General features: G+C 40.4%; 1 protein-coding gene across 3 annotated transcripts; it reads left to right on the forward strand.

Annotated features, from left to right (window-relative positions):
* Positions 1–6,560: 6,560 nt before the first annotated feature.
* FEM1C (fem-1 homolog C) lies at positions 6,561–50,457 on the forward strand. Of its 3 annotated transcripts, XM_025296426.3 has the most exons (4): positions 20,702–20,979; positions 21,407–21,651; positions 21,833–22,565; positions 47,445–50,457. In XM_025296426.3, exons 3-4 carry the CDS (start codon positions 22,022–22,024, stop codon positions 48,752–48,754), a joined length of 1,854 nt encoding a protein of 617 aa, XP_025152211.1. In that variant the 5' UTR covers positions 20,702–20,979; positions 21,407–21,651; positions 21,833–22,021; the 3' UTR covers positions 48,755–50,457. The 3 variants fall into 3 exon arrangements, with proteins under 3 accessions (XP_044781435.1, XP_025152211.1, XP_006047329.1); XM_044925500.2 differs by lacking the exons at positions 20,702–20,979; positions 21,407–21,651 and adding an exon at positions 6,561–6,706; XM_006047267.4 differs by lacking the exon at positions 21,407–21,651.
* The last annotated feature ends 21,632 nt before the right edge of the window (positions 50,458–72,089 follow it).

A 72,089-nucleotide genomic window follows, 5' to 3' on the forward strand; every position in this document is an offset into this window, starting at 1 on the left:
GGATTTCTTTGGAAGGAATGATGCTAAAGCTGAAACTCCAGTACTTTGGCCACCTCATGCGAAGAGTTGACTCCTTGTAAAAGACTCTGATGCTGGGAGGGATTGGGGGCAGGAGGAGAAGGGGACGACAGAGGATGAGATGGCTGGATGGCATTACCAACTCGATGGACGTGAGTTTGAGTTAACTCGGGGAGTTGGTGATGGACAGGGAGGCTTATCGTGCATCGATTCATGGGGTCGCAAAGAGTCAGACATGACTGAGCGACTGAACTGAACTGAGCTGATATATAATTAATAATTTTTAATAATTGCATATAATTATATATAACAATTATCTAGTGCTTATATAATATATTGAGATATTAAATATATTATCTTATAGGTTATTACAAGATATTAAATATAATTTCCCATGCTATACAGTAGTCCTTGTGGCTTATCTCTTTTATATACAGCAGTGTATACCTATTAATCCCAAACCCTCAATTTGTGCCTCCATTCCCCCTCCTTTGGCAACCATAAGTTTGTTTTCTTTGTGCATATGTTTCTATTTTATAAATAAGTTTATTTGTATAATTTTTTTAGATTCCACATACAAGTGATATCACATGATACCTGTCTTTCTCTAATTTATTTCACGTAGTATGATAAAAAGATATGGTATCTTGATGATAGAGATCTCTGATGTGTGTCTTCCTGTCTAGCACTATCTCATGCCAAAGAGTAACATGGGTACCATTCTGGGAGCTTTTAACAAAAAATGTCAAGCTTTTGAATGCATTATGTGCCAAGGATTTAAAGTGGGCCTTGTATAAGCACACCAAAAATTTCTATTTTAGGACTTGGACAGACATCTTGATACTTTATGTTATGGTTATGTCTGTAAAATTAATAGTAAGGATTTTAAATTGAAATACATATAAAGAACCTTAAAAATTCATATTCTAGTAATGTTTGAAAACAAGAATATAATTAGAGATATGAAGATATGTATAAGAATGCTTAGTATAATATTTTTCATAACAACAAAAATTGGAAATAATATAAATGCATACCAGTGGAGGCTTGATTAAATTATGGTAATCTTTATCTTAAAATACCTTTCAGTGAGTCAAAATTTACTTTTCATAAACATTTATTGCCATAAATATTTTAGTTACAATTTTAAATGTAAAAGCAAAAGTTTAATTAGTATGTTTCTAATTTGTTTTTATAAGTTGAATGTGTATATATTATGTATTTTTTGAAAAAAGACAAGAAGTCAGTAAACCAAAATGTTAGCATTAGCCATTTACAGAGTTGGATCGTGCTTAATTGTATTTTTGCTTTGTGTTTTGTTGTATTTCCCCCTTTTCTATAAGAAGCAGGATTATTTTATAATAATTAATTCTTAATGAAATCCTTAACAATGAGCTTTCATAACAAGGTTGTGGTGAAGAGCAGGCATAGGAGGTGTATCAGTAGTTGAAAAATATTTTCTGAAATCAGAACAGCGTAAATGTTGAGTGATCCTCCACTTTATTTATGTCATATTTGTCTTTCTGAAGGGCACTGCAAGTTTGCAAAGTCCTGGAATCATGGTTCCATTATTGAATAGCTCATATATAAAAACATAGCTTCAAAAATGGTGGCTCGTAGGAAAAAACATGAAACACAATAGTAAAATTGGATGTGCAAAATTAGAAAAAAATGAATTACTGGATAACTTTATTGTTTGCCAGTGGCTTGACTGCATACATTTTGTAAAACATAACAACAGTGATAGAGAAATCAACCATTGTTATAGTTTTACTGTCCAAAAAAAATGGTCTTAACCATCTATAAATTAGCAAAAAGAAAGGGGCTAATTACATGATTGTGATATGGATCAAGAGCCGATGAGGGTGCCAGTGTGTGCTCTGTTTTTACTGCCGCTGAAATACCTGCTTCCCATTGTGTGTTTATATACTCTCAGGATGAATGTTGTCAACTATCTGTTGCTACTCCTGTGCTGTGTTTACTGGCCTCAGACACGAGGGAACAATTGAAAACTTACTTGAACTCAATCTTAAGAAGTGACGATTTCTCTTTTGTTAGGTTCTATTCGAAATATTTATGGAAATGCATTTTCCTTTTATCCCCAAATTCTTTTATTGCTGAGTTTTTACATGTTTTTTTTTTGAATTTTATAAGAAATTAAATTTATAAGACACATGGATTTTTTCTGGAGACTTCAATAACTACTGTGGGCTGAAATTTTGTTGACACATGAGTGTAACTTTCAGTTAATGAAAGAGCATCAGGGTTTAAAATGAAAGAAAATTTACAATGGCAACCCTTTGTGTGCAGGGGTGGGGGGACAGATGGGGAGAGTAAAATTTTTCCTTAAAAATGTGTGGTTTTTTATCTACTGCTGACCCTTGACCTTCCAACATGAGATATTTATAATCAAATGTTTTTCTAGGAAATGGTGATTTTTTTCAGGTTGAGAAATAGGACTCAGAGTTCTCAAACTGTTGCAGTATAGAATTAGTTCTACCTTCACCTACAGCTTCATTCAAAATCTGTCATTGAACATATACTATGTGCAAGAGCCTGAAGATGTAAAGATAAATAAGACATGATTGATGCTCCCAAGAAGGGTTAAGATGAGTAAAAGGCACAAACTAGGTAAGAATATAGTTGTAGTATAAACTCCACTTACCTGGTATTGTGAAAGATGAAAGAGGAGCACTTGGACTCTGACCCTGTATAGAAATTTAATCCAGTGGGTGGTATCCTCAGTGGAATGGAATAATAATGCTAATAATGATTGACGGCGAAGACAACAGTGATAACAGGGCCAGACATTGTGCTCAATACTTTACACATATTAATACATTACCTGTTTAGGCTTTGCCATAGTTCAGTGAAGTGGGTGGTACAGTAATTTCTTTTTACAAATGATGAAACAAGAGGCACAGCTAAGATGCAAACCTAGGTCCATTTTATTCCGAGTCCAAACCCTTAAAAAGTTCGTGCTTTGAAGTTCCACACACTAACTCTTGCTGAATACCTACTGGTAAGTTACATCACCTCTTTAAGCTTTGATTTCCTGCTTTGTAAAATGATGATAATTAATAACACCCGAGAACGCTGTCTGCCTCCTATCTGATAGCTACCTCTCCTTCCTTCTTCCATGCCAATAGAGCTCACCTCCAATCACTAAAGCTGAACATTCCAGATGCTCATGTTCTCAGCTGCCCTTATAGCCAGAGCCTGGACACATGACCAAGTCCTGGCCCATGGACCCTGAGAGGGAAATCAAGGGGAGAAATAGTTCATCTCTAATAAGAGTTAATGCTAGGAATCTACTTTCACTTCCTGCAGTGAAGCCCAATACTACTGTAGCCAACCTGCAATCCTAAAGAGCTGCCATGGACACGCTGAGGAGAGCTCCCAGAAAGCGGTGAGCAGAGGAGTCCGTGTTAACATCATGGAGCGATGTGGACAGTACATTTTCTTCCTTATTTAAACCACTTTTAATTGGATATTCTGTGACTCAAAGGTATTCCAAATTTATTGAGTTTTAGATGAGCTAAATAGTGTACAAAGCATTTAGTATAATACTTGCAGAGAGTAAGTGCTCAAGAATAGAGGGTCTTATCTGCTTGGTCAAAGTTATCTAAGTATGATTTTTGTTTTGTAGCTTTTGATCATTAGTAAGATACAGAGTTTTCTTTTCTCTTTTTAAATAACCATTTCTAAATTGACCAAGTCTAGACTTATAAATAATATGTAAACCAAATCACTGATACTCTTTGACTCCTGAAGGGATTAAGCATAGTGCAAAGTAACAGCTGGGGGCTTCACAGGTGGTGCAGTGGTAAAGAATCCACCTGCCAATACAGGAGACTCAGGAGACTTGTGTTCAGTCCCTGGGTTGGGCAGTCCCTCTGGAGTAGGAAATGGCAACCCCTTCTGGTGTTCTTGCCTGGAAAATCCCATGGACAGAGGAACCTGCTGGGCTATAGTCCGTGGGGTCACAAAGACTCAGACACAACTGAGCACACAGGCAGAAATTAACAACTGAGTTGGCCCAGAGCATTGAGCTCTCAGATACGCTGCTGGATCAATCATTAAATCCAGATCCATTCCAGAACGTGTATGAAAGGATTATAGGCATCCTCATGCATGCGTGCTAAGTCACTTCAGTCACGTCTGACTCTGTGTGACACTATGGACTGTAGCCTGCCAGGCTCCCCTGTCCATGGGGATTCTCCAGGCAAGAATACTGGAGTGGGCTGCCATGACCTCCTCCAGGGGATCTTCCCGACCCAGGGATCGAGCCTGAGTCTCTAATGTTTCCTGCATTGGCAAGTGTGTTCTTTACCACTAGTGCCACCTGGGAAGCCCAGGCTACTCATAAAGGAGGCTTTTGTCTTTTTAAATTAAAATCATACAACTGACCATCAAGAACACACCTGGAACTCCACTTTCCACCAGGTGAGCACTGTAGAAGTCATCAGTCTGCAACCTGGAAGAGGGCCCTCACCTGAACTCGCCATGTTGGCACCGAGGTCTCAGACTTCCGGCCTCCAAAATGGTGAGAAATACATTCCTGTCTGTTGTTTGTGAACAAAAATAAGGATGCACCTATAGTTAGACAAGGTGGGATTATTACTCGGTGTAGAGAGGGGAACACACATCATGGGGAATGATGGAGCACCTCAGTGAATGGATGTTAGGATAGTACTACAGGATTGGGACTTGGGTTGGGTAATCTGGAGACTCTAAGGAGATGGGGGTTTGTTCCAGATCACATGATGTAAGAAAGCAAGAGCAATTCTATGACTGGGCATCAACAAATCTTATCTACAGAGAGGAGAGATTAGACTGAGGATAGAGTTGTCACTGGTTAATAAGTAGCAATCAATCATCTTGGCCAAGCAAGGAGATGTTTGGCATTTTCAGGTAATACAGTGCCTTTATTTCTGCTTGTGCTTAGACAAAATTATGTAGGGACCTTATTTGGCCTCATTTTATTATGATCTTGGCATAACCTTGCCTGAGGTTGATGTTCTGTGAGAGAGATTAACATCTAATAGAATGAGATGGCCTCTCTGTGAGTATAAGGCAAACTTTTGAATTTCAGGGACTGTCATTTTTGTTTTTATCTCGATGCAAAATGCAGTGATATTAGATGCACATGTACTTCTCTATATGTAATGCTGTATTTTGAAATCCAGAATTAAAATAAGTATGGGGATGGTGTGTGTGTGTGCTCAATTGTGTTCGACTCTTTGCAGCCCCATGGACTGTAGCCCGCCAGGCTCCTCTGCCTATGGAGTTTTCCAGGCAGGAATACTGGAGTGGGTTACCATTTCCTTCTCCAGGGGATCGTCCTGACCCAGGGATCAAACCCACGTCTCTTGCTTCTCCTGCACTGGAGAATTCTTTACCACTGAGCCACCTGGGAAGCTTCTACCTGGGATGGTACTTTACTGTAAAGGGAACAAGAGCAAAATCCTGTTGTTTCTATTAATGGTCCATGTTGGAAAGATTCTGTAATTCTTTGTGGCTGATGTAAGGAAGTTAGAGTAGGAGTACCCCAACAATAGCAGGAAAATACTTCCCCAGAAAGGGTGTAGTCTCCAGCTAGCCACATCCTCCTTCATCCCTGGACAAAAAGATAAAGGAGGAATATTCTACTTTATGTTTTATTCATTCACAATTATTTTTTGACAATCAAATCCCAGATATCATTCTAGGTTGTTGGGTTTTTTTTAATCTGGTGTTTATTTTTAAAAAGATCTTCAACTGTCCTTGGTGTCTCCCTTTCTATCTGTTCTTGTTCATATATTTAACAAGTGATTACAAAAGACCATGATAATGAGAATAACTTAAGCATTGCTCATGCGATGGTATTATAAGTTAAGATGAGCTGCAGTTGATATGTTTCAGTTCTAGAAAAATTTTCATAACATGTGGCCAGTTGCAAACTGAAAATAAACCATGGAGACTTAGGGGTAGGAATAATGACAAAAACTTCTGGATTACAAGTTGGAAAATGCATTTTCACAGGGAAGCGTCAAGGAGACACTTAATGAGAGCATGTTAGTAACTGTCATTTCTTAAAGAAATAAAAATAAATAGTGCTTGGATGATAAAGGAGATATTCAGTTACTGCCCCTAAATAAGCACAAAACTCTGTCACACTCCCTCTCACTCCTAATATGTGATTTTTAACTCAAGGTTTTCTTACTTCATCTATGTTTCAAAAACAATTTTCTTCATTCAGAAGAACTATTGCAACACTTATATTTTATTTTATTTTTTTTGAAACACTTATATTTTAAAATCTTTTTCATGTGAGATATCCATGCTCAAGGGTGAGGATTACCCAAAGTCATTCTCATTGCTTTGTTTTCCGTTTTTTGTGCCTGGCTATATTAAGTTACTGATTGTTTTCCCCTTCTCTTCTGTAACATATTTAACTTAGATTTATTCCTGCAATAATAATTTATAATCTATTACAAACTTGTCTTGAATTAATAGGTATATATCAGCTCAACAATAATCTGCTTTATGATATATCCAAGTTGCAAAGCAAAAGGAACAGCATTTGACTGTTGCTGCCTTTCCACATGTCCTGACAGAGAGGATCTTGTGTGAGAATAGAGGAAGCTGGTTCGTGAGGAAAGAGGAAGCGAGGCCACGGGCTTGGTTCTGAGCCTGTTGGTGGAAGGTAAGGGGGAGGGCGCTACTGCTGGTCCTCACACTTGATTGCATCGAAAGGACCAGAGGCTGTGTTACAACATCAGACGCTGAGCCTTACCGCCACGAGTTTCTGCTTCCTTAGGTCTCAGGGTTGGAGAATTTGTAATTCCGAAGAATTCCCAGGTGGTGCTGTTACTACTAACTCAGGGACCACATTTTATATTTAAATTTTATTTTATCAACGTATAGTTGATTTGCAATATTGTATTAGTTTCTCTTGCACAGCAAAGAAATTCAGATATACATATATTCATTCCTTTTCAAATTCTTGTCCCACAGAAGTCATTACAGAATACTGAATATAGTTCCCTATGCTATATGGTAGGACCTTATTGTTTAATCCATCCTATATATAATAGTTTGTATCTGCTAATCCCAAATTCCCTTATCCTTTGGCAACCCCAAATTTATTCAATATGTCTGTGAGTCTTTTTCTGTTTCATAGATAAGTTAATTTGTGTCATACTTTGAATTCCACATGTAAGTGATATCATATAGTACTTGTCCTCTTTCTGACTTCATTTAGTACAGTCATCTCTAGGTCCATCCATGTTGCTGCAAATGGCATTATTTCATTCTTTTTTATGACTGAGTAGTATTCCATTGTGTATATATACGTGTGTGTGTATATATATATACACCACATCTTCTTTATTCATCTGTTGATGGTTGTTTGTTTCCATGGCTTGGTTATTGTAAATAGTGCTTCTATGAACATGGGGTGCATGTATGTTTTTAAATTGCAGTTTTGTCTGGATATATGCCCAGGAGTGGGATTGCTGGATCATGTGGCAATTCTATTTTTAGTTTTTTGAGGAGCCTCCATACTGTTTTCCATGGTGGCTGCACCAATTTACTTTCCCACCAATAGTGTAGGAGGGAAGAACCACATTTTAAAAACCTTTACCCTTGTTGATAACTGTCTGTTGATCCCCCAGCTATGTGGGTTACAGGTTCCTCCTTTCCCGTATAACTTCTTACCATGCTGAGATAAGTTGGCGGTGGCCTAATCTCATGTCTTCTCTGCTAGCTTGTTATCTGGACCTCTGGTCTAGAGCCTGAAGCTTAGTGTCTTCTTAGGCTGGGTCCTAGTTTTTCAGGCTCTTTGCTCATGTCCCTGAGCCTTCATTTCTCTCGTAGCTTAGACTGGACACTGAATCACTGAAACATCTTCTCTTGGCCTTAACCTCTAGCCTGTCTCCTATACCCATGTGACTTATAGTGCCTGTCAACCCTTCTGTCTGTCTGCATCAATCATTCTTGGCCTGCCATGTAAATGGCAACCCACTCCAGTATTCTTGCCTGGAAAATTCCATGGACAGGGAAGCCTGGCTGGCTACAGTCCATGGGTGGCAAAGAGTCAGACACAGCTGAGCATGTGCGCACATGTTCTGTTATCATCTAAGTCTCTTGTGAAACTTACCACCTACAGAATTCTGATTTCATTCAGTTCCATTACTATGATAAATATAATGAATTAGAGTTCCTTGGGAACTCAAAGGACACAGAAACATGTGATCTGATTGAGTCTGAAAGAAGCAATATGTGGTTGTTAGTTATCATCAGAGCTAATAAGACAAAGAAAAATTCAGTTCAGTTCAGTCACTCAGTCGTAGCCTACTCTTTGTGACCCCATGAACCACAGCACACCAGGCCTCCCTGTCCATCACCAACTTCCAGAGTTCACCCAAACCCATGTCCATCGAGTTGATGATGCCATCCAACCATCTCATCCTCTGTCGTCCCCTTCTCCTCCTGCCCTCAATCTTTCCCAGCATCAGGGTCTTTTCCAATAGGTCAGCTCTTTGCATCAGATGGCCAAAGTATTGGAGTTTCAACATCAGTCCTTCCGATGAACACCCAGGACTGATCTCCTTTAGGATGGACTGGTTAGATCTCCTTGCAGTCCAAGGGACTCTCAAGAGTCTTCTCCAACACCACAGTTCAAAAGCATCAATTTCACATTGTCCAACTCTCACATCCATATATGACCACTGGAAAAACGATAGCCTTGACTAGATGGACCTTTGTTGGCAAAGTAATGTCTCTGCTTTTCAATATGCTCTCTAGGTTGGTCATAACTTTCCTTCCAAAGAGTAAGCGTCTTTTAATTTCATGACTGCGATCACCATCTGCAGTGATTTTGGAGTCCAGAAAAATAAAGTCAGCCACTGTTTCCACTGTTTCCCCATCTATCTGCCATGAAGTGATGGGACCAGATGCCATGATCTTAGTTTTCTGAATGAGAAATAATTGACTTCAGTTACAGAAAGGCATACTTAACATTGTACATGGTGAACACATACTTAGAAACTGTATTAGTTTTCTTATGCTCTGTGATCAGTTCAGTTCAGTTCAGCCGTCTCCGACTCTTTGTGACCCCATGGACTGCAGCAGCCAGGCTTCCCTGTCCATCACCAACTCCTGGAGCCTACTCAAAGTCATGTCCATCGAGTCAATGATGCCATCCAACCGTCTCATCCTCTGTTGTCCCCTTCTCCTCCTGCCTTCAATCTTTCCCAGCATCAGGGTCTTTTCTAATGAGTCAGCTCTTCACATCAGGTGGCCAAAGTATTGGAGCTTCAGCTTCAGCATCAGTCCTTCCAATGAATATTCCGGACTGATTTCCTTTAGGATGGACTGGTTGGATCTCCTTGCAATCCAAGGGACTCTCAAGGGTCTTCTCCAACTGCTCTGTGATAAATCACCATAAACTTGGTGTCTTCAAGTAACACCCATTTATTAGCTCACAGTTTTGTCCGTCAGAAGTCTAGAAAGCAGAGCTGGTCCACTCCTGGGATCCACACAGAGGTGAAATCAAAATGTCGACCGGCGGCATGCTCTTATGGAGGCCTGAACAAGGAAGAACTTGCTTCCAAGCTCATTTGTGTTATTAGCAGAAGGCAGTTCCTTCTGGTTATAGGACAGAGGTCGGACAGAGGTCTTCCTTTTCTTGCTGACTGTCAGCCAGGTACCACTCTCCGCTTGTACACAGCTCATGTAATTCGTTGCTTAGGCCCAGCTGAACAATCTCCGTTTTGACATTTAACATAATCATAGGGATGTCATCACATTCTTACTTTCCACCAGCACTTAAAGGGGCAAATGATTTGATTATACAAGATTGAAAGACACTGGGGTAGAATTCTGACTACTGCAGTCCACCCTCTCCCCCACAACAGCCCACATCTGTTTCACACGCAAAACACCTGTACCTGCTCCAACCTACCCCTTTTCAATATCAACTCAGAAGTCCAAAAAAAAAAAAAAAAAATTCATCTAAATCAGCTTCTGATGAGGCTCCTAGGGCACACTCCCTCTCTAACTGTGGTCCTGTGGAACTATAGAGACAAGTAGTTTGCCCCCACACTCTCAAGATACAATGGTGGGCAGGCACGAGATAACAGTTCAGGCATTCCAGCTCAAATGGGGTGAAAACGGAAAACACAGAGGAGTTATCAGTCCAAAGCAGTTATGACATCCAGCTCGGCTAACTCATTAGGCTAGAAAGCCGGAGAATAATTCTCCTTGACTTTTTGTTTTACTCTCTTGGCTCTTGGTTCTGCCCTCTGAGTAAGGGTTACTAGGGGTCATTCTTAGACTAATGTTACTGTAGTCATGATTTGATTTTTGGTGTAGACTGCATTTCAGATATCTTGAGGAATTCATGGCAGATACATGGGAATGCATGACATTTATATTAGTAAGCATAATTCAAACATTTATAAAGTTAACAAGATGGCACCCCAATTTTTAAGCACAATGATATTAACCACCTATGTCAGTCATTCCCCAAGCCATGAGCTCAGAAGATGATGACTTCTAGGAGTAAAGAGCATCCATTAGGAATGGTCATCTGTTAGATGACTATCTCAGTGAAGAAACAGGAGGAAATCAAAGAACTGAGAAAACAAGTTTACAGTAAGGCTTTAAATAAAGCCTACTAGTATGTCCTTAAGCCGGCTTTTCTCTAACATAGTCGAATGTCGTCAGGAAGAAAAAACCAACCAAAGGTCATGTATTTGGGTACTTGTTAACATCAAAAAAGAGATACCTAAGACCTAATTAAGAACCAGTGTCCAGTACATGGACGACTCTTTGAAGTTATTTTGGCAGTGGCCTCTAAAGCATACAACTTTGGAGACCTCTTCTACACGAGGCTGCCCTGAATGTGACCCTTAGACAAAGCCACAAGAAGGCTGCTACAGACAAAGAGAGAAGACCTTTAGTCTAATGATTTGCAGCAGATAGGGGGAAGTTGAGGGAAGAGTTACAGTGATAATGTAAACATTTCACACTTCACATATTAAACAGTGGCCCAGGCCCACTGTGAGCACAAAATGTTCTTTGAGATGTTTTTCAAGTTGCAATTGTGGATTTGTGCTAATATAGTCATCATTTCTTGTCCAGTCTCTCCTGTGAACAAGGGCAAGTATTACAGTGGGTTATTGTTAAAATTATTGCAGTGATAGGGTCGTGTGAAAATTCAGTTTGTAGTGGGAGAATGAGACCCACTCAGCCAAGCACAGATAGAACAAGAACTCTGGGTTCTGGCCTTGTTCGATAGCCTAATGGCCACCATTTATGGCGTGCCCTCTGTGTGTAAAACGCTGTTATGTGTTTTACAAATGTTATCACATTTAGTTCTCAGAGCAATCCTTAGGCAGCAGAAACTTTGATTCAGTTTCATATTTGTAGACACTGGGGCTCTGAGAGAGGTTGCCATTTGCCCAAGGACACGCAGTTGGTAGGCGATGGCTGCCTCTGGATCACTCGGCATAGTTTCCTCGTAGCTTGCCCATCATGTTGAAATTACCTGTTCGAGTGTTGCCCACACCAGACTATAAGGTCACAACAAGAGGGATTCTGTCTTATTTGGAACCTAGTGCAGGCAACATGTGTGTGTTGAACTGAACTGTCAGCCCCTAAAGACCATGCTCTTATCATGTCAGGATGTGCTAACTTCCTAACATGATAAAAATGTGGCAGAGAGATAACCAGGGCTTGGAGACAAGGAGGGTGCAGAGTTCTGGGGTTAGAAGACCTTCTAGAAATGACCCACATCTGTCTCTTCAGAAGAATTCATTCTTGGAAGTCTTCATTCATGCAAATTCTTGCTGATGAAAAACTATCTCCATGAACAATACATAGAGAACTGTTGTAGAAATTCTCTCTTCCTCTAATTTCTTCCCCCACCCAGAGCACACGGAAAGCAATAGAAATTGGACAAGCTATTTTTTACATTTTTCCTATGTTCCTGTCAATGCTGCTCAAGAGAGCTTTGGTAAATGGGTAACAAGGCACAGAATAGGTCAAGTATCTCTACCACGTGTCTGCCACCTGGACCCTGGGGCTATAGCCACCCCTAGGCCTTTTTACCTTGAGACTGAAGTGACCTGGGCACAAAAATGTTCTGATATACACTGACCACTGTCTGAGGCTTGACGTCCAGGCCATAAGCTAGTATGGACGCCCGTGGAAGCTTATAACAGCGGGTATGTTTCAGAGAGTGGATTTTCCTGGGTGTCATATTTACTCAAAGAAGCCAGAAACAGCAAAATGAAAGGGGTTAGTGCAAACCATAATTCATATGAGCCATCCACTTGTGTTCCAGTGAGACATGGTCACATGTCAGGTCTAAAGGTTAATCTATCTGCAAGTGGACAGCAAATCCAGTTCTGGGGCCAGGCCTGAAAAGGCAGGTGGGAAGCAATCAAGGGATACAAACCATGAGCAGGACCCAGGTGGAGGTCTGTTCTCATGGGTGTTTCTGCAGTGGTAGAGGGACAGGCCTGCTAGCTCAAGGCTGTGGGGCAGGCCCAGAGAGGCAGAGTCCTTGAAGGAACCAGCTCTGTGTAGAGACTCAGCCCCAGGACCCAGAGACCCAAGGGGCTGGGCAAGTGGGAACTTGAAAAGGAGACATGCATTACTGAGAAAGTACCTGGGGGAGGCATGTATTGAGCTGGCCAAAAAGTTCACTGGAGTTTTCCCAGAAGATTGATCTTTTTAAAGTCTTTATTGAATTTGTTACAACATTGCTTCTGTTTTCTTTTAATTGGGGGATAATTGCTTTACAATGCTGTGTTGGTTTCTGCCATACAACATGAATTAGCCATAGGTCTACATACGTCCCCTCCCTCTGGAACCTCCCTGCCACCCTCCTTCCCATCACACCCCTCTCAGAGGTCACAGAGCATGGGTTGAACTCCCTGTTATACAGCAGCTCCCACTAGCTGGTTTGCTCACGGTAACGTATGCGTTTCAGTGCTACTCTCTGCATTCTTCTGCAGCCTCTCCTCCCCTGGTTGTGTCCACAAAGAGGTTGTGTCCTCTTTGTCTGCATCTCTGTTCTGCAAATAGGTTCATCAGTACCATTTTTCTGGATTCTCTGTATATGTGTTAATGTCCAATATTAATGTATGATATGTTTTTCTCTTTCTGACTTACTTAACTCTGTATAACAGGCTCTAGTTTCATCCACCTCACTGGAAGTGACTGCTTTCTATTTTTTACGTTTTGGTTTTTTTGGCCCCGAGACATGTGGGATCTTATTTCCTTGACCAGGGATGGAACACACACTCCTTGCATTGGAAGGCAAAGTCTTAACCACTGGACCACCAGGGAAGTTCTGGGTGTTTCCATAATATCTTAACAAACAAACATTTTGGCTAACCCAGTAGCATCATGATTCAGAACTTGAGTTCTGGATTCAGATTATCTGGATACCAAATCCACCTGCCACAACTGATCATGTGATTTTTCTTGAGTTATTCAATCTCTCAATCCCTCTGTTTCTCCACCTGTGTAATAGTACGCACAGCGTTCATTATTAAAAAAATAAAGCAGCAATCCTAAAGCTTTTTTGCACAACCCCTTGCACACTCAAGTACTAAATACATGCTTAGTGTATTGTCTACACTACATGTATAGCTATCAGGGACGTTTTTATAGTGTATTGTCAGTAGCAGCAAATTTCAGTACTAATTAGCAACAAAAAATATCCCGTGGACAGAGGATCTTAGTGGGCTACAGCCCATAGGGTTGCAGAGTTGGACACGAATGAGCAACTAAGCACACAGCGCACACACACACACACACACACACGCACAATTAGCAACAAAGGAAACTTACGAACAAATTAGAAGAAACTTAGGAACAAATTAGAAACCCATGGTCAGCCCTGGAGCCCTCAGTGCTCTCTCATTGGCCATGCTTTGCATTCAATGCCCTGGGTGCCTACCCCAGGTCAGAGGCTCCTGAGTCGTGCTGGTGGGCTTGAGAGAAGGCAGGTTTGAAGTAATAGTCTGGAACTGATGCGGGATGTGAAAACACCAAAGAAGTGAAGGCTGTGAAAGTAAAATTCATCTCCTGGGCCCTGTGAGATCATATGGGTGTTCAGGGTGTGGTAGACAGGAACCTAGGAGTGCATCTGGTACTCTGTCCCCAGGGCTGGGACAGAGGCCAGGAGCCCCCAACCCAGGTTGTGGGGTGGTAGGGGACCTAGATGGACTGCTGCTTAGAAGCCATCGGATTCCTCCCTCTTCAATGAAGTGTGGCTCCTAAGACTTGGGTAGGGTGCCATATGCTTGTACCTGATAAGAACCTGGCCTGTCTGATATCAGTATGGGTGGTGACAGAGAATCAACACCAGGGTTCTTCACTTAGGGTGGGACTCATCAGGCTAATTCTTCAGTAAGCCAACCTTGAGACATTGCTGGGGTAATCCATCAGCCATAAAGATGTATGCTTGGGCCTGAGCTAAAGAATTCTATAGTGGTTTTCTATAGTGGTTTTAGGTTTTCTGCCCAGTGAGTCCTACTGAGAAGACACTGATGTGATTAGAGGAAGCATGGCTGGGACCCACATGTGTGATGTCATCTCTTTAGAAAGCTGGAAGACAAGGACTTACATGACCATAGTTCTCAAGCTTTGTGAGCATAAGAATGGTTTCTAAGATGGGTTTACAATGCAGACTCTTGTGCTTCACTTTAACTCTTAGTGAATCTGAATTTCTGAGACTGTGGCCCAGGAAGGCTCATTTTAAACAACTTTCCTTGGTGATTCTTATTCCTGAGGTTTATGGGTCTAAGAAACAAGGATGTAGAGGCTCATTCTGCTACAGCAAGTGGAGATGGATTTTCCATTTTATGAAGGCTGGATGAAATCTGGCCCGATTCTGTTCATCTATAATGGCTTAGATGTGGTTGTAAGGAGTTTGGAGGAGGTGTGGTCATCGGACTCTGCCATAAGTGATAAAGATGAGATAAAATGGATAGATGTTGATGGTAAAATTTGTAGACTCATCAGGCCAACTGGGGATGAGGCCAAGGATTACTGGCGAGGTGGAGCTACTTCTGGTTAAATGAACAGACATCCACACAGGCATGGGCAGCCAGTCAGGGGAATGGACTCAGGAAGGACTCAGACTGAAGCTGCAGCCAAGGCCATCAACACATGGGCTCTTTCCCAGCTGCCCTTAATGTGCTGACAGGAGTGTGCAGCTGACGTGGGCCTCGTATCTGGGATGACTCTGGCTTCCTTCATCTGTCTGACACCTGGGAGTCTCTTTTAAGCTATTAAAAACAAAAAACAAAAAACAAAAAACCCAAATCCTCAGAACAGATTCCCAGCTCTGAGTTATCAACTGCATCCTCATCTCTTCAAGAAACTTGAGCTTCTATGCCAGAACTGCTAAACAATACTCAGGTGGGATGGGTTGGGATGTGAGTGGGGAGGCTACCAGGGGCTGGAAGCTGAATCTTAAGAATGGTTGGAATCTTTCTCATCCATTGCTCCTGGAAAGCTAGAGCTCTGACAACTTCAGGAAGCGAAATGACAAAGAAACAGACACTTTTACAACAACGCAAGATTTCTAGCTTGTGATAATGCGACCCAGAGAAAACTGTCAGACTATGGTGACCTAGTTGCTGCCTCCTCTTCTCACATTGTTCAAGGAAGTAAAGAGAGGCTCGACTGAAACACACTATGGGGGGTCTGGAAATTTCTCAGCTAAAAGAATTCTGCACTGCACACTTCCACAATTTTAAGATTCATTTGAGCTTACAAGTTTCCTTTTTAAAATGCTAGTACCCCATGGATGTCTTCTTGCTTGAAGCAGGTTACTTTCACCAGGCTGCACATCTCCTAAAACCTCTAGGAGGACAACTGCACTGAAAGTAAATTCTAGTTGAGCTGCAGAAACAGGAAATTGTGGATTATAATGCACTTCAAGGTGGGGAGTGGAGACTTTGTACATTCAGAAGGTCGCCTAGTTTTCCACTCTCTACCTGGGCAGGAAGTGGGAAGAAAGAAAGAAAAGAAAGAAAGGGCCATCTCTGGTGTTTTTTCAGCTCCTTGTTTCTCAGTGGGGTTTCTGGTCTCTCCCATTGCCTTGTGACTGGGCTTCCTCCCACTAATCCTTGAAGATCCTGTTTAACCATCACCTCCTTTCATATTTGGCCAAGGAGAATTAGAAGCTCTGTCCTTTGAGCTCTCACAGTTGTATACATATCTTTCACTCTGGTCTGTTTATTGCCACATTTCTCCCACCATGAATTCCTTGAAAACAGGGATCATACTCATTAGCATCTAACACACTATACAATAAGGCACCCCACTCTAGTACTCTTGCCTGGAGAATCCCATGGATGGAGGAGCCTAGTGGGCTGCAGTCCATGGGGTCGCTAAGAGTTGGACACGACTGAGTGACTTCACTTTCACTTCTCACTTTCATGCATTGGAGAAGGAAATGGCAACCCACTCCAGTGTTCTTGCCTGGAGAATCCCAGGGACGGAGGAGCCTGGTGGGCTACCGTCTATGGGGTCGCACAGAGTTGGACACGACTGAAGTGACTTAGCAGCAGCAGCAACAAGTGACATGAATGAACTTACCACAAAATACTCTGGTAAAACAAATTATCAGTGTTAACAGATTTCTTTTATAAGACAGGCATTTCTAAATAGTTTGGGGAGCATATACATTACTATACTATTCTTGTATAACTTTTATAGTCACTTAAGTAGGTTCCTTTCATACTTTTCTAAATTAAACTGATGTTCAGTTAGTTACTAAAAATAAGAAGTATTTTGTCATTCATTCTATCTTTTCCCTAAATTAGACCAAGTTAACAGAGTTTACCAAAACCGTGCAAGCTGACTCTTTCATTGATGCTTCTGGTTTAAGCAGAGAGCAGCAAGAATTAAATATTTGAAAAATCTTCAAAGGAAAACTTTGGAAGGAATACTTCACTAATTATAGGAGATTACATGGACCCCCTCCCGCAAAATCACAAGGTGTCCAGGCAAATTTGGGAAATTTTAATGTACTATTTTACACATACCAAGCTAGCAAGAACTTTAAGAATTTAGCACACTCTCCTGCCACTAACATAGCAGATTGGCCTGACTCTTTGGGAAAATGATACAATATGTATGAGAAGCCAGAAAGATGTTCCATAATCCAACTCCTGGAAATTTATCCCAAAGCAATATATGAAAAGAAGAACACAGCTTAGACAACTTGAGCATGTCTGTTGTTCTAGTAGTAAGAACACCCCTTCTCTTTTAGTCCAGTTCCTTTCCATCACCCTTTCAGGATGGGGTGGTGTCCCCTCTGGGCTTACAGTGTCTTGGGGGCTTTGCAATGAGTTGCCTTCAGAGGCACCTGTAATGTCTTGGGTCTCAGGCAAGACCAGTGAGTCAGAGCTGTGGATGCAAGGACACACGGCTTCGCCTCAGAGACAAACTGGGTGTTTGCTCCTCCAAGTGCTTCCTCTTTTGACTGTCATCTCCTGGGCGCTTACCAGAATGGGTTTACTCAGAGGCTGCATCTGGTCCTTTCCCTCCTTCTACCTCTCTAGTTCTCACCTGTACCACCTGCAGGCTCCTTGACCATGAGTCCATGGTTCTCCTTGTTAAATCCCTAAAAGCATTCTGCAGTTTTCAGGAAGACAGTAATTGCTGATTAAACCAGTGTCCAAAACCTTAGAGACCAAAGCAGTCCAAATCAAACCAAGCAAACCAAACAAAGCAGTTTTTCTTTCCAGTCATAGAAGATGCCCTAGGAGATAGGTGCTTAGGACACAACGTAAGGTCTTTCCACAAAAAAGAAAAAGGAATTTCAGTTATCTCTATTTAAGAAAACAAAAAACTAAAAACAAAGTTTGGAAGAACCAATACAGCCAAAATCTTTAGAAAGGGAGACAATCTCCAATAGGAGGTTGATGAGTAAATCAAATGTTTTTGTTCACATATATGAAATATTATTTACCCTCTTGCATATTCCTAGGCTAACATTTAAATTTTTTCATCTTATGTTTAAGCAGTTCCAAAGGATGAAATTTCCTGCGTTTTGTAAAAATGACATTTTAAAGTCAGTCTTTTGTACTTTAAAATGTCATTTTTCCAATATGGAGGAAATTGTGGGCTTCCCTGGTGGCTCACTGGCAAAGAATCTGCCCACTGATGCCGGCCTCATGGTTCGATCCCTGTGTCAGTAAGATCCCCTGGATTTTGGCAACCTATCCTGTATTCTTGCCTGGAAAATCCCATGGACACAGGACCCTGGCAGGCTACAGTCCATAGGGTTGAAAACAGGTAGACACAACTTAGTGACTAAACAACACAGCAAGTAACTCTTTCAAATGAATCCAGTGAAATCTAGTATCATAGCAATCATGCCTGTTATCAGCCATTTACAAAATGTATGAACAAACTCTTCTTTACCTTCAGTACATTTTATGTAATTTATTTTTCTTTTCACACTTATAACTCCATTCCACATCCCCATCCCTCAAGAGTTTATCCTAATTTAATGTATATTTTTGTTTGTACTTTATTGATCATCCTATTATATTTCTCTGCATTGAAAATATATTTTAATTTTAAATTTCCATTTTCTTCTAGATTGAGAATTATTATATTTACTAGTAATGATGAGGTATTCCAATAATACAAAATATATTATAAATGTTTATGATTACTAAACATGTAACTTTTTACAATTAGTACACACAACTGTTGTTAAATACTGCATCTTACAAGAATGAGATAGAATTTAGCATCAAATGTTTTTCTCAATTTTTAATTTTTACAAATCCTAAGAAAATGTTTTTACATTAATAAATATAAACAGTTGTGAGAAGTGTTGATATGTTGTCATATCAATGTCACTTAATTCTTTGAACTACTTTTAATTTATAAACTCAGTGATCTTAAGGTCATACTTTGCTGCAAGCAATTACTTGCTGTGCAAATCAATCACCTGGCTTGCAGAAGAATTTGTTATCCAGTTAGTGAAGCATACTCTTAGTACAATCCAATATTTTAAATTGATTAAGAACTGACAGAGGTTGCCTGAGGTTTTTACATTTTGGAACAATGCACTATTTTAAGATTCTAAGTGAGTGAAAGTTATGTCTTTTCTTTTTGACATTTGGGAAATATAGGGCTATTGTGAAAGAGTTTGGAAATGAAACAGGGGGACACCTTACTACATTCCTTTACCAGCAGATCCGTTTTAGGAAATCCTATAGATGCAAGTCGAAGATTTCAGAATCTGGTGGCCTTAAAACTAAGTGTACACCTATCCCTTGAACATCTCCTGGGGGATGCACATGTGAGATTGAAGACCACTGATGTCAATTTTTACATCACCTTATTGAATTTGATAAGAGAGATAGGTCAGCTCAGGTTAGGCCTTGACTGAAAACCTGTACTCTGCTGTTTACTCTTTGGGAGTATAGAACTGTGGCCCGTAACACTAGGGATAAAACAGTCAATCCCTCTTGGTTGTTTCAATTTTTTATTGATAGCTGCTCTCATCCTTTCTACTCTGTCCTTCTGTATTTTTTTCTCAGTGGTAATAACTTTTAACTTCAATTGTGGGGTAGTGATGTTGAGTTTACATACTGACTGCCTGAAGCAAATGTAATGCCCCACTTAAAAATGATTATTAAGATCATAAAAACTATAAATCTTTAGAGTGTATTAAAAGGGAAAAAGCAAAGTTTGTAGTTGCATGAAATTATTTCAGTTCTACGAAGCTACATAAACTTCTGAATAATAAGTCAATGTGCAAAAATGAAGTTGTGATTTTTTAAAATAAAATGTCTTTAATGTTGCATTACTTTTAAAGTGATAATGCTGATAACATTTGTGATACTGAGGGGTCAGATAATTTAATACTCTCTTTTTCTCAGTGGTACCAAGAAACTGTGAGTTTAAGTTCCCCAGGGGATTGAAAACTTGTTTTTTTTTTCCCCAAAACTATTTTCTCATCATGATTCATTATGGATGTTATTCTCCAAACATATTTAAACTTCTCAACCGAGTTTAATACATCCCACGTGTTAACGTCACGAATTCCACAAGTTTACTTCCTGCTGTACGAAGTAGTAATTCTTTTCTTTCACATTAACTTTTTAGCCTCATTTCCTGGTTTGATTGCTTAAAGTCAAGAACTCGACCATGTTGACTTACACTGGTCTCAAGTTTTATCACTCTTTGAATCTTTATAGTTTTTAAGAGTTTGTATTTAAAAAAAAATAAGTTTGACACCAGCTAAAAGGAATCTTTTCCTCAAGTTTGTATCCTGCGTTGTTCTTGTTTGGCTTTTCGAACCCTCCCAACGAGCTCGGTATATTCCAGGGCCCACCAAAGGAATAAGCCGTAGAAGAGGCTAGTTTGAGACAGTTCATGTCTGTGAAAAAAGAGTATAACGGCTACCACCCCTCCGGAGGTTGTGGCCTTGGGACTCAAAGGCCCCCGAAACTAGCACCCAGAAAGGCGGAGCGCGGAGATGCCCGCGAGATCTCAGCGGCTGGTCAGCCAACCCCCGACCGCCGCCGCCTACGTGGCCACGCCCCCTTCCGGACCGGACCGCCCCGCCCCGCCCCGCCCCTAGGCAGTTGCTCGCGGCGGCCGCCGCCTTCCCCCGGCCCAATGGCTAGGCTGCCGCGTCAGTGATGTGAAGCCGTGCTCTGGCTTGTCCGGCCCCCGGCCCTCAGCCCCATTACACCATCCGCCGCGGCAGCCGCTGCAGCCGCTGCCACCCGCGCAGCCTGGGAGGGCGGGAGGCGGCTCGGCGTGGCGGGGCGGGGCGAGCGGCGCGGCCGGATTCATTCCTGTGGGGCGCGGGGCATGGCGGAGCGGGGCGGCCGCAGGCGGAGCGGGGCGGCCCGGACAACGGTTTCACTTTGAAGGGACGGCCGGCGGCGGCGGGGAGGATTAGCCCCCGGGCAGGTAGTGGCGGCGGCGGCGGCCCCGCGGAGCCCAGGCTGAGGCCTGAGGGGCCTGAGGGGAGGCCTGGGCGGGAAGGGGAAGGAGGGCGCCCCCAGCCGCGGAATGCGGGAGGCGGGCTGGAGGCCACGGGCTGGGCGGGCGCCGGGAGCGGGTCGCGGCCGGTCGAGGAGCTTGGGGGTGTGGGGAGACTGCCTGTATCTGGAAATGGTACAGGTGAAGGTTATGTAGGGGCGATCGTGGTTTGGGGAACTTACGGATCCCTTGGCGGGGAGGATCAAAACGGGGCGGATGAAGTTAGCTAAAAGGCAGCCGGATTTCCTGAGTCTCGAGTAGTTTTAAAGGGAAGAGAACCTTTCGGGTGAGGGTTTTGGCGTTAGCTGGCCGCAGTTTGTCGAGTCCGACCTTTTTTTCTGTTCCTTCTGGAAAGCCATCCAGGCGACAACAGGGCCTTCCAGCCTCGCGCCCTTGGCCCGCTCTCCTCTGCAGATGTGAGAAAGGGAAACATTTCTGCACCCGCGCCTTCTGCCTCTGTCGGTTGTACTCTCCCTGGGCGTGTGCAGAGCAGAAACTAGAACAAAGCTTGGCTGCTTAGGAGGCGAGAAAACCGGTTGCGTGTTTAAATTTACCGTATATAGAGAAGAGACTGCCTTCCACGAAAACATTTGGGTCTCTGTGTGTATCTTTTTGTATTCTCCTTTCCCACCTTTTTCGGGGCCTGGGGCGGGGGGGCGCGGAGTACTCCCTAAAGTATGGCTCTCTTCCCCAGAAGTAGAAATTAAGAAAACCTAGTGTTTCCGCCTTTACCTGTGGAAAATCAAAACTGCTACTTTTTTTTTTTTTCTTCTTTTTCTAGTTTGGTGCTCTGGTTGTCAGATGTTGGAAGGCAGTAGACAGAACACACTCTCCGTGGTTTTATATCCGTTCTGGGGTGCAGTGATTAACACTGAACTTTGGTTCCTCTAACTCTTGCCTGGGTCGATAGAGTTAAGCTGGAGCTTTGCTTCGAAGGATAAATAAAGCACAGCCTCTCAACTGGACATAAATGGATCTAAAGACAGCAGTATTTAACGCAGCTCGAGATGGCAAACTCCGGCTTCTCACCAAATTGTTGGCAAGCAAATCCAAAGAGGAGGTTTCCTCCTTGATCTCTGAAAAAACAAATGGGGCCACGCCACTCTTGATGGCCGCCAGGTATGGGCATCTTGACATGGTGGAATTCCTCCTAGAGCGGTGCAGTGCCTCCATAGAAGTAGGGGGCTCCGTCAGTTTTGATGGGGAAACCATTGAGGGGGCTCCGCCTTTGTGGGCCGCTTCCGCAGCAGGACATCTGAAGGTGGTTCAGTCTTTGTTAAATCACGGAGCGTCTGTCAACAACACGACTTTAACCAATTCCACGCCCCTTCGAGCTGCCTGTTTTGATGGCCATTTGGAAATAGTCAAGTACCTGGTAGAACACAAAGCTGATTTGGAAGTGTCAAACCGCCATGGGCATACGTGCTTGATGATCTCATGTTATAAAGGACACAAAGAGATTGCTCAGTATTTACTTGAAAAGGGGGCAGATGTCAATAGGAAAAGTGTTAAAGGTGAGTTCATCGTCTTCATTTTAATTTTTTAAAGTGTTTGGCACTTATTTTCAGGAAGTGTGACACATAATTTTAAGCAGTGGTGTTGAGTAAGCCAGCATCGACAGGCCTGTTTTGATTAGGTGTCCCTTCCTAAAAAAGACCTCTATCACTGGGTTAAGCAGCATTTTCTCTTTTTATTTGGAGTGACTTCCAATTCTTGGAAAGTGGGTTCCCCAAAGTTTAGAGCATGTTAGTGGCAGTTGATCTGAGCGATTATACTTGTGTTTACTTAAGAATATACTTTGATGTGATACATTATTTTAGGTTTTATTTTTTTAGAGCACCCTTGAAGTAGAAACTACTATATTTAGTGAGTCATCATTTTGTTTATCTTAGGTAGGCATTTCATTTGTTATTCCATCAGGGAAGACCAGGCCATACTGACTTGGAAGGATTTAATATCATTGAAAAGAAGAAAATCTGTTTCCTTATTCCCTACTTATTTTGTGGCCAGTAGAAAATCCTTTCATTAAATATAGCAAGAGGGAAGGCAGGTTTTTTAAAACTGCTACAGTGCTGAGAGCAAAACAAGGACTAGGTTAAGCAGCTGTGGATTTGTTGACTAGCAACAGTGTAAATATCTTTGTCCAGAAGAGGAGCTCAGGTTTATGGTTGTATATCCTTTTTTAGGATATTTTTTTAACTGTTAAAAACAACTGCTATGATAATATAATACTGATGCTTAATGTTATTTTCCTTACACATGTTTGTTTATGCAAAGGAAAGTAATTCACTGTCTAATGTTGAAAAACTATAAAATTTAAAAGAGCATACATACATGATAAAAAAGAATCATACAATACAAATTGATTTGTAGTGTTTGCTATGAAAAATAAGTCTTACTACCTTTCATTTCTAGACCTCCAACCACTATTTAGAGTGCTTTGTGTGTCCTCAAGATAGTCTATGCAAATGAAAGTATATTTGTATATCTCTCCCTCTTCCTTCTTTGTTACTTGCTATATACTGTTCTTTCTTTTCTTTTTTTAATTTATCTTGGATATCATTCAACTCCAACACACACAACCATCTCATTCTGTTTCATGGCTACACAGTATTTCATTGTATGAGAGTGCATAATGTATCTAGTCCTGGTTGATGGGCAGTTAGGTCACATCCAGAATAAACAGTGCTGCTATGAATATTCTTGAACAAATGTGTGTCTTTGCACACTTCTGTGAAAACAGCTCTATTGTAAATAAGTGGATTTGCTGAATTAAAGTGAATGCTTATTTGTCACTGTGTTAGTGACTGCCTCTCAGAGCAGCTAAACCTCAAAATTACAGGTCTCTACAAAGTTACTGGACATATTTACTGAAGTTAGTATAATCTTTTAAAAAAAGATTTGTCATAAAAATGATACAATCTCATTGTGATTTTAATAATTTTTTTTCCCAACCAAGTATAAAAATCTCACAAAATTCCAGCACTTAGAGATAATCCTCCCAAAGATACTGAATTTTGCATTTAGATATATGTATGCAATTTTATTTTATATGCTCTTGTGTACCTATTTTTTAGCTTAATAAATGTTATCCTTAATGGCATTAATTATAGCTCTTTAATTTCAATAGCTGCTTACTCTTCTTCTAATGGAGTTTTACATTGCTTTGCTTCTGGCTTCTCACTATAAGAAATGTTTCTGTAAACATTCTTGTAGATTCATCGTTCCTGATTATCTTTGAGGTAGCTATTGAGACAAAGGACAGCATGACTTTTTTTCTGAAACAGTCACCATTCTTTTAAAGAATGATTGTTTTGAAAGAACAAATTACTGCTTAATTGGCCATGTTAGTATTAGGAATGCTTTGAAATCATACCTAGAAGAGAAAGGGTTAAAAGATATGGCTGCATGATAGGCTTGTTGAATTTTTAGTTTGTTTCAGCTTTTTATTCATCAACCTAATGATGTACAGATTGTTGGTAAACTCATGTATTTAAATCAGTTTGGAGCATGTTTTAAACTCATGTCAGTGGAGGGATGAGTACTGGTGCTATCTCCCTTCTGTTTTTAGAAATTTTTTATGCTTCTAAAGATATAATATTTGGGAGAACTGTACTGTAAATAGCCCATATTTTAGTGAGCGTTTTTCCTCAGTAAACTGAACAATATTTAACTTGATTACCTTTGGTATTTAAGAAGACTGTTCCCTTTAAATACAGTCATCATACAGTTTTGTACTTGAGGATGTATATGCTCTCTCGGCTAATTCTAGAGTTTTTTTTTTTTAATATACTTTTTTTTAAGGTACATGTAATTTTTTAATACCAAAAATTGTTTTATATAGCTTCAATTTTATATACATATATATACAAACAAACACATGTATTATTATATGTATATATAATATATCACTTTGTGTGCAGTATTTGAATTTTTGTATGGTGCCCTTAAATTTGACAGTTAGTCGTAATTAATGAACGTTGGGAGCAGATTAAAGTACATTTGTACCTCCCCCACTCTGATCCTGAAGCTTCCATTCTTTGATAATGACTCTCTCATCTACTATTCAGACTTTTTCATTTTTTAGTTTTATGGGTTTGGGGTAATAGAAAAACAGGAACCAGTTGAAACTGAGGCAGGAGCACTGTAGAAGGATCTGGTAGAGCATCAAGAAAGGATTTTTTCCCCCCACATTTTTTATCCTCATCCAAAAAATGGGAAAAACTGGTAAGACTAGGGGTAAAATGGAATAATTTCTTAGGAAATTTTATTTTATATGTCAGCTGTTGGAAATGGTTCTGAAGAAAGAAGTTGCCAGTAGATTATGCTTGGTCTGCTAAAATGTAAAATTCATGTGACTTCTACCTTCCATTACTTTTTAACAGGCAGTTGGTATTTGAATATATTAGTTAACCTCTTTCCATTACTTTTTAACAGGCTGTTGGCATTTTGAACATGTTTTAACCTAAGGTGGAATTCATTCATTAATTGAGAGTATTTATTGAGTTCCTTGAGTGTACCAGGCTGTTAGGAAGAAAATGGCAACACACTCCAGTATTCTTACCTGGAAAATCCCATGGACAGAGGAGCCTGGTGGGCTACAGTCCGTGGGGTCACAAGAGTCGGACATGACTTAGTGAAACCACCAGCTTACAAAGATGAGTAAGACAAGATTCAGTCCTTGATTCCCTGCTCCTGAGGAGCTCATGGTTGGATTGGAGAGACAGGCTCATAAGCAGACACTTCAACCACAATATGCTAAGTGCAGCAGTGGTGTTTTCTTGTCTTAGATTTTTGGAAATACTTTATCCCCAACTAACCCATTATCTGAAGGGGCAGTGGGTTCCCATGGCATTTAGAAAGAGGAGAAAAACTGAGATATTTTATGTGCTTCTCCAGTTTAGCACAGCAGTTGATTTTTGAGACAGGAAAGTTGGTTGCTATTTAAACAGAGTCCCTAAACGAGAAGTGATCAGACAAGCCCATCTTAGAGCCATCCACATTTATCTCAGTACTTCATAGTTATAGTCATTTTTGACTTTTTGACTTTAATTGGTCCTTTTTTATTTGAGTTTTTTGTTTTTGTTTTTTTGTTCTGTTTTTATTTGAGGTTTTCTGTTTGTTTGTTTGTTTTCAAACGCCAAAAACAAACAAAAGGCTCTGAGTAGGACTTTGCAGATCTATGAGAAACTTCAGTCCTTAATTCAGCTGGAAATTGAGCAGCTGAAAGTGATTGAGTGCTAGAGACCTATAAAATGGCTCTGAGTTGGAGCTGGGGAGACTGGCCCCAGAGGACACACTATCTTTAGGCATGGGTCGATCACTTTTAATTATCCAGGATAATTAAATAAATTGGTAATCAGATAATTCCTGTGCATTTTCTGTCGGCAAGGTATTGTGTCAAGACATTGTGGAGGCTTTGAAAAGATAGAGCACATCACATGTGTTCGCTGTTAAAGGAATAGTATAAATTCATTCTATAGAGTTTTGGAAGAGTAACTGGAAAGGCTTCATGGAGAAGTTAACTGGGCTTTAAAAGAATTGCTGGAGTTCAGATCTGCAGAAGGAATCTGATACAGTTTTTAAGACTTAAGGAATGACGTAAGAAAGGCACATTGAGAAATATGCTTGGAGGGTACAGAAATTGGAAAGTAGGCGTATTTAGACCAGTGGGCACTCAGGGCTAAACTTTACAGGACATTGATTTCCAGATAAAGGACTTTGATTTTATTCTTTATGCAGTGGTAAGCCGGTAAATGTTTTTAGTAAGGAATGACTGAGTTTTTTTTTTTTTTTTTTTTTTTAAGAGAACCCTGTCTTACAACATTCTAATTCTATTACATTGTGAGCTCTTTGAGGTTAGAGACCTGGTGTTTGTATCCATGTGTTAGAGAAATCCCGACCACAATGGACATTTGGTCAATAAGCTTGTTGAATGAATGTGTTGCATTTAAGAGAGGAAAGAATATGAGCTCTTTGATGGTAAGGACTGTGTTTTCAAGTCATTTTAGTACAGAAATACATACATGAAGACATTGGGACAGTGAGTGTGAAAAATAAGTGGTACAGGTGGAGCTCTAGAGCGGTTCAGAAAACAGAAACTCATGTAGGCTCATAAGTATAGACAGTAGGTTGGTGAAAAAGTAACTTGGGCTTCAGACCATGAATTTTAAATCATTATAACTAGGCTCAAACACATCCTTGTTAATCAAAATAGGAACCATTACAGTCCACACATTTTTGCCAACGAGTTTGTTTATTCCTATAGCATAAAAATCTGTGCTTCAGGATTCAGTGAACTCTTGGAAAGCACTTTCTGCCTCCTCGTTGTTGTGGAAGCATTTTTTCTGCAAAAAGTTGTGAAGATGCTTGAAGGCATGGTAGTCAGTTGGTGAGAGGTCAGGTGAATTTGACAGATGAGGCAAAACTTCGTAGCCCAGTTTGTTCAACTTTTGAAGCATGGTTGTGTGACGTGCTGTTGGGCGTTGCTGTGGAGAAGAATTGGGCCCATTCTGTTGACCAGTGCCAGCTGCAGGCATCACAGTTTTCTGTGCATCTCCTCCATTTGCTGAGCATACCTCTCAGATGTAACGGTGTCGCCAGGATTCAGAAAGCTATACGGATCAGACAGGCAGCAAGCCAGCAAACAGTGACCACAACTTTTTTGGTTGCAAGTTTGGATTTGGGAAGTGCTTTGGAGCTTCTTGGTCCAGCCACGAGTCTGGCCGTCACTAGTCCACTTTTCACTGCATGTCACAGTCCAGTCGAGAAATGGTTCATTGTTGTTGCATAGATTAAGAGAAGACAACCCTTGAAAATACAGCATTTGTGATTTTTGGTCAGCTCATAAGGTATCTACTTATCGAGCTTTTTCACCTTTCCAATTACTTCTAATGCTGAATAGACCATAGAAGTGCCAACGTTGAGTTCTTCGGTAACTTCTCTGTAGTTTTGAGAGGATCAGCTTTGATGACCCTCTCAGCTGGTCATTGTCAGCTTCCAGTGGCCAGTCACCACGCTCCTCGTCCTCAAGGCTCTCGTCTCCTTTGCAGAATTTCTTGAACCACCACTGCAGTATATGTTCAGTAGCAGTTCCTGGGCCAAATACATTGTTGGATGTTGCGAGTTGTCTCCATGGCTTTATGACCCATATTGAACTCAAATGAGAAGATTGCTTGAAATTGCTTTTTCTCTAACATCACTTCCCTAACTCTAAAATACTTCCCTGGTGGCTCAGACGGTAAAAGCGTCTGCCTACAAACTGAAAGACCCAGGTTCAATCCCTGGGTTGGGAAGGTCCTCTGGAGAAGGAAATGGCAACCCACTCCAGTATTCTTGCCTGGAAAATCCCATGGATGGAGGAGCCTGGCAGGCCGTGGGGTTGCAAAGAGTTGGACACGACTGAGCAACTTCACAATAAGTCATTAGCAAAAAACATAAAGTGAGAAATGCATATTAAAATGATGTATAACATAACCACATTTATTTAAGAATGTATTCCAGTATCAAATGGCAGAGTTCAACTGCAGTTATTTTTGCACCAACCTTAATACCTTTAAAAGGATTTGAGAGAGAGTTAGTTCAGACAGTTTATTTGCCTGTTTATTATGGACATTTTCTAACTTAGGTGCAAGTGGAAAAAGTAGAGAGAAGAATACTTTAAACTACTATGTACTTACCATCTTGCTTCAACAATTATCCACATTTGCCAGTGTATGTTAAAAAATACATTTCCTTCATTCACTTATTTTGTTATCTACAGTAGTTTAAAGCAAACCCCAGGCATTCTCTCCCACCATATAGGCAGTTTTAGGTATAGATGTATTTCAATCAAGGTGATTTTTTGTTTAAAGATCCTTTCTTTTTTTTGTTACCCACTGTAAATCCAAAAAGAATACATAAAAGAAAATCTCCACTGTAAATTAAGAATGGTTGGAAATAAGGTAATGGACAAAGATAATGACTTGCCATGTAAATAGGTTATTTGTATACTTTAGGACTTACACCCTGATAGATCAGTTGGTAAGAATCTGCCTGCAGTGCTGGAGACCCCAGTTCGATTCCTGGGTTGGGAAGATCCCCTGGAGAAGGGATAGGCTACCCAGGCCACTATTCGGGCCTGGAGAATTCCATGGACTGGATAGTCCATCCCAAGGAGTCGGACATGACTAAGCGACTTTCACTCTACTCCACTCAGGACTTAAGAGTGTTGGAAGCCGAAATTCTCTTTCTCTTTGAGAACTCTAGCTTAGCTCTTGGTTACCTCAGGATACACCTACTAGCAGAGAAGAGTAAAAGAGAGGAATTTAAAATTTTCTACTTGTAACATTCTGTGTTTATTTTGATTTAATGATAATATTTACTAGTTGAATTTGTTCTTTTTTTTTTTTTGGCCACATCACACGGCATGTGAGATCTTAGTTCCCCAACCAAGGATTGCACCCAAGTAGTCTTAACCACCGGACCACCAGGGAAGTCCCAGATTCATTAATGTTTTAATCACAGATCAGGTTACTCCTGCAAGCTGTTTCTTGTTCATTCCTTTCCTTCCTGAATCCCCTGGCACACTTTCTCTGTGTCCTCAGGGAGACGTGGCATCCTGGTTGGGGAGCTGAGCTGTAGATGGCGTGTCAGTTGACTCGGTGCCGTAGGAAACTATCCATTGCGTTCCTCTGTCCCTGGAGATTAGGCTGGGCGCTGTGCTCCTTTAATATCCTAAAGGGTTCCTCTCTACCCTCCCCACCTGCTCCCTTAACACATGGTGCTGCTGTTGATTAGTTGCTAAGTCATATCTGACTCTTTTGTGACCCCATGAAATGTAGCCCGCCAGGCTCCTCTGTCCATGGAATTTGCCAGGCAAGAATACTGAAGTGGGTTGCCATTTTCCTCTCCAGGGGATCTTCCCAAACCAGGGGTCAAATTCATGTCTCCTTACCAATTAGCTATTGGCATAAATAGCTAATACCAGGAATAAATACAGGAATAAAATGCTTGAAATCAGTATTTTTATGCAGTTGAACTACACACCTCCCTCCTAGTCTTCATAGGTAGACCTCTCTTAAAACTCAGCTTAGCCCCAGCTGCAGGGTTGAAAAATGGATGCCAAGCACAGTAGGCTAAAGAGGAGGGATGAGAACTGTTTTTGTGCATTTCCAGATGAATCTATTACAATGAAAGACCTTTTAATTGCTGCTTTTATCAGTCAAAACTTACACTTTACTAAAAACACACTTTGGTTTTAAAACAGCTTTGACACATAACTCACATACTGTTCACCCATTTAAAGGGCTCACTGATTTTTAGTACGGTCATAGATTTGTGCAGCTGTCACCAAAATTAGTCTCTCGTCCCCCCTCCCCCCAAGACCCCTTTCCCATTAATAATCACTCCCATTCTCCCCTTCACTCTGTCTTCACCCCCAGGTGCACTCGTCTTAGGCGACCACTCATATTTCTGTCTTTGTAAATTTGCCTCCTCCTCACATTTCTGATGAGTGAAATCATACTATGTAGTCTTTTGCAATTTTCACTTAGCATAGTGTTTAAAAGACATCCATTTTGCAGCATCAGTGCTTTTTATTGCTGAATAATCCAGTCTATACATACACTGCATTTATCCTTTCATCACTTAATGGGCATTGGGGTTGTTCCTACTTGTTGGCTGTTATCAATAATGCTGCTATGAATATTAGTGCACGAATTCTTCTGTGGGTATATATTTTTCATTTCCCTCAGGCATATATGTTGGAATAGAATTTTGGGGTCATATGGTAACTATTTTTTTAAGGAACTGCCAAACTGGGTCTTTCAAAGTCGCTGCATCCCTATCAACATTGAAGAAGGGTTCTAATTTTTCCACACCTTTACAAACATGCTATTACTCTTTTAAAAACTAAGTTTCTATTTATTTTCGGTTGCACTGGGCCTTTGTTGTCGCTCACAAGCTTGCTTAGTCTTGGCGAGTAGGAGCTGCTCTGTAGTTGCAGCGCGAGGCCTTTTCATTGCAGCAGCTTCTCTCACTGCGGAGCTCGGGCTTTGGGGTGCACGGGCTTCAGCAGTTGCAGCTCATGAGATTAGTTGCTCTGCTGCATGTGGAGTCTTCTGAAGCAGGGATTGAACCCATGTCCCCTGCGTTGGCAGGCAGATTCTTAACCACTGGACCACCAGGGAAGTCCCCTTTCTTTTTTAACATAGTTTTCTTAGTGGCTGTGAAATGGTGTCTCATTGCGGTTTTGATTTCTTTTTCTCCAGTGGTTAATGATGTTGGGCATCTTCTCATGTGCTTATTGGTCATTTGTATATCTTCTTTAGAGAAATGTCTTCTTATCCTTTGCATGTTTTAAAATTGGGTAATTTATCTTTTTATTACTGAGTTGTAAGAGTAATTTACAACTCTTGTTGGAGTTGTTACATCACCGACTCGATGGACGTGAATTGGCATCATCAACTGGAGTTGGCATCACCAACTTGATGGACATGAGTTTGAGTAAGCTCGGGGAGTTGGTGATGGACAGGGAAGCCTGGCATGCTGCAGTCCATGTGGTTGCAAAGAGTCAAACACAACTGAGCAACTGAAGAGCAATTTATATATTCTGAGTACAAGTCTTTACCAGATATATGATTTACAAATACCTTCTCCTATCCTGTGGATTTTCACTCTTTTGATGGTATTGTCTAGAGCAATTTGTATTTTCTTTTACAAATTAATTTTTTAAAAAATCTGACTTTGGATCACTTCAATTTGACTTAAGAAAATTGTTAAAAATAGTCTGCAGGGTTTACTGATACCTTTTACTACATGGATAAAAGCTTTCTGTGGATCAAACTATAATCTAGTTCAGTTCAGTTCAGTCTCTTAGTCATGTCCGACTCTTTGTGACCCCATGAATCGCAGCACGCCAGGCCTCCCTGTCCATCACCAACTCCTGCAGTTCACCCAGACTCACGTCCATTGAGTCAGTGATGCCATCCAGCCATCTCATCCTCTGTCGTCCCCTTCTCCTCCTGCCCCCAATCCCTTCCAACATCAGAGTCTTTTCCAGTGAGTCAACTCTTCGCATGAGGTGGCCAAAGTACTGGAGTTTCAGCTTTAGCATCATTCCTTCCAAAGAAATCCCAGGACTGATCTCCTTCAGAATGGACTGGTTGGATCTCCTTGCAGTCCAAGGGACTCTCAAGAGTCTTCTCCAACACCACAGTTCAAAAGCATCAATTCTTCGGCGCTCAGCCTTCTTCACAGTCCAACTCTCACATCCATACATGACCACAGGAAAAACCATAGCCTTGACTAGATGGACCTTTGTTGGCAAAGTAATGTCTCTGCTTTTGAATATGCTATCTAGCTTGGTCATAACTCCTTCCAAGGAGCAAGCGTCTTTTAATTTCAAGGCTGCAGTCACCATCTACAGTGATTTTGGAGCCCAGAAAAATAAAGTCTGACACTGTTTCCACTGTTTCCCCATCTATTTCCCATGAAGTGATGGGATCGGATGCCATGATCTTTGTTTTCTGAATGTCGAGCTTTAAGCCAACTTTTTCACTCTCCACTTTCACCTTCATCAAGAGGCTTTTGAGTTCCTCTTCACTTTGTGCCATAAGGGTGGTGTCATCTGCATATCTGAGGTTGTTGATATTTCTCCTGGGAATCTTGATTCCAGCTTGTGTTTCTTCCAGTCCAGCGTTTCTCATGATGTACTCTGCATAGAAGTTAAATAAGCAGGGTGACAATATACAGCCTTGACGTACTCCTTTTCCTACTTGGAACCAGTCTGTTGTTCATGTTCAGTTCTAACTGTTGCTTCCTGACCTGCATACAGATTTCTGAAGAGGCAGGTCAGGTGGTCTGGTATTCCCATCTCTTTCAGAATTTTCCACAGTTTATTGTGATCCACACAGTCAAAGGCTTTGGTATAGGCAATAAAGCAGAAATAGATGTTTTTCTGGAACTCTCTTGCTTTTTCCATGATCCAGCGGATGTTGGCAATTTGGTCTCTGGTTCCTCTGCCTTTTCTAAAACCAGCTTGAACATCAGGAAGTTCACAGTTCACGTATTGCTGAAGCCTGGCTTGGAGAATTTTGAGCATTACTTTACTAGCATGTGAGATGAGTGCAATTGTGCGGTAGTTTGAGCATTCTTTGGCATTGCCTTTCTTTGGGATTGGAATGAAAGCTGACCTTTTCCAGTCCTGTAGCCACTGCTGAGTTTTCCAAATTTTCTGGCATATTGAGTGCAGCACTTTCACAGCATCATCTTTCAGGATTTGGAATAGCTCAACTGGAATTCCATCACCTCCACTAGCTTTGTTCGTAGTGATGCTTTCTAAGGCCCACTTGACTTCACATTCCAGGATGTCTGGCTCTAGGTCAGTGATCACACCATCGTGATTATCTGGGTCGTGAAGATCTTTTTTTGTACACTTCTTCTGTGTATTCTTGCCATTTCTTCTTAATATCTTCTGCTTCTGTTAGGTCCATAATCTAGCAGACCCACCCTATTCCTGCTATGGCTTATAATGTTTAAATTTAGAATAAAGAGGAATGGAGAATTTTCATTTCTGTATAATATAAAACAGGTCTGTTTTAAACTTCTCTTCTTAACACTTGATATAGTTACTGGACATGTTAGCTATATGGCAAATACCTGTGCAGCAAACAAGAAAATAAAGGTTCTTTTTCTGTCTCCTTTCTGCGCGAAGTAGCGAAGACCAGGAGTGTAGTCATCACTTGGGCCCATCTTGGCTCACCTGAATCAGAATCTGTATTTTGGTGTGATCTCTGGTGTTTTTTACTTTAAAGTTTGAGAAGCACAACATTATTTGACTTATACAAAAAACATACACAAAGTTTGAACTCTGTGAAGACTTTTAAGAAAAGCAGAATCTGTTGAATGGATATTGTTAGAAAAAGCAGTTTAAATTATAGTGGACATTTTGCATTTGTTAAATATTTTACAGCTTTTATGAAGACTTTTCATTTCATTAAAAAGATAAATTCTGTTTGCTACTTGGGAGTACTTTGAAAACTGGCAGTTCTGATCCTAGTGAATCTTAAGTAGTTTTACCCAAATTGAGATATTTATAATGCTGTATTGAAGTTCTTGTATAATTTAATTATGGTTGGTGGTTGGTGACACCACTTATTTATTGTTTAGTCATTCCCTGAACATCTGGTTTGGATCAGGGGAACTCTTCAGGCTCAGACTAATCCTTACTCAGAATACTAATATGTTTTTGGATTATTAATTTTAGAAAAATCTTGATGCCACCGTTAGGTACCTTTCACAATTGAGCATAAATTCCTATCTCTTTTGAGCCTGCTATCAAAAATTTCTAAGTCTCTTTAAAGTTACCAGCGTTTAGGATTGGCACTTCACACGTCTTTTTGAGGAATACCATCATACTTTAATGTGTGAGCACTTCCCACAGTCTCTTTCCCATAGTAGCCATCTCCAAAATAGCCCAGTGAACATGGCTGTGTTTTCTTCTTTCATGGTTTTAAAGCACTGTCTCTGTGTTATTATATAGTTGAAAGCTAGTGTATTTGGATGGTTACTCTTTTAACTTTCTTTGGAAATAACTTTTAACACTTAATGTACCATCAGTTTGATTTTATAGAAATGTCCATATAATAGACACATCTTTTGAGAAATCATAAAAAATTTGCCATTATGAATTCAGTACCAGAAATTTTATTTTTTTCTCCAGAAATTTATTTTTTCTTAATCAGGCATTGAGAATTGTATAATAAGGTACTGGTGACCCTTGAACAACATGGGTTCGAGCTGCAGGGGCCCATCCATATATTAATTATTTTCAATAATAACTATAATACACATTGAGGATGAGGAACCATGGATACCAAGGGCTGACTGTAAGTTGTCTACACTTGAATTTTCCAGTGCATGGAGTGTCTGTGTCCCTAATCCCCGAGTTATTCAAGGGTCAGCTGCTCTTAATCTTTTTTCTTTAGCTGAAGGTAAATTCATTAAATTTTAATGCTAAATACCCTTTATTTCACTTTTTAGAGAAGATAGGTATTTTTAACTAATTAACTTTCGGCTGTGCTGGGTCTCCTTGCTGCCCACGGACTTGCTCTGGCTGTGGCAGGTGGAGGCTCCTCCCAAGTCGTGGCGCACGGGCCCGGTAGTTGTGGCTCATGGGCTTGGTTACCCCGCAGCGTGTCATGAGGGATCTTAGTTTGCAGACCAGGGATCCAACCCATGTCCCCTTCATTGATAGGTGGATTCTAAGAGGCACGTAACCCACGGAAAATGCCTGAGTTGAATCTTCAGTAGTACCTGGCAAATAATATTATGCAATAAAAGTTTAAATCAGTGAAGTTACCTAGCAAGAGTTAGATGTGATCTTACTGATCTTTGACATATATAGTTTAGCACAAACTACTCACAAGGCCATGGTAACTTGATTTTTAAATCAGCTTGTTATATTTTTCCACGGGACCTTGCATTTATAGTGTTATCTAATTCTTGAATGAAAGAAAAAAGGAAAATATATGCAGTAAATATAATGGACTATTATATACATATATCATTTTATAAAGTACTTATATGTTGAAAATTAGACTTACCCCAGAAATGGGAACATAAATATACATGTCCTGAAAGAAAATAAAGTTTGTGAACAGACATGGGAAAATGTTCTGGATACCCAGGTATCAATTCAGTTCAATCACTCAGTGTCCAACTCTTTGCAACCCCATGAATCTCAGCATGCCAGGCCTCCCTGTCCATCACCAACTCCCGGACTTTACCCAGACTCATGTCCATCGAGTCAGTCATGCCATCCAGCCATCTCATCCTCTGTCATCCCCTTCTTCTCCTGCCCCAGCATCAGGGTCTTTTCCAATGAGTCAACTCTTTGCATGAGGTGGCCAAAGTATTGGAGTTTCAGCTTCAGCATCAGTCCTTCCAATGAACACCCAGGACTGATCTCCTTTAGGATGGACTGGTTGGATCTCCTTGCAGTCCAAGGGACTCTCAAGAGTCTTTTCCAACACTACAGTTCAAAAGCATCAATTCTTCTATGCTCAGCTTTCTTTATAGTCCAACTCTCACATCCATACGTGACCACTGGAAAAACCATAGCCTTGACTAGACGGACCTTTGTTGACAAAGTAATGTCTCTGCTTTTTAATATGCTGTCTAGGTTGGTCATAACTTTCCTTCCAAGGAGTAAGCGTCTTTTAATTTCATGGCTTCAGTCACCATCTGCAGTGATTTTGGAGCCCCCCAAAATAAAGTCTGACACTGTTTCCACTGTTTCCCCATATATTTCCCATGAAGTGATGGGACCAGATGCCATGATACCCAGGTTTAGAGGTAATATAATTACAGTTAATTCCAGTGCTAGAAGGAATACCATAGAAGCATTCTTTTAAAGGAATTTATAATTCTTTTGAATTATAAAGATTCAGAAGAATCTTTTGAAAGATTTTATGACGCCTTTGGAAGTGAATTAAAGATGTCTGTTAATCTGTCACATATTTCTGGTTCTAAGGTAGGGATTAATTTTTATGTCATTTGTTTATTGAAGTACACTTCATGTACAATAAAATCCATCCTTTTTAGTATATAGTTCTCTAAGTTTCGATGAACATAAGCAGTAATTTAACCACCACTGCAATATAGATGGAATGAAAAACTCCTGTATTGCCCCTTTGCATTCTCTCAGCGCCCACCCTCTGGCAATCACTGGTCTGTTATCTGTCGTTACATTTTTTTAGGCATTAGTCTTATAGTGAAAATTCTGAAGCAGTGCAAATGTCCATCAGCAAAGTGTTTATGTAAATTGATAGTATCTGTGTAGTTCATGTAGACCATGTACATGGAACATGACAGAATGACTCAGATGTAGGTGAAAAGCAGGAAACAGTTGTATATTTTCTGATTACAACTTTATAAAAATATACTATGTAAAAAGACTTGGAGACATGACATAGTTGCTTTAACATTATGCTTTTCGGACTTCACTGGTGGCACGTTGGATAAGAATCTGCCTGCCAGTGCAGGGGACATGGGTTCAGTCCCTGGTCCAGGAAGGTTTCACAGGCAGAGCAGTTAACCCTGTGGACCACAACTTCTGAATCTGCTCCAGAGCCCGCGCGCTGCAGCTGCCCCGCCTGTGTTCTGCAGCTCCCGAAGTCCACATAGCCAGAGCCGGTCCTCCGCAATGAGAAGCAGCGGCGGGGGGGGAAGCCCGCACGCAGCAGCGAACAGCGGCCCCTGTTTGTGGCAACTAGCAAAAGCCCATGCAAAGCAACGAAGACCCAGTGAAGCCAGAAATGAATAAATAAAACTAGGCTTTTGTTTTGGATTTTGGTGGGATTTTTTTTTTTTTTACCTGTTGTCTAAACTTTTAACTAATGAACTAGGCTATAATTTGAAGATTTTTTTAGGGCTCCTAGGGCAGGGGCATGAAAGTATGGTGGTTATATACTTGTTAGAATAAAGACTATATCCTTCTGCTAAGATTTTACTTTTTAAAGTTATTTTGTCCTTATTTGAAATAATGTTTTGTGATATCTAGTGTTAAAAATTTAAGAATCTACCTTAGCTTTGATACTGTGCTAACTGCTATCTGGGATGTAAAGGAAATACGGGCTCTGTGTATTTTAGGAATAGGCCATTTAGGTCAGAAAACCTGTCTGTGAGGCCAGAACATATTATGTTACTTCCCTTGTGGCCCAGAAAATAAACAATCTGCTTTCAATATGGGAGACTTGGGTTCCATCCCCGGGTCAGGAAGATCCCCTGGAGAAGGGAATGCCTACCCATTCCAATATTCTTGCCTGGAGAATTCAATGGACAGAGGAGCCTGGCAGGCTACAAACCTATATCGTTGCAAAGTCAAACGCAACTGAACAACTAATACAACAACAACATATTATACGGGCTTCTCCAGTGGCTCAGTGGTAAAGAATCTACCTGCCAACGCAGGAGATGTGGGTTTGATCCTTGGATTGGGAAGGTCCTCGGGAGAAGGAAATGTCAGCCCACACCAGTATTCTTGGCCTGGGAAATCCCATGGACAGAGGAGCCTGGGGGGCTACAGTCCATGGGGTCACAAAGAGTTGAACACAACTTAGCGCCTAAACAACAACAGCAGCATACTATGTAATGTATTACACAAGGTATTACATGAGTACTTATCAGGATGAGTGAAACCTTCATTCACCAGACATTCTCAAAATGATAAATTAGTATAACCAAGAAAACCTCTTTGAGCAGCTAAAATCTGTTGAAACATGGCAGGAAAGTTAAAAAAGTAAAGGAGGAGGAGTATATTACAGGAAAATTAAGAGGCATGGAGGTGGAAGTAAGCAGGGCTGTTTGTGGGGCTGGAAGAGGTAACGTAGGATAGAGTGTGATAGGAAGGCTAAGCAGCTTCTCTGCCTTGGGTATAGCAGGTATTGATAATGTCTTTTGGGTCAGAGTGGGTGTTGGCAAACTGTGCCCCAGAGGTTAAATTCTGCCCACCCCCTGCTTTTGTATTGCCTGAAAGCTAAGATATGGTTTTTGTATTTTTTAGTGGTTGAAAAAAATGAATATTTCAGGACACAAAGCCGTATTTTACCGTCCATAAATAAAGTTTTGTTGGATAACAGCCATTCTGTTAATTTAACCAATTGCCTGTGGATACTTCTCGTTATTTGGTAGAGTGGAGTGATTACAACAAAGACCGTATGGCCTGCAAAACCTTGAATACTATCTAGTCCTTTACAGATCAAGTCTGTGGCTCCTGGGCTAGATACGCAGAGCAGCATTCATACTGGAGGTGACGAGAAGTGAAGCTGGAGAAGTAGGGTAGGGAAATATTTCTCTTTTCAAAAATCTGTTTCCTGTAGTGTTTCTTCTTATGTGTGTTTCGACTACCAAGATTAAACTTTACTTCACGTAACATGCCTTCTGAAACTGTAGATTTCTGCTTTAGTGCTTTCTCACCCTCTCACAGATAATGATTTGAGAATCAATGCTGTAGAATTTTGAAATCTTAAAGATTTTCAGCTGTTTCCTCAGAGGAAGCATAAAAGCTTTTGAGTTGGAAAGTAACGTGATTGGTAGAAGTTTTGTTATGAGGTTTGTTTTTATTAGAAATAACTTATTCACAGGAGTATAGTATGACTAGCATTTAAAATACCACCTTAGATATGTGCAGTACATTGAAATGGCAAATGGGAGGCATGGATTTTGATTTTCATACTAATTCCTCTGGTTTCTATTTGTAGAACAAGTTTATCTTCTCTACTTTGCATAGTTACTAATATAAGATTACAAGAGGGCTGCTGCTGCTGCTAAGTCACTTCATTCGTGTCCAACTCTGTGCGACCCCATAGATGGCAGCCCACCAGGCTCCCCTGTTCCTGAGATTCTCCAGGCAAGAACACTGGAGTGGGTTGCCATTTCCTTCTCCAATGCATGAAAGTGAAAAGTGAAAGTGAAGTCACTCGGTTGTGTCCAACTCTTCGCGACCCCATGGACTGCAGCCCACCAGGCTCCTCCGTCCATGGGATTTTCCAGGCAAGAGTACTGGAGTGGGGTGCCATCACCTTCTCTGTACAAGAGGGCAGTAGTTAATACAATTACTGGTACCTTTTTTCTTCATTTATATCTGCTTTCTATTATTCACTTCTAGTTTCTCTAGGCTTACTTTACTTTTTTCCATATAACTTCATGAGATGGAAACTTAGCTGTTTTTTCAAACAGCCTTTCTTTTCTAATGTACATTTAAGCATACTTTTAGACATATCCCATAAGATTTTTTATTTAATGTTTTTATATCATCCAGCTAAAAATATTTTCTGCTATCCTTTGGGATTCCTCCTTTGACCCATGTGCTATTTAGAAGTATATTTTTAAATTTCAAGTATGTGGAGATTTTTCTAGGGTGTTTTTTTTTTTTTCGGCTGTGCTGGGTCTTAGTTGCTGCATACAGGCTTTCTCTAGTTGAGGCAGTCTAGGGCAGGGGCTTCTCACTGCATCACTTTCTTCTGTTGCGGCTCCCAGGCTCTAAAGCGAAGGCTCAGTAGCTGCGGTGCACAGGCTTAGTTGCCTTGTGGCATGTGGGATCTGCCTGGACCAGGGGTTGAACCTGTGTCCCCCTGCATTCGGCAGGTGGATTCTTAACCACTGGACCACCAGGGAACTCCTGTTTGTTTTTAATCTAACTTGTATTGTGAACTTAGAACATGTTCAGTGGTTTCAGTCCCTGGACATTTATGTGAGTCTCATTTTAGGGCCTAGAATGCTGTCAGTATTTATATATGCTCCAAGCATCCTTTGCAAAAAAAATGAAACTCTATAGTGTTCATTATGCAAAGTCAAATGTGCCTTAGGAAGTATCACTACAAACAAAGCTAGTGGAGGTGATGGAATTCCAGTTGAGCTATTTCAAATCCTAAAAGATGATGCTGTGAAAGTGCTGCCCTCAATATGCCAGCAAATGTGGAAAACTCAGCAGTGGCCACAGGACTGGAAAAGGTCAGTTTTCGTTCCAGTCCCAAAGAAAGGCAATGCCAAAGAATGCTCAAACTACCGCACAATTGCACTCATCTCACACAGTAGCAAAGTAATGCTCAAAATTCTCCAAGCCAGGCTTCAACAGTATGTGAACTATGAACTTCCTGATGTTCAAGCTGGATTTAGAAAAGGCAGAGGAAGCAGAGATCAAATTGCCAACATCTGCTGAATCATCGAAAAAGCAAGAGAGTTCCAGAAAAACATGTACTTCTGCTTTATTGACTATGCCAAAGCCTTTGACTGTGTGGATCACAACAAATTGTGGAAAATTCTTAAAGAGATGGGAATACCTGTCTCCTGAGAAATCTGTATGCAGGTCAGGAAGCAACAGTTAGAATTGGAAATGGAACAACAGACTGGTTTCAAATCAGGAAAGGAGTACATAACAGCTGTATATTGTCACCCTGCTTATTTAACTTATATGAAGATACCTCATGAGAAGTGCTGGACTGGATGAAGCACAAGCTGGCACCAAGATTGCTGGGAGAAATATCAATAACCTCAGATATGCAGATGACACCACCCTTATGGCAGAAGGTGAAGAAGAACTAAAGAACCTCTTGATGAAAGTGAAAGTGGAGAGTGAAAAAGTTGGCTTAAAGCTCAACATTCAGAAAACTTAAGATCATGGCATCCAGCCCCATCATTTCATGGCAAATAGATGGAGAAACAATGGAAACAGTGACAGACTTTATTTTTTTGAGCTCCGAAATCACTGCAGATGGTGACTGCAGCCATGAAATTCTGCAGATGGTGACTGCAGCCATGAAATTAAAAGATGCTTGCTCCTTGGAAGAAAAGTTATGACCAACCTAGACAGCATATTAAAAAGCAGAGACATTACTTGGCCAACAAAAGCCCACCTAGGCATAGCTATAGTTTTTCCAGTAGTCATGTATGGATGTGAGAGTTGGACTATATAAAGAAAGCTGAATGCCGAAGAATTGATGCTTTTGAACTGTGGTGTTGGAGAAGAGTCCTGAGAGTCCCTTGGACTGTAAGGAGATCCAACCAGTCCATCCTAAAGGAAATCGGTTCTGAATATTCATTGGAAGGACTGATGCTGAAGCTGAAACTCCAATACTTTGGCCACCTGATGCAAAGAACTGACTTATTTGAAAAGACCCTGATGCTCAGAAAGATTGAAGGCAGGAGGAGAAGGGGATGACAGATGGCATCACAATGGACACGAGCCTGAGTAAACTCCGGGAATTGGTGATGGACAGGGAGGCCTGGCGTGCTGCAGTTCATGGGGTCTTAAAGAGTTGGACACGACTGAGTGACTGAACTGAACTGATTGTGTTCATTTAATTTTCTGTATCGTTACTGATTTTGGTCTTGTATATTGAGAAAGGTGTGTTGAAATGTATTATGAGTGGATTTATCTGATTTTCTTTGTAGTTCTGTTGATTTTTGCTTTATTTTGTTGTGTTTTTATTTGAAAACAAACTTAGAATTACATCTTTATGTTGTTTTGAATTTTATATTATTATAAAATGTTTCTTTATCTCTAAACATGCATTTTGTTTTAAAGTCTACTTAATCTGATATTTTACTATCAGATAGCTTTGTTATGGTTAGTTTTTGCATAAGATATATATATTTTTTCATCATTAAACTTAGAATTACATCTTTATGTTGTTTTGAATTTTATATTATTATAAAATGTTTCTTTATCTCTAAACATACATTTTGTTTTAAAGTCTACTTAATGTGATATTTTACTATCAGATAGCTTTGTTATGGTTAGTTTTTGCATAAGATATATTTTTTCATCATTTTACATCAGCCTTTTTCTGTTCTTACATTTAAGGTATTTCTCATGTAAGCAGCATGTAGTTGAGTTTTATATGTTTGTATTTTTAATCTGATAGTTTTTGTATTTTAATGGCACATTTAATTTGTTGTATTTACTATAACTACTTAATGTATTTGGGTTTTAATCTCCTAGCTACTTAATAATTTTTATTTTTCCAGCTATTTTGTAGTCTTTGTTTCTGTCATCATTTGGATTAGTTTTCATTTTTTCAATTTTTTTCTGTATTATAGGATATGTAGTAATTATCTGCATGTATACCCTCTATTATTTTAGTGGTTCTTCTAGATAGTACTACTTTGACTTATTAAAGGCTAACATAAATTACTAATTTTACCTTTTTTTTTTTTTTTAAGCAACGCAGAAATCTTAGAATACTTTAACTCATTACCATCATTCAGTTCAGTTCAGTTCAGTTGCTCAGTCGTGTCCGACTCTTTGCAACCCCATGAATCGCAGCACGCCAGGCCTCCCTGTCCATCACCAACTCCCAGAGTTCACTCAGACTCACATCCATGGAGTCAGTGATGCCATCCAGCCATCTCATCCTCTGTCGTCCCCTTCTCCTCCTGCCCCCAATCCCTCCCAGCATCAGAGTCTTTTCCGGTGAGTCAACTCTTCGCATGAGGTGGCCAAAGTACTGGAGTTTCAGCTTCAGCATCATTCCCTCCAAAGAAATCCCAGGGCTGATCTCCTTCAGAATGGACTGGTTGGATGTCCTCATAGTCCAAGGGACTCTCAAGAGTCTTCTCCAACACCACAGTTCAAAAGCATCAATTCTTCGGCACTCAGCTTTCTTCACAGTCCAACTCTCACATCCATACGAGACCACAGGAAAAACCATAGCCTTGACTAGACGGACCTTTGTTGGCAAAGTAATGTCTCTGCTTTTGAATATGCTGTCTAGGTTGGTCATAACTTTTCTGCCAAGGAATAAGCGTCTTTTAATTTCATGGCTGCAGTCACCATCTGCAGTGATTTTGGAGCCCAAAAAAATAAAGTCTGACACTGTTTCCACTGTCTCCCCATCTATTTCCCATGAAGTGATGGGACCGGATGCCATGATCTTTTCATTTTCTGAATGTTGAGCTTTAAGCCAACTTTTTCACTCTCCACTTTCACCTTCATCAAGAGGCTTTTTAGTTCCTCTTCACTTTCTGCCATAAGGGTGGTGTCATCTGCATATCTGAGGTTATTGATACTTCTCCTGGCAATCTTGATTCCAGCTTGTGTTTCTTCCAGTCCAGCGTTTCTCATGATGTACTCTGCATATAAGTTAAATAAGCAGTGTGACAATATACAGCCTTGACGTACTCCCTTTCCTATTTGGAACCAGTCTGTTGTTCCATGTCCAGTTCTAACTCTTGCTTCCTGACCTGCATACAGATTTCTCAAGAGGCAGGTCAGGGAGTCTGGTATTCCCATCTCTTTCAGAATTTTCCACAGTTTATTGTGATCCACACAGTCAAAGGCTTTGGCATAGGCAATAAAGCAGAAATAGATGTTTTTCTGGAACTCTCTTGCTTTTTCCATGATCCAGAGGATGTTGGCAATTTGGTCTCTGGTTCCTCTGCCTTTTCTAAAAGCAGCTTGAACATCAGGAAGTTCACAGTTCACGTATTGCTGAAGCCTGGCTTGGAGAATTTTGAGCATTACTTTACTAGCATGTGAGATGAGTGCAATTGTGCGGTAGTTTGAGCGTTCTTTGGCATTGCCTTTATTACTTGTATGCTATTACTATCAAGCATTTTTCTTGTATACACATCTCAAACCCTGCTATAATGTTTAAAGTCAATATTTATTTAGATATCTCACAAATAAGTTGGCATTTCTTTTCTTTACTGCTTTAAGGCTTTTGTTTCTGATGAGAACTTTGCTGGTCATTTCTACCTATTCTTTTAAGATTTTTCTCTTTGTCCTTAGTATTCAGCAGTTTTGCTGTAGTGTGCCTCGGTGTTAAGTTTGTTTTTTATCTAGCCTTCTTGTTTGTAAACTTTTTAAATTTGTGGCTTAATTGTTAATCAGCTTCAGGAAATTCTCAAGACTTTATCTCTATAAATCTTGCCTTGCCTTGGGTCCATTTTCTTGCTCTGGAATTCTGGTTTTAAGTATACTAATCCTTCTGACATCCTTTCCTCTGTCTGCTGTAGTCTCCTGCTTTCTCATCCTTTTACTTTCATGCATTTTTCTGTGGATTTTCATCTGACTTATTCTCTAGTTCACTGATTCTCTATTCAACTGTGTGTAGTCTGCTTTTAAAGCCACCCATTAAGTTTTTCAGTTCTAGAATGTTCATTTGGTTCTTTTTTTTAGTTTCCAGTTTTCTAATTCTGAAAACTTTAAATCCTTCTGAATATTCTAAGCATAATTATTACATCAAAGTCTTGTGTTTGATAACTGTATTATCTAGGTCCTCTGTTGGGCTTTTCTCTTAGCTCTTATTTCTCTTGGTTTTTGTGTTGTGGCTCCTGATTTTCTCTTCTGTCCATTATGTTTGATTAGATACCAGACATTATAGATGAAGAATATGTATATAATTTGAACCTTAGTGTGGTAATTGTTTCATCTAAATAGTATTTGTATTTGCTTCTGGCTTTTGATTACATATGCCAGCAGTCCTGGATTACTTTAATTCCATATCAAGATGATTTTAATTTCCATTTCCGTTCCTGTGATGACGGGTTTCTTTGTGCTTCATCTTAACTCCTAGAGAGCAGCCCCACAGAGCTGTACCCTGAAGTGTAGAGGGATTTCTTAATGGGCTCTGGACTTCAGCATTCTCCTCTAACCCTCCAAGATCAGAAGCTCTGCTCAGTTTTTCAGCTGCCTCTTCCACAATCAGTAGAGGTCACTGGGGGAAATTTCCCCAAATTCTGGACTTAACTATTTTTTTTATTCTCCTGGATGTTGTCTCCATGTGAGCTCTTACCTACTGCCATACTGTCATTTTTTTAAATGCACTTCTCAGCTTTTCTAGTTCTTAGCGGGAGGGGATCCTATTACTGCTGCCCTTACTAGATGTGAGTCTCTTAGTCCTTTAAAAAAATAAAACAAAAACCATTTTTTTCAGCATATGGTGTATTCAAAATATATGCATATTCTGCATTTTTCCAATACAGCAATTCAGTTAATTAAAAGACTGGCTTTTGCTGCATTTTTATTCTTGATTTTATTACTGTGAATGGAGAAGAATGCCATCTAAGCCTTCTCTTTATTACACTGTCTATTTCTTAGAGAAGAAGGAAGTATTGTGGATCCTTAATTCAAGAGCGTTTTAAAAATATACTTAGTAGTAGTCATGTTTAATTGAAACTATTTTGAGCAAATAAACAGGAGTAGTCAGAAGTTCTGGGCTCTTGAGTGCTTGGTAACTGTACACATTGCTGAAACCTTCTATCAGACGCTGTGAAATGCGGAGTCAGAATAAATATACAGATGTCAATGTAATCCCTGTAGATACAGAAGACAAATAAGCAGGATGCATTTGTGAAGAGATTAAAGTTCTATTATAACTTGTGCTTTTTTGAATTTTAGTTGTAGATTTGTAATGTGAAGGATTCAGATTTAAACCTCTTTCTAGAACACATCCTGCCCCTGGGGTTCCCATGGCCACCCCCACGTTTGGAGTTAACATACAGTCGTACTCATGGCTGAGATTTCTTCCAGTGATGTAGTAAGGACATAAATCTGGATCATGAGAGGAAGGGTACAGGTGGGTCCAGGGGACTCTTGGCAGGCTTGTTTATGCTCTGTCCTTCTTGTGAGAGGTCACTGAGAGCACAGTCTTCTCCTAGCAACGTAAATGTATGTGTGTGATGTTCCTGCCCAGGGAGTCCCATTGGGTTGATTAGAGGCTCCATGCCTGAGTTTTGATTGGGTGCTGGTTACGTAGGCATCCTCTGCTGAGCACATATTCAGAATTCCAGCCTCCTGGAAGGAAAGCAGGTAGTCTGCATGAATTTACCCTTATCATTTAGGGAAACTTAGATCTTGGAACTGTTTACCAAGCAGCATTCCAGATGCCAGCCAAGAACCATCCTTGCAAGCAGGTCTTTCTAAGAATAGCTGTCTCAGCCAGCTAGGTTAGCCTTTTCCACACAAATGCCTAAAGTGACTCACTATTGAAATTTTCTGTAAACACTATGTGAATACCAAAGGTCTCCATGATAATTTCTGTTTTGATCATAAGTAGAATGTTTATCATTAAATTTAGGTAGCTAAAGTAACTTGAGTGGTTATTATGTCTTAGTATGTTCCATCCATACAGGGCTTTTTATTAATGTGCCAGTGCCTGTTGTCAGTTTTAATCCATGTGTGGGAAGAAGCGGACAGTATTAGAACATTTAGTACATTTAAAAAGAATGTTTAAGAAACTTAAATTACAGTGGGAAGTAATGCATTATGAAAGGATACTTCAGATGTCTCCTTTTAAAGATCATATTCAACCACCCATATGTTTTTGATTTCACTGGATTTGTTTTTCTTATGGGAGTTTTTTGAAGAAAGTTCTTTGTTACCAGTATTTTTTACTAAAGCTGAAGTTCACTTGGCAATCTGGAAATACTGAAAAAATAACTTCTCACTCTTGGAATCAAATTGAAGAATCCTAGATACTTATAGACTAGATTTCTTGTTTATAAATGTGGAATCTGACTCAAAGTTACGTGACTGTCAGCAAAACTGCACAGCTGGTTAATTTCATCAGTTTTTAGTTGTAGAATATACACTTGAAAACATCAAAAAATACCAAAAGGTCCATGGACTAATTTTGAATTCATTTAGTAACTTTGAATATCTTTTCATGCCTAATTTGGTCATTTCATTTATTCAGAGAACTTAACCAATATTGTTTTTCCCTTGCTGTGTGTCAGACATTAATTTTAGGTGCTGGGGATCTTTTTTTCTTATTTGGAATCAAATTAAAGTATGTCTCATTGAGGGTGGCTTGGAGCTGCCTACTTTTCTTTAGATTTTAAAGTACACTTATGTATTACATTGTATCCTGGTTCCTCAAAATATGTTATTTCTTTTTTCCTTCTCTAAGGTAATACTGCATTGCATGATTGTGCAGAGTCTGGAAGTTTGGACATTATGAAGATGCTTCTTATGTATTGTGCCAAGATGGAAAAGGATGGTTATGGAATGACTCCCCTTCTCTCTGCAAGTGTGACTGGTCACACAAATATTGTGGATTTTCTGACTCACCATGCACAGACCAGCAAGACAGAAAGGATCAATGCACTAGAGCTCCTGGGAGCTACATTTGTAGACAAAAAAAGAGACCTCCTTGGGGCTTTGAAATACTGGAAAAAGGCAATGAACATGAGGTACAGTGATAGGACTAATATCATTAGCAAACCAGTACCGCAGACACTAATAATGGCTTATGATTACGCCAAAGAGGTAAACAGTGCAGAAGAGCTAGAAGGTCTTATTGCTGATCCTGATGAGATGAGAATGCAGGCACTGTTAATTAGAGAACGCATTCTCGGTCCTTCTCATCCTGACACCTCTTACTATATTAGATATAGAGGTGCTGTGTATGCAGACTCTGGAAATTTCAAACGATGCATCAACCTATGGAAGTATGCTTTGGATATGCAGCAGAACAATTTGGACCCTCTCAGCCCGATGACCGCCAGCAGCCTATTATCTTTTGCAGAACTGTTCTCTTTCATGCTGCAGGATAGGGCTAAAGGCCTGCTGGGCACCACTGTTACCTTTGATGATCTTATGGGCATACTGTGCAAAAGTGTCCTTGAAATAGAGCGAGCTATCAAACAAACTCAGTGTCCAGCTGACCCATTACAGTTAAATAAGGCTCTTTCCATCATTTTGCACTTGATTTGCTTATTAGAAAAAGTTCCTTGTACTCTAGAACAGGACCATTTCAAAAAGCAGACTATATACAGGTTTCTTAAGCTGCATCCAAGGGGAAAGAATAACTTCAGCCCTCTTCATCTGGCTGTGGACAAGAATACTACCTGTGTAGGGCGGTACCCTGTTTGTAAATTTCCATCTCTGCAAGTTACTGCAATACTGATAGAATGTGGTGCTGATGTGAACGTCAGAGACTCTGATGACAACAGTCCCCTCCATATCGCTGCTCTGAACAACCATCCAGACATCATGAATCTCCTTATTAAATCAGGTGCACATTTTGATGCCACAAACTTGCACAAACAAACTGCTAGTGATCTGCTGGATGAGAAGGAAATAGCTAAGAACTTGATCCAGCCTATAAACCATACCACGTTGCAGTGTCTTGCTGCCCGTGTCATAGTGAATCATAGAATATACTATAAAGGGCACATCCCAGAAAAGCTAGAGACCTTTGTTTCTCTTCACAGATGATATTTTGACTGTTAAAGCACGAATTGGTAACAGTTGTTTCATAAATGAGCACTGTTGTGATAACACCAGCATTCATTTAGCTTGATTCCATTGTGCTCTCATTGGCTAAAGCATTGTAAGCATCAAATTTACAGGATTGGTTTCCCAGTATTTAATATAAATATACCATATAATATATTGTTTGTGAATTACTGAGAAATGAAATGTCATATTCAGTTTCTAAAATTGTCTGCCAAAGGCTTATCCATTCTGGTTTTGTTTGTGTTTGGTGTTTGGGACAGAACCATTTTTCAGTGGTGTCTTTATACTTTTCTGATTTGTGAATTTTATACAATTGAAGGTCTTTTTTTCTGCTTCTTCCCTCTTTTCTCCAAACTTCTCTCCTGTTTCCACTTTATTTTTAACTTAACCATTTCTACTTAGCAGTTTTTCTCCCCTCAAGGGCACATGTTAAGTTGTACAACTTTATGGACTTGTTAGCATTTGCAGTTTACCATAAGTGCTTTATCTTCTCTATGCACGGGCTTCAACTTGACTGTTGTATGTGAGCATATTTCTATGCAGCAGTTGGTCAGCTTCAACTCTGAAACACTGTTAAGTACGTTACAAAGTTCATTGTATGAAAGTACTCTTGTAGCATGACAATTTGTAGAGCTACAGGTTAGCTACCAGAGCTTGAGCTTTTTTGTTGTTTTATTCTTTACATCTGAGATTTCTTTTTCTAATCCACTGAAATTATTGTGTACTAAATTTGGGAAGAAAATCTATTCTAACTCATTAACCCAGTTGAGATTTAGGTCTGTCATCTTAATATATCATGCAGTAAAAGGAAGACTCTTCACAAAGAAACACACCTTTCATGCTACGCCAGCATTGTCCTGCTTGTGCCGATGATGTGATTAAATGTAGAGAATTTGCTTAAATTTAACCTCAGAGTTTATCACACAGCTTAATGGGTCTCATTGAAATATTCAATAATTGAACTGCAAATCACTTTTAGTTACTAAAAGAGCTGAAGCATGTCAGTGGCATGATGCTTGCCAAGCCAGACCTAGGCATCTAGGATAATTAAGGTATTTTAGTATGCAATTTACTGCCATAGTATCAAAGGTCAGTAACAGTGTTCTTTCTTTCTTCAAGCTTAAGTATACCTTTGAAGATAACTTGCATGGATTACTTTGGTCTCAATTATTTGTCACCAGAATTAAACACAAAAGGTTGCAGTGCTTCCTGTTCCTTCACTGAAAATTAACTTTTTTCTTTTTTTTTTTTCTTCCTTCCTTCCCCTTGCTTCCTCCCTTCTGTCTTTCTTTCTTTCTTTTTTTTAACAGCTTTGCTAATGCCACAGAAAGGGCTCTTTTAAGAAAAAATAAGTGAAAAGTACTAAAAAAAGTTCAGGTAATTATCATTCAGCACTTTATTGTTACTCAGAATAAAATTTATGATGGCATATTTGCCTTGCCAATGTCTTAATAAAGTTGTTCTGAATAAAAAGCTCCTTATTGGTTTGAGAAAAACTCAGTTTACCTGTGAGTTTAATGAGCTGGATCACTTGGATTTTTGTGTTGGCATTTTATTCTGAGGGTGGATGTAGTGGTATTAAGAGTTGTCATTGCAAACAGTCATGTTAGGTTTATTTCATCTTTACTCAGTAAAAAACTTGTAATGAAGAATTGTAAATAAATAAAAAAGCTTTAGACTCACTTTCTGGTTAAAAAATTGAAGTTTAATTTTTTAAAAGATACCCTTACTCATTTTACTAGGTTGTACATTTAATTTCACCATTGAAAAAAGTGGTTTGGATATAAATGGTTACTCTCCAAACTTTTGATGAAGAGATTTGCATATCTTGTTTACTGTGGGCAAATTTGATGAAATATTTGAACTGCCACCATTTGTGATTTAGAGAAATATTCTGGAAATATCAGACATCAATTTTTGAAGTCATTTGCCTCTAACTCTGTGGTATAAGAATTATATGCATAAACTTTTTTTAAAAAAATGAAAACTTTGTAAGTATAGTAAATTTGCATTAGTTAATCTCAATAATTTACAGATGAAAGGTGAGCAATTGGATTTTAAGTGACTTAGTAGTCCTTTTTTGCGGATGGGGTAGGAGGACTTGACATGCTCTTACAGTAAGGCACATCTCACACTACTTTATAGGTGAATTTGAATTGTGCAACTTGAGTATAAAACAAGGATTTCTTTACATTGCATTTTCCCACCTTTGACTATAGGTAACTTAGAACTATTCCTCAGTCTTGATAACGGAAATGCATTATTTCAATTAGGATACAGTTTTGTTTGCCATCTCCCCAAATGCTCTTAGGACCTCTTGAAAAATCAGTTAGTTTAAAAGCTCAAAATTATCCATTTTATTTTAAAGGAAGTTGTTTCATAAATGTGACCTCAGGCAGTGTTTAAGGCCTTTGTCAGAAAGTATTCTCAAAATTATGAGGCTGAATTTTTTAAAAACTTACATTTGTGTTGTTTTTTAAACCAACAGATGAGTAATTTAATACTTAATGACTAATTGTACTCTCTGCTGTACACTGTAGCATGGTAATGTTGACTGGAGCTAATGTATATGATTATATTTCCATTAAAGTTCTCAGTTAGGGCCTGATGAATTTAGATGTTCCACTCTTGATCGTTTCTGTAAAAGAAAAGAAATGGTAATTTTACTCAGATTAAATACCAGTCTAGTTTATAAAGACAAATGGATTATAGATTTTAAAAATAGTCCTTTTCTTCCTGTTAATTGGACAGGGACATAAGCCTACATCAGCAAAAGGTAATTTGGTGCCCAGGATGATTTTGCAGTTAAGTGATTGCTCATTTGTAAAGTGACTAGCTTAAGTTTTCAAGACCCCTATCTACTGTGACTTGGGAAAACTGTTTAGGTTATATTTGAAAAAGTAGCTTTTTAAAATCATATAAGCCCAGCAGAAACCCTAGGTTGAATTTTACAGGTATAATAATCCTTGTAATTTTCCCAGAATTGTGGGGGCTGGATAAAATAATAACCATATTCTTGTGCATTGTAACAGCAGTTTTACTGCTTGGACCTTTAACCATTTGAGTTAGATTCTTAGGGAAGTAAAAATAATTGGTTGTCACGGTCTCCCCCGCCCCCATATCACTAAACAACTAGTTCCCCTACCCTTTTGTCAATGCCCATTGTGTGTTTTTCCAAGAAGTACTGTATTCTGGTGCCAGCCAATAAATTGTCACACAATGGAAAATGATATTCATTGTAAGGTTTAATAAAATTAAATTTGCACCAAATACTAGTGTATTATTATTAACTCAATACTTGATTGATATTATCTTAGTGAACTCCTGTCTCAAAACAGCCACTGGTAATGTGTAGTTAGAACTCAGGAGATAGCATTTATTATTATACTTGTGTGAAAACCAGGGTTGATTTAGTAGTTCATTCTAATTTTTTTTTTCAAATTGTAACCACAGAAACTAAAGATACAGTAAGATTTTTGTTGTGAGATGAATGGGAGAGGGACTGCTTTTACCTCAACTCCGTTTTTTAACTGAGTTTAAGATTAAGTATCAGAAGTATGTCATAAATATATTACTATAAAGTTAAGTTTTATAAACTTCCATTACTTCTATAAAAATCTTAAGTAGTCATTATCTTTTCCATATGTGTAAGTTCCCTCATATAAGAAGTTTTCATAGATCCAGAAAATGCATACTTTCTCAACTCCAGGCATAAATTATAATCTTCAGTTATATGGACTTTCCTCTTTTGAAATTTTGAATTTGTTATATTTTGAATATATTATTGAAAATTTGAATTTATTATCCACAACAGATATGGGTATGTCTTTGTCATCATTTTGACAGGACTCTCTTCAGTGTTAGTATTCTTTACCCTTGGTCCTATGGTCGTTCTCAACTACAACTAGAGATACTTAAAAGGAAATCTTAGCAAACTTATAAGGATAAGCATATTTTTAAGGATTTGAACCAAAAAAAGTTGTTATATCCGTTTTCCCCTCTGTCTCTGTACTTTGTCAGAAAATTCTTTGTTGAGTAATATTGGGATTGTGGGAGAACTGTGAAGTTGCTGGTTTTTGTGTGCGTGTTATCTTACATTCTATTATAAGGCTCTTAATATTTTTTCTTAAAATTAATTCAGTTTTTAAATAATTATCTCAATTTAGTTTCTTAATATGTCTGATTTAAAAAATAAAAATACGGTTCCATGCCTTTAAAAAATTGAAAATTTAAACTTTAAAAAGAAATACACTTCAGACATATGTTCATATTAAAGGATTTAATTTAGTCCCACTAAAACAATTTGGGTGCTTATCAATCATTATATTTTGGTGTAAGTCAAGGAGTGGAGTGGTATAAAGTACTTGACATCGCCAAAAATACGAATAAGATAATTTTTTTGGTGGCTCAGATGGTAAAGAATCTGCCTGCAATGCAGACCTGGGTTCAATCCCTGGGTCAGGAAGATCCTCTGGAGAATGGAATGACTCACTCCAGTCTTCTTGCCTGGAGAATCCTATGGACAGAGTAGCCTGGTGGGCTACAGTCCACAGGGTTGCAAAGAGTCAGATATGACTGAGGGACTTAAAGCCCCAGTAAAACAATTAGAATATATTTTGTAAGTCAAGGAATAGAATGGTTTGAGATATTTGAATTGCCAAAAATATGAATAAAAGGTATTATGGTCTATCACTGAAAAATTACTTAACAAAACTTACCAGTAATGTCTTTTCTAAAGTGAGGTTTACTTGATTTATTTTAGACATTTGAGCCTTATTATTTATTTTTTTCCTTTTCCAGAAGAAGATTTTGTTAATAGCAGTCTCCCTTTTTGTTTACATAATAGCCATATTAATTGATCCTAGGATTGATACTTCTAAAATACTTTTATCCATATAAATGAATGGGTTTGTAGATTATAAAGCTTTATAAGGATACTTCTGATACTTGGTTCTAAAAGTTAGAAGATACCTCTTTTCTATATTTCTTTTAAAAAACAAAATATTTAACATGCTCATTACAAGGATTCAGCTGAAGACAACTGAAAAAACTAAAATGACACACAGCTTAACAGAAATCAAAGAAAGGACAGACCATCTAAGGAATAACCAAGGCAACACAGTGAAAGAGGCTGGACAGCTGGAACCAGGGTTCTTGGGTGGAGGAAGACCTGCTGTAACCGCAATTTCTCGGCAGGCACTTAAAGGTTGTGGGTGTTTCTAGAATTTAGAAGCGTGTGTGTTCTGAGGCCTGTCGATGTTGGGTTCGATGTTGGGTTCTACCAGGCTCTACGTGGAGAGCAGGTGGTCCTGACGTCACGCAGGTGGACCCACTTGCCCTCCAAGCAGTCCAGCCCGACGTGAGCCTGGCGTCCACGTGGTGCCGGTGCAGGGCTGAGGAGCTTCACTGCGCACGCGCTGCGATGGAAGCTGCCCTGGAACCCCGGGGACGGACCTGGGGTCTTCACGGACCGTTCCCGCTGCACCGTGGATGATCCCCCACTCATTTGGAAAGCTCTGATGCAGGGTAGGCAAGAATTTCCTTGTCTCCAGACTTCCCGGGGGTCACCAGCTCCTACTGGAGCGTCTTGTCCACGGGCTGTCGGCCCCTCCGCTGGGGGACGTCCCATTCCTTTAAAGGAGTGGCTGCGGGGTCTTGGATCCAATCGGTCACCTTGATTCTTTAATAGCAAAAGTAATACCAGTTCAGTATTCAGTCAGTAATGAATTCCTGCAGTAACACATTGTCAAACGATTGTTTTACTCACTGGAAGATTTTCAAAGATGATCAAAAACAAACCAATTATCCCATACCTCCCAGTTATACACAGTTAATGCTTAAGTATTTTTTATTTTTCTGTTTTCAATCTTAAGTTCTTTCAAGACACATTCTTAAAGTAATAGATTGTTTCTAAAACTCGGACAATTCTGAAAATAGAGTTAGGTCACAATGAATTTAGATGAGTGTGACCTGTTTATACTGGAGTGTTAAGGGAAAAGTAGGCGTATTCTCCATGCCCTTTCAGGCTAATCTTCACAAAAAAATCAGTTAGCAAAATGAGTCCACGTTCTTTGTCAGTTGGTAACAATTCATTCCTGTTTATCTCTGAAATAACTGATGTTAGGACAGCTTCTAGTCACCTAAATATAACTTATTAAAGAAAATATGGAAACTTTAGTTACATAAACAGCTTATAAAATACATTTAATTCTTTCCGATTTTTTACAGATGAATTAGTAAGAGTTGTAGAATATTTTTATTTCTATCAATATACCAAAACTTAAAAGTTTTGGAGTAATTTTAGATTTACAGAAAAGTTGCAAAGATAGTACAGAGAGTTCCTATATACCCTTTTTGACTTAGCAGCAGCAGCAGCAGCTTTGCCTAATATTAACACATTACATACATGGTACCTATTTGTCAAGATTTTGTTTGTGAAAACCAGGAAATTAACATTGGTATAGTGGTATACTAGATGTTATCCGGAACTATAGACTTTACTTTGAGTTCACAGCTTTCCACTAGTGGCCTTTTTCTGTCCTGGATGAGATTTGAGCCCCCACAATTGGATTTGGTCATTGTGTTTCCTTAGCCTGTTAACAGTTTAGACCTTGACGTTTTTGAGGACTGCTGGTCAGATATGTTGTAGAATGTCCCTTGAATTGGATCTGCCTGACGTTTTCTCATCATGTTAGTGGGACTGTGATTTTCTGGGGAGGAGTACGGCCAGAGATGAGCTGCCCTCACCCTTATATCACAGCAGGAGTGCGTGGCGCCAACAGGACAGCACTGATGATACTAACCCTGTCACTTGGTTAGGATCGGGTCTGGTGGGTGCCTTTATGTGAGAGTTACGTTTCTATTCCACAGGCTATTCTTTAAAACTGAGTTGCTAAATCCATCCCTTGTTTGAGGAGGAGAGGAATTAAGCTCCTCTTTCTTGACAGAGGTGTCTGTGTATATTATTTCTAATGGAAAGGAAGTTTGTCTCTTTTCCCTCATTCAGTCATTTTTCAGTTATAGGTCATGGGTCTATATTTTATTTTTTTGTGTTATAATTAAATGCTGTGATTGTTTTGTTGCTCAGATTGTTTCAGCTTTGGCCACTGGGAGCCATGCCATTTGGACATGACCCCCTTTTTCCTCCTTAGCCTCCCTTCCTTTCTGTAAGCATGCCCCAGACTCATGTTGTATTTTTTCTGCCCCAGCCCTAGAATCCATTTCTCTAGAGCCCTGTTGTCTTAATTGGAGAATGGAATTTACAATCCAAGATTTGATTGTTGGGTGTACTTGTTGAATGTATATTTACACATGTAAACACACATATCTTTAATTATTTCTGTATCTGTATGTATTTAAAATAAACATGAGTTCAGACTGACATCTCCTACACCCGGTCTGACAGCACAGAATTTTTTTTTTAATTTAAATTTATTTATTTTAATTGGAAGCTAATTACTTTACAATATTGTATTGGTTTTGCCATACATCAACATGAATCTGCCACGGGTGTACACGTGTTCCCCATCCTGAACCCCCCTCCTGCCTCCCCCCTTGTTGAATGTATATTTACACATGTAAACACACATATCTTTAATTATTTCTGTATCTGTTTGTATTTAAAATAAACCTGAGTTCAGACTGACATCTCCTGCACCCAGTCTGACAGCACAGAATTTTTTTTTAAACTTAAATTTATTTATTTTAATTGGAGGCTAATTACTTTACAATATTGTATTGGTTTTGCCATACATCAACATGAATCCGCCACGGGTGTACACGTGTTCCCCATCCTGAACCCCCCTCCCACCTCCCTCCCTGTATCATCCCTCCGGGTCATCCCAGTGCACCAGCCCTGAGCATCCTACATCATGCATCGAACCTGGACTGGCAATTTGTTTCTTATATGATGTTATACATGTTTCAATGCCATTCTCCCAAATCATCCCACCCTCTCCCTCTCCCACAGAGTCCAAAATACTGTTCTGTACATCTGTGACAGCACAGAATTTGTTACAGCTTCCTCCCTTTGCTTCTTTGAACTTCTTTCTCTCAATGACAAACCTAAGTCCCATTATCTACAGTTTGTTTACTTATTTTTTCAGCTCCAGTACGCACATGAATTACTTTTAAAGTGGCTAACGCAGTATCCTTGTGAGAAATTTACCTGTTAGAGTACAGTGCTCATTCACATTTTGTTTTCTACTTTTGTTAGCTTTATAGTATTTAGTCAAAACTCCATATCCCAAGGTACCTTAAGGCAGCACCTTTTATCCCCACAACTTTTTAATGCCTATTTAGTAACAGACATCAAAGAGAGTAACTTTAATGTTCTAACTAGAAGTTATACCTCTCTAAAACAAAGAAGTGTATAAAAGACATAATGTATAAAATGTTAAAGTAAAAATATATACATTCAACCTCTAACTAAAATTGCCCCCTTTTTCCTGTCTCAGCTGATTGTTCAACCAAGCTCACTACAGTATCTTTTCACTACTTTTGCTGATTTCACTAGTTTTTTTTTTAATGTTAAATTTAGAAATTGTGGTTACTGAAATAGAATCAAAATGTCAGTTGGTGAAATTCATTGTCTGATATTTTGAGTAGGCCTTAAAAAATGAGGTGATGTTTGAGCATTGTTAGAAGTAGATGGGAGCAAGGTTAGAGAAAAGTCGTTTATCTTTTTAAGCAAGATTAAAGGAAATTATTCTCTGTGTTTAAATACTGACACACTTTAATTATTTGTGCTAAAAGCCAAAATAAGGGAGTTGCTGGTAACCACCATAACAGTTTATAGATCTGTGGTGAAGGCACGGGCTTTTCTTTAGACCCCATCTACCTCATCTGCATGCAGCAACATGACGTCAAGTTTAAACTTCCCTAGCTTACCAATGTCGGAGAAGGCAATGGCAGCCCACTCCGGTGTTCTTGCCTGGAGAATCCCGGGGACGGGGGAGCCTGGTGGGCTGCCGTCTATGGGGTCGCACAGAGTCGAACACGACTGAAGTGACTTAGCAGCAGCAGCAGCAGCCTACCAATGTACTGAAAGTTTAGCGAAAAGAGTCCTTATGACCGAAGGGAAATAAATTTGGGAGGAATTTATCATGTAAATTCACACATTCAGTAAATGTGTTGGCCATGCAGTGAGTGAGGGTATAAAGACAAATGATACAAGTCTGCCATTTAAAAGAGCAATATTTTTAAGGAAGCAAATGAAGCTCTTTCAGCTGTATTCTGAAGGGCGGAGGGTTTTTCTGACTTTAGGTGAGAAAAGAGAAAGATCTTGAATTAAAATTGCTTATACGTTACCTTGTACACTTAAAAAAAAACGTCATTTATATTTTTAAGACTGGCTATTTCATCTTTTTATCAAAATGAGGTTTAGAGGAAAAGCGCATAGTCCACTGACTGAATGTTCCTCATCATTTTGACATCACTGTTGTGTTAAAATTTGTACTTTGTATTTTATTTTGCAGTTTGTCCTTTTCCTTACATAACATTATAGGAGCTGTCCTTTGAGTGAGTGAGAGAATGTGTGTGTGTATGTTTCCAAGCAACGTCTTTTGTATTCTGAACTTGTTAAATCTGGCCCGTGCTGTGCATTCAGAATTTGTGCTCACCAGGATTGAAAATCAGTCAGAGCCTAGCAGGTTCATTAACAAGATCTGTTCTCTGAAGTCTGGAATTTCAAAGAAATTTTATTTTATTAAGACAAGGAATTGGCAGAAGAAAAAAGCTTAGTGAGGGGTCAAAAATAAATCTCACAGTTTTAATCTTTTAAGCCATCTAAAACTGTGTTTTAATTTTAAAACTGATCCAGAAAATTTAACTCCTTAACTACCATTAGAATGGGGGAAATTTGGTTTGAAAACAATTTTTTTCCTTTTTTCTATTTGTAACCTTTGTTTATAGTCTGGTCTTAGTGTTATCGCAGGTGAAAATGATTTCAGGATATTAATCAAATGAGAATGTCTGCCTTGGTAAACTAAGTTGCTGAGGAAGATATTAAAGAGGATGGGACCCAAGTGTGAATATTCTGATCAACAATAGTACATGTGGGTTTTATTTCATTTTTAATTTAATCTGAAGTTGTCTTTTATTTAACTTATTTACACTTAATTTCTAATTCCTTCGGACTTAATTTCTAGCATCTTATTTTACCATGATTTTTTTTAGCTTTTATTTCTTATTTCCTATGTTTATTTTTCCCACTATCTGTTTGGAAGTTTTGCATCCCATTAGAAAAAACAGATTTCTAGTGGCTACCTTTTTGTTTTTAACATGTGCACTGGGTTAAATTGTGGTCTCTAAAGATATGTCCGCCCAGTACCTGAGAATGTGACCTTATTTGGCTTAAGGGTTGCAGATACAACTAAGGATCTTGAGATGAGATCATCCTGGATTAGACTGGGCTCTAAATCCAGGGAAGAGTGGAGAAGGCAGTGTCAGAGGGGCACAGAATGGAAGGCTGTGTGAGGCTGGGGCAGGGAAGGGCGTGGTGCGGCACCAGGTTAAGGAACGCAAAGGGTTGTTGGCAGCCCTCGCAGGCTGGGGCCAGGTTCTCAGAGACCCCAGAAGGAGCCAGCCCTCTCGACACTTTGATTTAGCACTTTGGCTTCCACAGCTGTGAGAGAATATATTACTGTTGTTTTCATTACATTTGTGGTAAGTTGTTATGGCAGTCCTAGAAAACTAGTCCAGCGTGAGTCCTGAGCTATGCATACTGTTAAGGACCTTGGGGTGTTTTAACTCGTCACCTTTCTCATCTTGTTGTTTAGTTTCTAAGTAGTGTCCGACTCTCTGTGACCCCATGGATTGTAGCCCACCCAGCTGCTCCGTCCATGGGATTTTCCAGGCAAGAATACTAGAGTGGATTGCCGTTGCCTTCTCCAGGGGATCTTACTGACCTGGGATGGAACCCACGCCTCCTGCGTAGGCAGGCAGATTCTTCAGTGCTGAACCACCTGAAAAGCCGCTCTTGTCTTCTGTTTGTTTGTTCAGTTGCTAAGTTGTGTCCGACTCTTTGTGAACCCATGGACTTCATCACATCAGCCTGCTGTGTCCTTCACCATCTCCTCAAGTTTGCTCAAACTCCTGTCCATTGAGTTGGTGACGCCATCCAGCCATCTCATATCTTCTAGGTTGTTACAAATCTAAGATAATTGTCCACCTTGGTTTAACCTCCCTCGCATCCAGATGAATCATTGTGTTGTTTTAGTTTGTACTCATATATACTTATTTACCAGTCTTATTAATAGTACTACTCATTACTTGGGCCCCATTTCTTTTTGAGAAAATTTGTCTTCTTTGTAAAGCACTTCAGATATTTAAAAAACGTATATTAAAATACCTTTAATATTCTTCTGTTGTTAGTAGGGGTGGGTATTGGGTGTTATGTCTCACTCTGACAGCTTGTCCCTCAGCATTTTGAAGATACTATTACATTATCTTTTGGCCTCTAATGTTGCTGTGAAGTTCTGTCATTCTCTGTCCCATTGTGGTAATTATTTTTTAAAATCTCATTTGCATTGAGATTTTTCTCTGTCTTCAGCATTTTGCTGTTTCCTTCTTAAGTGACTAGGCTGGGATTTATTTACTTAGCCTGCTTGTGACTCAGCATGAGTCTTTAGTTTGTGGGCTAGCATCTCACTTCAGTTATGGAAAATTATCCATGAGTGGGCTTCCCTGGTGGCTCAGCTGGTGAAGAATCCACTTGCAATGCCAGAGACCTGGGTTCAATCCTGGGTCGGGAAGATCCCCTGGAGAAGGGAAAGGCAACGCACTCCAGTGTTCTTGCCTGGAGAATCCCGTGGACAGAGGAGCCTGGTGGGCTCCATGGGGTCGAAAAGTGTCTGACACAACCAAATGACTAACACACACATGTATCTATGTGTATTGACTCTTCCTCAGTCTGTTTTTTCTTTCCTTCTGGATCTCCTATCAGACATATTTTCAGACTTATCTGATTGCCTGTCTTTTACTTTTTCTCAAATTTTCAGTCTCTCTGTACTAGACTGTAGTTTTCTTAAACCTTCCTTCCAGTCACTAATCCTGTCGTTTCTATCTAATCTGCTAACACAACAGTGAAGTTGTAAAGTTTCAATGCCTGTATTTTTATTTTTAGAAGTTCTGTTTCGTTCATGATTTCCTATTCCTTTTTCAGTTTGTACCTACTCATCGCTTGACACGTTTGTGCTCTATCGTCCCCTGTAGTCACGCCGTCTCGAGTTCCTGGCGTGCCCACTCCCCTGTGTCCAGAGCTGCGCTCTTCGGGGTGGCTCCTCCTCCTGGAGTTTGTAACGGGGCTTTTGTGGCTTTCTTCAGCATGCAGTGTTTCTGCAGGTGGAAGACCTGTGTGTCCAGGGTTTTGCGAGTCGCCCCATGGAGCAAACAGGGCTCCAGGGGTTCCAGAACAAGTTTTTATATTAAATCTTCAACTTGGGCACCCTATAGGAAGGGCCCCTTTACTCACGGGGAGTGTCTCCTGGGTTCCTTGCATCCTGTGTGGAGCTCAGTTCCAGCTTCCGGTCTGACTGGGACTCGAGCAGATGCCTCTGTGGGTGCGAAGCCCTCACCCCCAGTCGTTGGACATCCCTGCCCCTGTCAGTGTCGCGGCAGCTCACGCACCTACGCTGTGGCTGTGAATTCCCCTCTGCACTTCTGAAATTGAAGTGCTCTCCTTTCTTCGCAGCTCAGCTCTGTATTACAGAGGTGGGGGAGGTTTATCTGCCGGCCGCTTCCACGTGTTTGGAGGGAGAGCGGCCTGCCCTGAGCGCACCAGCCTGTCCCGCCTCACGGTCTCCGGTCCTGTGCTGGGTCACCAGTACCAGAGTCAACTAAGGGGTTTTCAGTTTTAGAAATTACAGTTGAATCAAGGGTATTCTTATGTTGACATTCTCCTTAGAAGTCAGTTGCACTTTGTTAATGGACCAGGAAAGCATAGGATTAGAATTGCGACCCTGGGTATGCCCATGGAGTTCTGTTCTGAATGTGAGCAGTGTTTTTCCTCTTCCACAATAGAAACCGAAGTTGCTTAGAGCAACCTGTGCTCAGGCCAAGACTTGGGGCTGAAAACCTTTGAGCCACAGAGCAGTCTTCACTTCATAGTCACAGACTATAGGCTTAGCTCAAGTAAACCCTGCTGCAATTTCCAGGGCAAAAAGGAAGATGAGAGTTTGTATAATGTGTTTTCTCTGATTTACTAGAACAATTCACTCATGGGTTATTTAAGGGTACAAAATACATCTTTTCTTTTTCTTTTTCTTTACATGTATCTGAAGCACTTAGTGTTTCATGATTGTATGCTTCTAGCAATGAACTAGTATCTCCAGATACCTAAAAGAAGAAATGTGTATTTAATGTATCCTTTCATCATAAACATTCCATTAAATGTGTGTTATATATTGACCCATAAGACACTCCATTTAATATGCACATATAAAAATACAAATATATATATACACATACATACATAGATGTCTATATGTGTTTGTGTGTGTATGTATATATAGAGAGAGAGACGAGAGAAAGATCCTTCCCAAAGCATGATTAAATATATGACTAAGAAGTAATGCACTTTGTTGGACTGTACCAACTGCATCACAGATGGGATATTTGTTAGAGTGCTTGCGTTCAAGTCAAGGAGTGACTTATTTAGTTATAATGCAACCCACTCCAGTACTCTTGCCTGGAGAATCCCATGGACAGAGGAGCCTGGTAGGCTGCAGTCCATGGGGTTGCTAAGAGTCGGGCACGAGTGAGCGACTTCACTTTCACTTTTCACTTTCATGCATTGGAGAAGGCAATGGCAACCCACTCTAGTACTCTTGCCTGGAGAATCCCAGGGACAGAGGAGCCTAGTGGCTGCCGTCTATGGGGTTGCACAGAGTCGGACACGACTGAAGCGACTTAGCAGCAGCAGCAGTCTTTAGCCCTAGAAAATGAGAAGCATTCAAAGGTCAGGTGTCTAAGACCAAGTTGGGTCCGTCAGATGGGAACATACTTTAAATAATTGTGAGCACATTTGTTTTGCTTGCTTGTTTCCTGGTTACACAAAAGCCCAGGACATTGCTGCAGCCACAGGGAAGAGACGGTAAATTACCCTGGTTATCAAACAGCTGAGAAAATAGTTTGGCTCTGGTAGTGCGTGAGAAACTTATGTTTAGAAAATAAATCAAAGCTTATTGGAGATCTTTACTGCAGTAAATTCATTCAACATACCTTCTTTGTAACATAGCATTACAGTGTTAAAAGATTAAGCGTTAATTATGGATGTTCAGTTTTCTTAGGTAGCTACTGAATACTGCCTTTTCAAGAAATGTAAAATTTCATGTGATTTTATTTTTTCATTCAGTTAGATTCAACAAGTCAGGTTAATGGCAATGATTAGCAGAACACAAAATTTAAAACAAATAATTTATTGGAGTGTAAAGATTAATACATACTTGACGCATGGGTCTCTGTTACTAGCTCTGTGACCTTGAGCTTCAGTTCCATAGTTTTCATGAGAGTTAATAATGCCAGCCTCACAAGATTTTTCTGAGGAGTAAATAAAGAATTTCAAATGCTAAGTAGAATACCTGGCACATAATAATTTTTTTTAATAAATGCAAGTAGCTGTTGGTATTTTTTGGTGGAATAGTAGATAACAAATGCTGGGTTTATTTGTATTTTAATCCTTAATAGGTACAGTGAGGTTATTTTATACTTGACCAAAAATGTGAATTTTTTATTTTCTGAAATCCAGAACATAAAACTGAAGAGTGCAGCTGGTTTTGGAGTCTAGTAAGTTGTACTTTCTTGAGAGATGAACTTAGAAGGTATAGTAGGAGGAGAGAGCTTAGAGTTAGAGAAGCTTCATTCTTAATTTTGAATCATGAAGAGCCAGGCTGTGAGACCTAATACATCAAAATTCGGTAATATCTGTGAGATCAAGCCCTGCAGTAGCTGGTCCTGGAATGAGAAATGTGTCTAACTTTTCAAAGCTTTGCTTTGAAGGATCCCAATTGTATTGTCTTTCAGACAGGGAGACCTGATTTCTAATTCTGCGTATAAGAGGAAATTGGCCATATTTGCAGAATTATGAGCAGATTCCTAATGTCCGAAGGGAATTATGTTCTGTCTTTTGTTGCCTGTGGGAGGGGTGTTGCTAAGAAACAGAATTCCTGCTACATTCTGAGGAAGGCAGTTTGTCCTTTCAGTGACGCACTGAGAATAAAACACACTGAAGGCAATGGAGATGCAAACTCTAGAACTGTTACTATCCAAAGAAGACTCTCTCTCTAGACAACTAGGTGTAACTCATCTGGTTAGGTAAGGCTCAGAAAACAAACCTTAAAAGCTTATATGTTGACACTCTAAAAGCATGTGTGGCCTGCCAAATCATTCTTTTATGAGTGTTTGAAGGATGAAAGAAAATGACCTACAGTTTGAAGGCTGAAGGAAGCAAGCAAGCACCGAGGACTTCCGTACAAACACTGGGCTGGACTCGGTCACAGTCGTACCTTGCTGATGCTCTGTGATAACCTGCCAAGTCGGGGCCGTAATTTCCACTTTACATATAAGGGGATAAGTTCATCTGAAATGACCAGTCTCAAGGCCATTGAGTGTCATTACTTACAACTTCAGACTTACGTTTTCTCACTCCAAGTGCAGAGTTCTTGCCACTACACTTACTATCTACTGGCTTCCATTTTTAGAGACTAAAGTAGGGTCAGGGTAAGACCGCAACTGCACAGGAGATCAGACAGAGTCTGTGATGCCAGGACACAGGCCTAAATATTCTGGAAGGCCTCGATTTCTGGTTCCCTTGGCCACTAAAGAACAGCTGTTTCCTCATATTTCATCCTCTGAATTACTGTACCCTCAAGTGAATAGGAATTTTTGACAGAGATCTTTAAGGTACAGAAGTCAGGGAAGTACTGACAGCCTACCAGTGGCCGTGTGGTCTGGTGCCATAGGAGGCTCTCTGAAATGATGGGCCTCTCAGGGCCCACCCAGTTCTGTGTCTCACATACCACCACATTTTCAGACACCTGTTCTCGCCTTTTTGGTTAGAACTGGACATGGAACAACAGACTGGTTCCAAATAGGAAAGGGAGTATGTCAAGGTTTTATATTGTCACCCTGCTTATTTAACTTATATGCAGAGTACATCATGAGAAACGCTGGACTGGAAGAAACACAAGCTGGCATCAAGATTCCCGGGAGAAATATCAATAACCTCAGATATGCAGATGACACCACCCTTATGGCAGAAAGGGAAGAGGAACTCAAAAGCCTCTTGATGAAAGTGAAAGTGGAGAGTGAAAAAGTTGGCTTAAAGCTCAACATTCAGAAAACGAAGATCATGGCATCCGGTCCCATCACTTCATGGGAAATAGATGGGTAAACAGTGGAAACAGGGGCTGACTTTATTTTTTGGGGCTCCAAAATCACCGCAGATGGTGACTGCAGCCATGAAATTAAAAGACGCTTACTCCTTGGAAGGAAAGTTATGACCAACCTAGATAGCATATTGAAAAGCAGAGACATTACTTTACCAACAAAGGTCCATCTAGTCAAGGCTATGGTTTTTCATGTGGTCACGTATGGATGTGAGAGTTGGACTGTGAAGAAGACTGAGCGCTGAAGAATTGATGCTTTTGAACTGTGGTATTGGAGAAGACTCTTGAGAGTCCCTTGGACTGCAAGGAGATGCAACCAGTCCATTCTGAAGGAGATCAGCCCTGGGATTTCTTTGGAAGGAATGATGCTAAAGCTGAAACTCCAGTACTTTGGCCACCTCATGCGAAGAGTTGACTCATTGGAAAAGACTCTAATGCTGGGAGGGATTGGGGGCAGGAAGAGAAGGGGACAACAGAGGATGAGATGGCTGGATGGCATCACTGACTCCATGGATGTGAGTCTGAGTGAACTCCGGGAGTTGGTGATGGACAGGGAGGCCTGGCGTGCTGTGATTCATGGGGTCGCAAAGAGTCGGACACGACTGAGCGGCTGAACTGAACTGAGCTGAAGCTTTCTCTTTTATGATACCTGGGGTCACAAATAGTTCATGGAAATAAACAGAGTAGGAGAATTCATTCATCCAGCAGGTATTGATGGAGAGCATGCCATGTGAAAGGCAGTGTCATAGGAACTGGGAATCAGCAGGAAAGACAAAGTTCCTGTTCTCAGGGGGCTTATCTTCCAGTTGAAGAGAGACATACATGTAATTTCAGATATTCTTATGTGCTCTGCAGGAAAAAATTAAGGGCAATGTGGAGGGATGGAGAGTGAGTAGGGACGGGAATGTGGAGGGCTTTAGAAGACTCGTCTGCAGGTTGGTCCGCTGTTTGTGCTGAGACCTGAGGGGTAGGAGGGAGGGAGTCGTATCACCCTCAGGAGACAGTGTGTTTGAGACAGAGATAATAGCAGGGTAAGGTCCTGAGACGGGTGCTCCAGCCTGGTTATTTAAGGGGTGGCAAGGACACAGCACCCGGGTGGGAGGGGCTGGCAGGTGCATGGTATCGGCCTGCATGGCTGCGTGGAGGAATCTGGGTCTTCTTTGGGGTGTGATGGATGGGAAGTCACTAGAGGGTTCTGACCTGTTACTGAATGATAAGTCTGGCCACTGTTGGGAGAATCAGTTGTTTGAGTGGAAGCTGGGAAACCTGTAGAAGGCTCTTACTATAGTCTGGATGAAAGATGGTGGTGCCAGTAACAGGCCTGGAAATGGAAGGACACAGGCTAATGCTTAGAGGTAGTTCTTAAAGGACTGCTGATGGACTGAGTGATGAATGTGAGGGCAAGGACTCAGGGACTCTATAAACAAATGCTTGGCAACTTGTCACTTTCTTAACAGTTGAAAAACAGAACACCCAGTCTTTTCTGCCACTCTCTGAAACCCAGCAGCAGTGACTGGCTCTACTTGTGAGTGATGATGAGATTTTTTAAACTGAAGCTTTAAGTGCTTTCTCCTTTCATTCCTGCCCTCATGCAGTATGTACGCCCAGATCAGGCCCAGAACGTACCTTCTATTGTGCACTTCTGGAGACCTTTGTCCCTTTGTCCTTGCTGTCGGGATTTAACTGGTTGTAAGGCAGGAATTTCCTATGGTCCTGACTGGTAAGTTTGGGGTAGTCTAGAAGCCCAGTCTCTTCTGCAAGTGGGTCCTAAGATCCAGACCCAGGAAGCAAGTGGTATAAATTCTGTCTCGAGGTCACCCTGATTCAAGGCAAGCACACGTGCTGTGAAGAAATCACAGCAGTCCTAGGGGGTGAAAGGGCAGGGAGTAAAGGAGATAGGGTAGTTAAGCAAGACCCCTCTTAGGACGTGAGCTTTAAGCTGACACATGAGTATGGGAAAGGAGGAAGCTATCGTGAAGATTTGTGGACAGAATTTTTGGGGCAGAGGACACAGCAAAAGTAAAGTCCTCGATGGGAAATCAGCTCAGATGTTCCAGAAGTAGCAGGAAGACCAGAGTGGGAGAGTGGTAGGACAGAAGGTCAGAAAGAGGAGCAAAGGAGCATGTAGTGCCTTTGAGGCCCTGATTCAGTTCAGTTCAGCTGCTCAGTCGTGTCCAACTCTTTGCGACCCCATGAACCGCAGCACACGAGGCCTCCCTGTCCATCACCAACTCCCAGAGCCTACTCAAACTCAGTGTCCATTGCGTCAGTAATGCCATCCAACCATCTCATCCTCTGTCGTCCCCTTCTCCTCCCGCCTTCAATCTTTTCCAGTGTCAGGGTCTTTTCCAACAAGTCAGTTCTTTGCATCAGGTGACCAAAGTATTAGAGTTTCAGCTTCAGCATCAGTCCTTCCAGTGAATATTCAGGACTGATCTCCTTTGGGATGGATGGGTTGCAGTCCAAGGAACTCTCAAAAGTCTTTTCCAACACCACAGTTCAAAAGCATCAATTCTTCCGCACTCAGCTTACATGACTACTGGAAAAACCATAGCTTTGACTAGACGGATGTTTGTTGGCAGAGTAATGTCTCTACTTTTTAATATGCTATCTAGGTTGGTCATAACTTTCCTTCCAAGGAGCAAGTGTCTTTTAATTACATGGCTGAAGTCACCATCTGCAGTGATTTTGGAGCCCCCCAAAAATAAAGTCTGTCACTGTTTCCATTGTTTCCCCATCTATTTGCCATGAATTAGGCCCTGTTTAGGAGTTTGGATTTTATTTTGAGCATGATGAAAACCACAGGAGAGTGTTGAGTACAGAAGTGATGCAGTCAGATTCGTGTTTGAAAATGCCTCTGACGGCTCTAGGGAGAAGAGATGGAGAGGAGCTAGGATGGAGGGATGCAAGGTGGTGGATGTGGACAGATTTGGGATACGTTTTGGATATGACTGATACATCTTGTTAAAGTTTTGAATATTAGATATGAAGGAATAAGAGGGAATCAAGGATGCCTCCTAAGTATTGAGCCTGGGCAACCAGGTATATGGTGGTACCATTAATTAAGATGGGTGAGTGGAGGTGGAGGGGGAGTGGAGGGCAGAGTTCTGTCTGGGATATGTTACACTTGGGATCTTACTGGACATCCAGGAAGTAATGTGAAGTGTGGTCCAGTCTGTAACTCTGGGGAGAGACTGGGGCTGGAATATAGCCATCAGTGTCGAGATGATGATGCTTCAAGTCATGGGTCTGGCTGATCTCACCTATGGGGAAGATCTCACCTATGGTCTTGCCTCACAGGCAAGATTCTTGAGAACTCAACTTTAGAATGGAAAATGGAGGCTGAAAAGGAGACTGAGAAAACAGTTGTTAAGATCCTCCAGACAAACAGAATCAATAGGATATGAATGTATAGAGAAAGAGCTTTATTTATTTCAAAATGTAAACTTTTTATCTTGTATTGGGATATAGCCAATTCACCAGGCTTCCTTGGTGGCTCAGACAGTAAACAGTCTGCCTGCAGTGCAGGAGACCCAGGTTTGATTCCTGGATCGGGAAGATCCCGTGGAGAAGGGAATGGCTACCCACTCCAGTATTCTTGCCTAGAAAATTCCATGGACAGAGGAGACTGGTTGACTGCAGTCCATGTGATCGCAAAGAGTTGGACACGACTGAGCGACTAACTCTTTCATAGCTGCTTAACCATGTTGTGGTCTTGAACAGTGAAGGGACTCAGCCATACAGATACCTATATCCATTCTCTCCCCAACCCCCTCCCATCCAGGCTGGCACATAACAATGAGTAGGTCCTTGTTGGTGATCTGTTTTGAATATAACAGTGTGTAACTGTGTACATGGCCTTCCCAAACTCCCTAAGTATCCCATCACCACCCCCCACCACCACCCCGCTGGCAACCATAAGTTCATTTTCTAAGCCTGCGAGTCTCTAGAGACTAGAGATTTATTATAAGGAACTGGCTCACACAGTTGTAAAGGTTGGCAAGTCCAAGTGTGCAGGAGGGGCCGGCTGGTCAAGGCTGGGGTGAGCTATTGGTGCAGATCAAGTCCCAAGGCTGTCTGCTGGAGAATTCTCTTTCACTTGGGGGAGGGTCATGAGGCCCACCCACATTAGGGAGAGCAATTTGCTTTACTGATTAAAATGTTAAACTAGTCTAATGTTAAACCTATTGATATAAATGTTAATTCCACCCCAAAACATATAGAAACACACAGACCAAATATCCAGGCATCTTGTGGCCTAGTCAAGTTGATGCATGAAATTAACCATCACAGTGGTACAGTCAGGTAAGAAAGTGGGTTTCTTGACTCTTGATACTTAACACTTTCTTATGCATATGTATATGAGCTGAATAGAAGTGGCAGAGAAAAATAGCACATTTGAGTCTACTTTTCAGCAAGAAGCATAAGACCCTGAAAAAGACTTTAAAGTCCAACTTTCCATCCAATTTTTCGATCTCGGCTAAAACATTTGCAGTGCTAAGGTGGTCACTACTTCCTAAGATAAAAGATTCTGTTAATTTGACTCTCTGTTTCTTAAGACAAAAAAAGTTATCCTCATGTCGAGCACAAGTCTTCCTCATGAAGCCTGCATAGCTGTCCAGGCAGGTAGTACAGATGCGAAGCTGCCAGATCACCCCTGCCACGGCTTGCATCAGTTCTGGAGCTTGGTGGAGTTTGGAGAGCTTTATCAGTCCTGGAACACAAGGCTCTTTCTCCCCCGGACACCAACATGCCACCCAGGTAGCTGGGTCACGATGGATGAAAGTATTGTTTATCTGAAACCACTTACCAGACACTCAGGCCTTCCTGCTAAATCTGCCGGCTGCTTCAAACGGTGAGCATGTTCCCAGATGCCTCTCTGGCCCCACCAGCTGACATCTGTCAAAGCTGAAGCCTGTCAACCCTGACAGCATACGTCTGAGCCAACTATGGACATGCTGCTTTTCTTTTTTTTTAATTTCTCAGCCTATGTTTAGGTCAGTAGAAGTGAATAGATTGGAAGAAGGAGACACGTGGTTTAGCTCCAAATCCCTGTGCAAACATTAGCTCCACTCTCCCTGGAGATGCTGTAGTTGGGAAGACCACACATTGCTTCTGCTTTTGTTCCTTGGTGACACATTCCCTTTTTATAGCCAGTGGACTCAGCTTTGCCCTAATACCAGCGCCATTTTTATAAAAACGTGTGCAAGTTGCAACATAGACATCGATGAAACAAGACGGTTTCTTTGGGAGTGAAGCCCTGGATTGTAAACACATTCCAGAGGCTGCCAGATTTCCGGTGCTGATGGAGACACAGGCCTCAGGACTGTGCCGATGCCACTCTACTAAGAATTGTTGATTGTAAAATTGTCCACAGGCCTAGGAGAGAATTGTCATATAAGCCAAAGGAAGAGGATTAGGACAGGATTAGGTCCAACCGCTTTAAAGTCTTGCCTTCTACCCGAATAAATGAAAGCTCTTAGAAAAGAGTAGTGGTAGTGGAGGAGGGGACTGGCTCAGGTATTCAGAACCCTGCCGGGCAGTCTCTTCAGCCCGCTGTTTGCAAACACTTGGGTGTGATGCTCAGGCAGAATGTTCGTGTCCTCCACTCCCACATTCATCTGTTGAAACATCCCCAGTGTGATGGTATCAGGAGGTGAGACCTTTAGGAGGCAGTTAGGTGGTAAGGCAGAGCCCTCATGAATGGGGTTGGTGTCCCCAGAAAAGAGACCTCAGAGAGCTCCCCACCCCCTCCACCCTGGGAGGACACAGTGAGAAGACCACCTCCAGTCTTTGTACCGGGAAACAGGCCCTCACTAAACACTGAGTCTCCCAGAACCTTGATCTCAGACGTCCAGCCTCCAGAACTGTGAGAGATAATTTCTGTTGTTGATAAGCACTCAGTCTCTGGTAGTTTATTATAACAACCTAAACAGACCGATACATATAACATCTTTTGTCTTTTGTTTTTTTGGAAAATGCAGTGGCCATTACTTTTTCGACATGTTGTCAAAAAAGGGCAACACGTCAAAAGAGGGCTTGATACACAAATAATCACCAATGATATGTTTGATTATTGAGTTCTATTAGGAAATTGGGGACACTACTGAACTGAGGTCTGGCAAGCAGGAACCACTTTGGGTGTGAGTCTTTATTTTCTTCCCTACAAGGCAGTGTTCACCCTTCAAATCCTCCCCAACCCCAGCTCCCTTCACGGGATAATAAACTTTGTCCATCCAGTAATTACAGATGCACCTCAGCGTTCACACCTCTTTCCTCAAAAACAGTTTCTTGCAACATAAATACTCCGAGAACACTTAGGCCTTTTGTAGAGTTTGTAGTGACATCAGGCTATTCAGTTTTTGTTGATTCAGTTGTGAACTTGAGAAGAGGATGATAGCTCAAATATCTTTTTAGGCACATATATTCGCGAAGACTCAGACTGACTAACATTTTCACATATTTTAAATACAGTCCTGAACTTACTGAACTATAAATATTTAATAAAGGGGTAAAAATAATAAATGCATTATAAAGAGATTCCTATGTACTGATATCTCTTGGTAGTAAATTGCACTCTGTTTATGGTACACGCATAGTATATACAGTTCGCCTTCTGTGTTCACAGGTTCACATTCACAGAGCCAACCAATTGTGAATAGAAACTATTCAGAATAATAATTCCAGAAAGGATCAAAAAGCAGCACTTGAGCTTGTTGTGCCCTGGTGACTGCTTCCATGGCATTTACATTGTATTACATACTATACATAATCTAGGGATGATTTAAAGTCTATGCAGGAGATGTGCATAGGTTATAGGCAAATGCTCTGTGTGCCATTTAATACACTATAAGGGACTTGAGTATCTGTGGATTTTGCTGTCCAGGGAGGGGTCCTGAACCCAGTTCCCTGCAGATACTGGGGGACAG

This window comes from Bubalus bubalis, chromosome 11 (assembly GCF_019923935.1).
Source record: "Bubalus bubalis isolate 160015118507 breed Murrah chromosome 11, NDDB_SH_1, whole genome shotgun sequence".
Classification (NCBI taxonomy): Eukaryota; Metazoa; Chordata; class Mammalia; order Artiodactyla; family Bovidae; genus Bubalus; species Bubalus bubalis.

What these genes read in the sequence shown, in the direction of transcription:
- FEM1C (XM_044925500.2), top strand. Translation starts at nt 22,022, where the DNA reads ATGGATCTAAAGACAGCAGTATTTAACGCAGCTCGAGATGGCAAACTC. An exon ending in CAATAGGAAAAGTGTTAAAG is followed by an intron (nt 22,566 to 47,444) that starts GTGAGTTCATCG and finishes TCCTTCTCTAAG; the next exon opens with GTAATACTGCATTGCATGAT.